Genomic DNA, 72,089 nt, shown 5'->3' with positions numbered 1-72,089 from the left:
CTTTATCGGTCAGACCGCATAACAACATACGTTGTTCCCTTTGTCATCGGTATGTTACTTGCCCGAGATTCGATCGTCGGTATCTCAATACCTAGTTCAATCTCGTTACCGGCAAGTCTCTTTCCTCGTTTCGTAATACGTCATCCCGCAACTAACTCATTAGTTGCAATGCTTGCAAGGCTTAAGTGATGTGCATTACTTAGTGGGCCCAGAGATACCTCTCCGACAATCGGAGTGACAAATCCTAATCTCGAAATACGCCAACCGAACAAGTACCTTCGGAGACACCTATAGAGCACCTTTACAATCACCCAGTTACGTTGTGACGTTTGGTAGCACACAAAGTGTTCCTCCGGTAAATGGGAGTTGCATAATCTCAGAGTCATAGGAACATGTCTAAGTCATGAAGAAAGCAATAGCAACATACTAAACGATCGAGTGCTAAGCTAACGGAATGGGTCAAGTCAATCACATCCTTCTCCTAATGATGTGATCCCGTTAATCAAATGACAACCCATGTCTATGGCTAGGAAACATAACCATCTTTGATCAACGAGCTAGTTAAGTAGAGGCATACTAGTGACACTCTGTTTGTCTATGTATTCACACAAGTATTATGTTTCCGGTTAATATAATTCTAGCATGAATAATAAACATTTATCATGATATAAGGAAATAAATAATAACTTTATTATTGCCTCTAGGGCATATTTCCTTCATTAGGATCGCAACATTGGAGGTGTCATAGTTACATTTATACAATATATACAAACAATATGATTTCAACAGTTTGATTCAAAATTTATGAAAAATACACTACATATAGAATGATTTGATGTAAATTTAATCATAGTTCCACCAAATATTTTCAAATTAGCATTGAGATGTTGGATAATTAGTGTTGTCTATCATAGTTTACCACAAAACTTGTTATGGCTCGCTAAGCTTTTAACGGCTTAAAATTTATAAAAAATATGAAATAAATAGTGGAGTATCACTCTAATGTAATAAGGTGATTCAACAGATGTATTGTGAGAATATGCATTTATGTGTCCTCGGCAAAAAAAAACATTTTTTCCGCTCACCATGACATAAATATATGTTGAAGTATTTGTTTTCTTGTCCAAGAGACATACAATCATTTTTTTTCAATTGCATAATTGGGCCATGTTATATTATAGGTTTGTTCTTTCAGTATTTTTTTTCATGATTTTTAGGAACTTCTGTGTCGTCGAAAACCTTAATTAGTTCTATGGTAAGCTATGGTAGAAAATCCTACTCCAATCCAGATAATACAAACTATTTTGCATTTTTATAGGGAGTGCCATGCAACCCACACTGGATAGGCCCCATGATTGTAAATGTCTTTTGTAGTTTTATGTAGGCCCCAGTAATTCATAACCCATTGGTGTTATTTTCTAAAATGATCTAGTAATAGTATATGTCAACAGTTTTATTATTTACTTTGGTGGGAAAGTATTTTTATCTTCCAACCATTTTCACAAGGCGTGTGAACATTTTATTTGGAAATCATGAACATTTTGTCCAATGTATTCAAAGATGATGGCTAGGAAAAAATATGTGGACCACCATTATTTTCAAGACAATTTGACAAAAAAAGGGTTTCCTCTGCTTTATATTATAAAGCAACCACCACAGCAGTACAAGCGAGAAAACAACATAAAGAATAGAAAATAAAACGAGGAAGGTAAATGTATTTAGTGTGATCTTGTGGGAGAGTAAGGCAACGAGTGAGCTACGATTGAGACTCCTTACGGATGTTAGGTTTTTGAATCACCGATTCCATCGATCGAGAAAGTAAGCAGCAGGCACGAGAAGACCGACTGATAGCAACGGCGAATCAACGCCTAGAGCCAATAATTTTCTATGAGGAACTACTGAACTCAATCACTTGCTGCCGTTACTCAACCGTTTTCTGTTGAGGTCTATCCCGTAGAGGTAGTCAAATTGGATCAGTGATCAATTTCTAGGTTTCATCCTAAACCTAATTGGTTATTTCCAATTACGTAAATCAATAGTTCAAACCACACACAAAGGTAGGGCATTTCCTTCAATACGCGAACGACACCCTAATTACAATTAGGGCAGATGCTTCTGCGGCCGCCAACCTAAAATGTATCCTTGATGACTTCTCTGGCGCGACGGGGCTAGCCATTAACTTCTCTAAAACCACTTTCGTCCCCCTAAATATTGAGCCAGAAATTGCCTCCGCAATGGCGGCCACACTTGGCACCTCTGTGGCCACTTTCCCGCAAAAGTATCTTGGCCTTCCCCTCTCTCCCCACAAACTGCCCCTCTGTGTTCCAACCCGTAATAGACTGTTGTGATGTGTATTGTGTTGGGTGGTGTGTGAAGGAAATATGCCCTAGAGGCAATAATAAAGTTATTATTTATTTCCTTATATCATGATAAATGTTTATTATTCATGCTAGAATTGTATTAACCGGAAACATAATACTTGTGTGAATACATAGACAAACAGAGTGTCACTAGTATGCCTCTACTTGACTAGCTCGTTGATCAAAGATGGTTATGTTTCCTAGCCATAGACATGAGTTGTCATTTCATTAACGGGATCACATCATTAGGAGAATGATGTGATTGACTTGACCCATTCCATTAGCTTAGCACTCGATCGTTTAGTATGTTGCTATTGCTTTCTTCATGACTTATACATGTTCCTATGACTATGAGATTATGCAACTCCCGTTTACCGGAGGAACACTTTGTGTGCTACCAAACGTCACAACATAACTGGGTGATTGTAAAGGTGCTCTACAGGTGTCTCCGAAGGTACTTGTTTGGTTGGCGTATTTCGAGATTAAGATTTGTCACTCCGATTGTCGGAGAGGTATCTCTGGGCCCACTCAGTAATGCACATCACTTAAGCCTTGCAAGCATTGCAACTAATGAGTTAGTTGCGGGATGATGTATTACAGAACGATTAAAGAGACTTGCCGGTAACGAGATTGAACTAGGTATTGAGATACCGACGATCGAATCTCGGGCAAGTAACATACCGATGACAAAGGGAACAACGTATGTTGTTATGCAGTCTGACCGATAAAGATCTTCGTAGAATATGTGGGAGCCAATATGAGCATCCAGGTTCCGCTATTGGTTATTGACCGGTGACGTGTCTCGGTCATGTCTACATAGTTCTCGAACCCGTAGGGTCCGCACGCTTAACGTTTCGATGACAGTTATATTATGAGTTTATATGTTTTGATGTACCGAAGGTTGTTCGCAGTCCCGGATGTGATCACGGACATGACGAGGAGTCTTGAAATGGTCGAGACATGAAGATTGATATATTGGAAGCCTATATTTGGATACCGGAAGTGTTCCGGGTGAAATCGGGATTTTACCGGAGTACCGAGGGGTTACCGGAACCCCCCCGGGGGCTTAATGGGCCATAGTGGGCCTTTGTGGAGAAGAGGAGAGGCGGCCAGGGCAGGGCCGCGCGCCCCTCCCCCCTAGTCCGAATAGGACAAGGAGAAGGGGGCGCCGCCCCCCCTTTTCCTTCCTCTCTCCCTCCTCTTTCCCCTTCCACTCCTAATCCAACTAGGAAAAGGGAGGGAGTCCTACTCCCGGTGGGAGTAGGACTCCACCTGGCGCGCCCCTCCTGGCCGGCCGCACCTCTCCCCTTTGCTCCTTTATATATGGGGACAAGGGGGCACCCTAGAGACACAACAATTGATCGTTTGATCTTTTAGCCGTGTGCGGTGCCCCCCTCCACCATAGTCCACCTCGATAATACTGTAGCGGTGCTTAGGCGAAGCCCTGCGTCCGTAGAACATCATCATCGTCAACACGCCGTCGTGCTGACGAAACTCTCCCTCAACACTCGGCTGGATCGGAGTTCGAGGGACGTCATCGGGCTGAACGTGTGCTGAACTCGGAGGTGCCGTGCGTTCGGTACTTGATCGGTCGGATCCTGAAGACGTACGACTACATCAACCGCGTTGTGCTAACGCTTCCGCTTTCGGTCTACGAGGGTACGTGGACAACACTCTCCCCTCTCGTTGTTATGCATCACCATGATCTTGCGTGTGTGTAGGAATTTTTTTGAAATTACTACGTTCCCTAACAGTGGTATCAGAGCCAGGTTTTATGCGTTGATGTTATATGCACGAGTAGAACACAAGTGAGTTGTGGGCGATATAAGTCATACTGCTTACCAGCATGTCATACTTTGGTTCGGCGGTATTGTTGGATGAAGCGGTCCGGACCGACATTACGCGTACGCTTACGCGAGACTGGTTCTACCGACGTGCTTTGCACACATGTGGCTGGCGGGTGTCAGTTTCTCCAACTTGAGTTGAACCGAGTGTGGCTATGCCCGGTCCTTGCGAATGTTAAAACAGCACCAACTTGACAAACTATCGTTGTTGTTTTGATGCGTAGGTAAGAACGGTTCTTGCTAAGCCCGTAGCAGCCACATAAAATTTGCAACAACAAAGTAGAGGACGTCTAACTTGTTTTTGCAGGGCATGTTGTGATGTGATATGGTCAAGGCATGATGCTAAATTTTATTGTATGAGATGATCATGTTTTGTAACCGAGTTATCGGCAACTGGCAGGAGTCATATGGTTGTCGCTTTATTGTATGCAATGCAATCGCCCTGTAATGCTTTACTTTATCACTAAGCGGTAGCGATAGTCGTAGTAGCATAAGATTGGCGAGACGACAACGATGCTACGATGAAGATCAAGGTGTCGCGCCGGTGATGATGGTAATCATGACGGTGCTTCGAAGATGGAGATCACAAGCACAAGATGATGATGGCCATATCATATCACTTATATTGATTGCATGTGATGTTTATCTTTTATGCATCTTATCTTGCTTTGATTGACGGTAGCATTATAAGATGATCCCTCACTAATTTATCAAAGTATAAGTGTTCTCCCTTAATATGCACCGTTGCGAAAGTTCTTCGTGCTGAGACACCACGTGATGATCGGGTGTGATAGGCTCTACGTTCAAATACAACGGGTGCAAAACAGTTGGACACGCGGAATACTCAGGTTAAGCTTGACGAGCCTAGCATATAACAGATATGGCCTCAGAACACGGAGACCGAAAGGTCGAGCGTGAATCATATAGTAGATATGATCAACATAGTGATGTTCACCGTTGAAACTACTCCATCTCACGTGATGATCGGACATGGTTTAGTTGATATGGATCACGTGATCACTTAGAGGATTAGAGGGATGTCTATCTAAGTGGGAGTTCTTAAGTAATATGATTAATTGAACTTAAATTTATCATGAACTTAGTACCTTATAGTATCTTGCTTGTCTATGTTGATTGTAGATAGATGGCCCGTACTATTGTTCCGTTGAATTTAATGCGTTCCTTGAGCAAGCAAAGTTGAAAGATGATGGTAGCAATTACACGGACTGGGTCCGTAACTTGAGGATTATCCTCATTGCTGCATAGAAGAATTACGTCCTGGAAGCACCGCTGGGTGCCAGGCCTGCTGCTGATGCAACTGACGACGTTAAGAACGTCTGGTAGAGCAAAGCTGATGACTACTCGATAGTTCAATGTGCCATGCTTTACGGCTTAGAACCGGGACTTCAATGACGTTTTGAACGTCATGGAGCATATGAGATATTCCAGGAGTTGAAGTTAATATTTCAAGCAAATGCCCGGATTGAGAGATATGAAGTCTCCAATAAATTGTACAGCTGCAAGATGGAGGAGAATAGTTCTGTCAGTGAGCATATCCTCAAAATGTCTGGGTATAATAATCACTTGATTCAACTGGGAGTTAATCTTCCGGATGATAGCGTCATTGACAGAATTCTCCAATCACTGCCACCAAGCTACAAGAGCTTCGTGATGAACTATAACATGCAAGGGATGGATAAGACGATTCCCGAGCGATTCGCAATGCTAAAGGCTGCGGAGGTAGAAATCAAAAAGGAGCATCAAGTGTTGATGGTCAATAAGACCACCAGTTTCAAGAAAAAGGGCAAAGGGAAGAAGAAGGGGAACTTCAAGAAGAACAACAAGCAAGTTGTTGTTCAGGAGAAGAAACCCATGTCTGGACCTAAACCTGAGACTGAGTGCTTCTACTGCAAGCAGACTGGTCACTGGAAGCGGAACTGCCCCAAGTATTTGGCGGATAAGAAGGATGGCAAGGTGAACAAAGGTATATGTGATATACATGTTATTGATGTGTACCTTACTAATGCTCGCAGTAGCACCTGGGTATTTGATATTGGTTCTGTTGCTAATATTTGCAACTCGAAACAGGGGATACGGATTAAGCGAAGATTGGCTAAGGACGAGGTGACGATGCGCGTGGAAAATGGTTCCAAAGTCGATGTGATCGCGGTCGGCACGCTACCTCTACATCTACCTTCGGGATTAGTTTTAGACCTAAATAATTGTTATTTGGTGCCAGCGTTAAGCATGAACATTATATCTGGATCTTGTTTGATGCGAGACAGTTATTCATTTAAATCAGAGAATAATGGTTGTTCTATTTATATGAGTAATATCTTTTATGGTCATGCACCCTTGAAGAGTGGTCTATTTTTGTTGAATCTCGATAGTAGTGATACACATATTCATAATATTGAAGCCAAAAGATGCAGAGTTGATAATGATAGTGCAACTTCTTTGTGGCGCTGCCGTTTAGGTCATATCGGTGTAAAGCGCATGAAGAAACTCCATACTGATGGACTTTTGGAACCACTTGATTATGAATCACTTGGTACTTGCGAACCGTGCCTCATGGGCAAGATGACTAAAACGCCGTTCTCCGGAACTATGGAGAGAGCAACAGATTTGTTGGAAATCATACATACAGATGTATGTGGTCCGATGAATGTTGAGGCTCGTGGCGGATATCGTTATTTTCTCACCTTCACAGATGATTTAAGCAGATATGGGTATATCTACTTAATGAAACATAAGTCTGAAACATTTGAAAAGTTCAAAGAATTTCAGAGTGAAGTTGAAAATCATCGTAACAAGAAAATAAAGTTTCTACGATCTGATCGTGGAGGAGAATATTTGAGTTATGAGTTTGGTCTTCATTTGAAACAATGCGGAATAGTTTCGCAACTCACGCCACCCGGAACACCACAGCGTAATGGTGTGTCCGAACGTCGTAATCGTACTCTACTAGATATGGTGCGATCTATGATGTCTCTTACTGATTTACTGCTATCGTTTTGGGGTTATGCTTTAGAGACGACCGCATTCACATTAAATAGGGCACCATCAAAATCCGTTGAGACGACGCCTTATGAACTGTGGTTTGGCAAGAAACCAAAGTTGTCGTTTCTTAAAGTTTGGGGCTGCGATGCTTATGTGAAAAAGCTTCAACCTGATAAGCTCGAACCCAATCGGAGAAATGTGTCTTCATAGGATACCCAAAGGAGACTGTTGGGTACACCTTCTATCACAGATCCGAAGGCAAGAATTTTGTTGCTAAATTCGGAATCTTTCTGGAGGAGTTTCTCTCGAAAGAAGTGAGTGGGAGGAAAGTAGAACTTGATGAGGTAATTGTACCTGCTCCCTTATTGGAAAGTAGTTCATCGCAGAAACCGGTTTCTGCGATGCCTACACCAATTAGTGATGAAGTTAATGATGATGATCATGGAACTTCAGATCAAGTTGTTACTGAACCTCGTAGGTCAACCAGAGTAAGATCCGCACCAGAGTGGTACGGTAATCCTGTTATGGAGGTTATGCTACTAGACCATGACGAACCAACGAACTATGAAGAAGCGATGGTGAGCCCAGATTCCGCGAAATGGCTTGAGGCCATGAAACCTGAGATGGGATCCATGTATGAGAACAAAGTGTCGACTTTGGTTGACTTGCCCGATGATCGGCAAGCAATTGAGAATAAATGGATCTTCAAGAAGAAGACTGACGCTGACGGTAATGTTACTATCTATAAAGCTCGACTTGTTGCAAAAGGTTTTCGACAAGTTCAAGGGATTGACTATGATGAGACCTTCTCACCCGTAGCGATGCTTAAGTCTGTCCGAATCATGTTAGCAATTGCCGCATTTTATGATTATAAAATTTGGCAAATGGATGTCAAAACTGCATTCCTGAATGGATTTCTGGAAGAAGAGTTGTATATGATGCAACCGGAAGGTTTTGTCGATCCAAAGGGAGCTAACAAAGTGTGTAAGCTCCAGCGATCTATTTATGGACTGGTGCAAGCCTCTCGGAGTTGGAATAAACGTTTTGATAGTGTGATCAAAGCATTTGGTTTTGTACAGACTTTTGGAGAAGCCTGTATTTACAAGAAAGTGAGTGGGAGCTCTGTAGCATTTCTAATATTATATGTGGATGACATATTGCTGATTGGAAATGATATAGAATTTCTGAATAGCATAAAGGGATACTTGAATAAAAGTTTTTCAATGAAAGACCTCGGTGAAGCTGCGTATATATTGGGCATCAAGATCTATAGAGATAGATCAAGACACTTAATTGGACTTTCACAAAGCACATACCTTGACAAAGTTTTGAAGAAGTTCAAAATGGATCATGCAAAGAAAGGGTTCTTGCCTGTGTTACAAGGTGTGAAGTTGAGTAAGACTCAATGCCCGACCACTTCAGAAGATAGAGAGAAAATGAAAGATGTTCCCTATGCTTCAGCCATAGGCTCTATCATGTATGCAATGCTGTGTACCAGACCTGATGTATGCCTTGCTATAAGTCTAGCAGGGAGGTACCAAAGTAATCCAGGAGTGGATCACTGGACAGCGGTCAAGAACATCCTGAAATACCTAAAAAGGACTAAGGATATGTTTCTCGTTTATGGAGGTGACAAAGAGCTCATCGTAAATGGTTACGTTGATGCAAGCTTTGACACTGATCCGGACGATTCTAAATCGCAAACTGGATACGTGTTTACATTGAACGGTGGAGCTATCAGTTGGTGCAGTTCTAAACAAAGCATCGTGGCGGGATCTACGTGTGAAGCGGAGTACATAGCTGCTTCGGAAGCAGCAAATGAAGGAGTCTGGATGAAGGAGTTCATATCCGATCTAGGTGTCATACCTAGTGCATCGGGTCCAATGAAAATCTTTTGTGACAATACTGGTGCAATTGCCTTGGCGAAGGAATCCAGCTTTCACAAGAGAACCAAGCACATCAAGAGACGCTTCAATTCCATCCGGGATTTAGTCCAGGTGGGAGACATAGAAATTTGCAAGATACATACAGATCTGAATGTTGCAGACCCGTTGACTAAGCCTCTTCAACGAGCAAAACATGATCAACACCAAGGCTCCATGGGTGTTAGAATCATTACTGTGTAATCTAGATTATTAACTCTAGTGCAAGTGGGAGACTGAAGGAAATATGCCCTAGAGGCAATAATAAAGTTATTATTTATTTCCTTACATCATGATAAATGTTTATTATTCATGCTAGAATTGTATTAACCGGAAACATAATACTTGTGTGAATACATAGACAAACAGAGTGTCACTAGTATGCCTCTACTTGACTAGCTCGTTGATCAAAGATGGTTATGTTTCCTACCCATAGACATGAGTTGTCATTTGTTTAACGGGATCACATCATAGGGAGAATGATGTGATTGACTTGACCCATTCCGTTAGCTTAGCACTCGATCGTTTAGTATGTTGCTATTGCTTTCTTCATGACTTATACATGTTCCTATGACTATGAGATTATGCAACTCCCGTTTACCGGAGGAACACTTTGTGTGCTATCAAACGTCACAACGTAACTGGGTGATTATAAAGGTGCTCTACAGGTGTCTCCGAAGGTACTTGTTGGGTTGGCGTATTTCGAGATTAGGATTTGTCACTCCGATTGTCGGAGACGTATCTCCGGGCCCTCTCGGTAATGCACATCACTTAAGCCTTGCAAGCATTGGAACTAATGAGTTAGTTGTGGGATGATATATTACGGAACGAGTAAAGAGACTTGCCGGTAACGAGATTGAACTAGGTATTGAGATACCGACGATCGAATCTCGGCCAAGTAACATACCGATGACAAAGGGAACAACGTATGTAGTTATGCGGTCTGACCGATAAAGATCTTCTTAGAATATGTGGGAGTCAATATGTGCATCCAGGTTCCGCTATTGGTTATTGACCGGAGACGTGTCTCGGTCATGTCTACATAGTTCTCGAACCCGTAGGGTCCGCACGCTTAACGTTTCAATGAAAGTTATATTATGAGTTTATATGTTTTGATGTACCGAAGGTTGTTCGCAGTCCCGGATGTGATCACAGACATGACGAGGAGTCTCGAAATGATCGAGACATGAAGATTGATATATTGGAAGCCTATATTTGGATATCGGAAGTGTTCCGGGTGAAATCGGGATTTTACCGGAGTACCGAGGGGTTACCGGAACCCCCCGGGGGCTTAATGGGCCATAGTGGGCCTTTTTGGAGAAGAGGAGAGGCGGCCAGGGCAGGGCCGCGCCCCCCTCCCCACCTAGTCCGAATAGGACAAGGAGAAGGGGGCGGCGCCCCCCCTTTTCCTTCCTCTCTCCCTCCTCTTTCCCCCTCCACTCCTAATCCAACTAGGAAAAGGGAGGGAGTGCTACTCCCGGTGGGAGTAGGACTCCACCTGGCGCGCCCCTCCTGGCCGGCCGCACCTCCCCCCTTTGCTCCTTTTTATACGGGGACAAGGGGGCACCCTAGAGACACAACAATTGATCGTTTGATCTTTTAGCCGTGTGCGGTGCCCCCCTCCACCATAGTCCACCTCGATAATACTGTAGCGGTGCTTAGGCGAAGCCCTGCGTCGATAGAACATCATCATCGTCAACACGCCATCGTGCTGACGAAACTCTCCCTCAACACTCGGCTGGATCGGAGTTCGAGGGACGTCATCGGGCTGAACGTGTGCTGAACTCGGAGGTGCCGTGCGTTCGGTACTTGATCGGTCGGATCCTGAAGACGTACGACTACATCAACCGCGTTGTGCTAACGCTTCCGCTTTCGGTCTACGAGGGTACGTGGACAACACTCTCCCCTCTCGTTGCTATGCATCACCATGATCTTGCGTGTGCGTAGGAATTTTTTTGAAATTACTACGTTCCCTAACAGTGTGCCCTACTGCTCTCTCGCGGTGGTCGTCTGATCCTCTTGCCCACCCTTCTTGACAGTCTTCCCACTTACTTCATGATGTGCTTCTCCCTCCCCGCAAGCGTTCTGGAGGAAATCAATAAGCGTAGACGGATTTTCTTTTGGTCAAACAGTGACTCCTTCTCGGGGGCTAGGTGTTTAGTGGTGTGGGATCGGGTGTGTATGCCTAAGCAGGCAGGTGGTCTAGGTGTTAAAAACTTACGAGCGCAATTTTTTGCCTTATGTTGAATTTTGCATTCAAATTCCTCCACTCCCCCCCCCCCTTTGCCTTGGAAAGACTGGATTATAAACCACTCCCCACTACATGTAGGTCTAGGTAAAAATGCCTCCTTCCTTAGCAAGGCTATCATCGAGCATCTACATACACTAAGAGAGAGATCTCAGGTAAGGATAGGAGATGGCTCCTCCACATTTTATTGGTTAGATCTTTGGATACTTTCTAAGTCTCTCGCCACCACCTTCCCAGCCCTGTTTTCCCACCACACAAAGCCAAATGCTAAAGTCACACATATTATGATGGATGGGATTGATCTGGGCTTGCGTAGCCAGGTAACCTTAACTGCTTCTAATGAATTTGTTTCCTTGAGATTGTTCTTGCAGGATGTGCACCACACGGGAGCTCCGGACGAAAGATCGCTACTCAACGGGGCTGCCGTCTCCACCAAGGGCGCCTACAACGCCCTTGCCTCACAGCTGGCCGACCCAAACCTCGCTCACATATGGGACTCGAGGGTTCCTAGCAGGGTGCGGGTGTTTGGATGGTTGTTCTATCTTGACAGGCTTAACCCTCGAGCCAATCTACACCGTAAGTCTATCATCAACTCGTCGTCCTGTCCCCGTTGCAACGGTGCGCAGGAAGACCGTACTCACTTGTTCTTCGCATGCCCAGCTGCTACTGCCATTTGGGATGCACTTGGGCTGCAGCCATGTTCCTCACCTCTTGTGGAACTCGCCATGCCACCCCACCCTGCCGCAGTCAGTGTGGCCCTTCATTCTGCTGCTATTGCTCTGGAAAATTTGGGATGCACGGAATGCGATGACCTTTAGGGGGTTAACCAAACCCCAAATGATGTAATTAAGGCCGTAATCTCGGACCTCACTCTCTGGTCACACCGCCTTAGAAAGGCGGATCAAAAAATCCACGCCACATTGTGCCTTGTTGATTAAATCCTTTTGAAATATATTCAGATGGGGAGCCTTTCCCCGTGATAGTTTCAAAAATAAACAATGTTCTATGATGTAAAGACGCATGTGTGTACAAGATCATGCCTACTTTGAGATAGAAATATTGCGTTTTTCCAATCGAGCATTTCTCCTCGATAAATTTTGGTACAACATAGAGCACGGTGGCCTTATGTCATGCTCTCTAGCACAAGCAACAACATCAGCTTTCCTTCACGTATTGCTAGCCAGCCATGGCGGCATGCCACCACCAGCCGAGTACATAACGGCTGTATACCTCACCTACAATTCAGAAAGAACTGCCGCATATGATTGCTTCTAATGTGCAAAAAAATGTCGTAAAGAAATTGGGGATGCTAATTTCTGCTTGCTTGTAGACAAGTCAAGAGATGAATCCAAAAGAGAGCAAGTGGCAATGGTTATAATTTGTTTTGTGGACAAACCTGGTTTCACTCGTGAACATTTTCTGGAGTATCATTCATTTTTCTCGACAAAGGATGGATTTTATTACTCAAAATGAAGCATCAAAAGGATACAAACACAGTGAGCACACGTCCGGCCTCTGCATAGCTAAGATGCACATAGGCAACACCAACGCACGCACACACAAAAAATGCCGGCGAATAGCAGTCATATAAGACCAAAGCTATGCCTAAGCGAGAGAGAGAGAAACCTGCCCTGAAGCGATCAAAATCGCGATCGACAAACTACAACAATGACCATATCCGCTCCAACTATCTCATGACACCACAAGAACAACGAGATTCATCAACAGCAACGCCTTCGGTAAGGGAACGACACTCAAGTGTCGCCGTCGCTGGAACCAACCACCAAAGGTCAAAGTCTAGGTTTTCACCCTAAAGAAGCAGTCCGAGCATATCCGAACAATACCTTCAAGAAGGTAACGGACCGGCTACTCAAAAAGCACCACCATTTGAGTCAAGCATGTGTTGTCGCCACCACTTTCCGAGATCCTAGCAGCTGCATGCATGTGCTGGGTTAGAAAGCAATAGTTGCCGCTGCACAACCATACCCTCTGCATCAAGACATCGTCCATAGATTGCATATATCACCGTCGAACCAACCACCGGGTCATGGAGAGTATCACTCGCAAAGACCTTTCAGTGGACATCGTAATCCGCCGTGAGGCGGCCGCCACGCCGGAGTGTTCATCCTGGACCAACACTGACGAACGAGGACCTCACCACCGACTGCCACCTCGCCGGCCCTGAACACCATGGTGCAAATCCGGCCAAGCCTGCAACTGCCGTCCGGAGCCATATGTACCAGTCTTGGTGTGATCCGTGCCGTACATGCCATGCCGAAAGCCTTGCGGAAGCGCAACGGAGAATCCCGATCCATCTGTGGACGTTGGGGGTCTGGCGCCGCCACCCCATGGCCAGATGCGGGCAAGACGAACCACACCGGCGAATCACTGCAGTAGGCGTCCGACATGCGACAGCAATAGATCTAAGACCAGCCGATCGCATCTCTTGTAGACCAGCCGATCCACGTGGGTATCTTCTGTTTTGGCTCAACATCAATTAGTTGTGAACAATATTCGTGGACAGTGATATGACAGTGCTAGTAACACGTGTGGAGAGAGTGGAATGATCTAAAAGCCAAGTTCAAGGAAGGGTGTGCTTATGCATATTACATTCACTGTTTTGCTCATCAACTGCAGCTTGCTCTTGTTGCCGCATATACGACTGGTGTGCGTTATTCCACAGTGTTGGTTGGGGCTTGAAAGGCAGCACACGAGAGCAGTGTCGAGAGCCAACCAGGCGGCGACTGACCACCATTATGGGATGCTAACATCTGGCACTACCGGCCTGCCTGCCGCACGGCTACCGCTCCGACATCGCAACACCCCGGTCACCCCATTGGGCCAGCGGCACGCCTTGGGTTGCTCTTCGGCGCAGCATGTCGAGTCGGCCCCGAGGGATGCCTCCATGGACGCCCACATGCTGAGGGTCTTTGCGCCGTTTCCACTCCTCCCGCATCCTCCAAGCCTCCCTCCACCATGAGGCGCGTGGCGGCGTCCGCTTCTCGCCGCTACCTTTTCTGTTGCAACGACAGTGATGGCTTGTCGCGCTACAGATTGATCCCCTGGACGTAGGTTGTGACGCCAGTGGGAGTTTGGCTATAGTCGTACCGTCCGAAGGAATGGTGCTAGATTTTTTACAATTTTTTTAGAACGAAGGCTCGCGGAGAGCCCATCTTTAAATTAACAAAGCCATCAACCGGCCAGGAATTACAACACAACACCACACCAAGCACATCGGCCGAACGATACAAGGGAGCTCCCTAGGAAGCTTACAACTCGACGCAGAAAACTAGCTCAGAACAAGGAAGCCCAAGCTAGTACACGCCGCCGACCGCAGCAAACAAGAGCCAAGAATTGCGAGCAGCGTGAGCACAACGAGGACCTGCCGAAACAGAGTGGAGTTGTGGACATGACCGAGTCCAAGGTTGGAGGAAACCAAGCATCTTCCATCGCTCTCGCCGTAGAGGGACCCTTCCCTCTCGCCTTGGATCGAAAGGCGCCCCCGACGGTCATGAGAGACGCTCACCCTAGAGCAAGGGAGATGCCGACCTCGAGTCCTGGGATAGTCACAGAGCACAACCTCCTAGGACATGAGCACACCTCATCTGACACACCGAAGCAACCTAGGACACCTGAAAGACAGCGGGAAAGCCACCGGGAGGAGCCACTGAAGAATGAGCAGCACGGACATCAGGAGAGGCCGCAGAACGACGAGGAGCAGGAGTCGTCGGCCGCTGAAGAGAAACACCGGGCGTCCATGGCCAGGGACGTGCTGCTACTGCCGGGAAGAGGAACCCTATCCCCTACCGCCGGATCGCAGACGCCGTACCGCCGGAGCTGAGCCAAACACGCCACCGCCGAGGAGCACCGCACTTGAGGGGAGCGGGGACAGACTTCCCTACGAGCCAGGCCAACCACAGCCACCTGATAACCATAGCCGCCCAAAACTCCACCTTTGCCGCCCCTCACCCGAACGCACACTCCCCAGGCGGCGCCTCCAAGGAGGGCACGACGCGCAGCGCGCCGTCACCGCCCAATCCAAGAAGGATTTTGGGCTTTCACCCGGGAGGGGAACGGGGGTGGATAGGGTTGGGATCTCAGTTGCACCTCCAAGGAGGAAGGGCGGCGCCCAGGGGCGTCGCTGCCGCCGGGCCGGACCAGCCGACCAATGGTTTCCCACGGTCCCAAAACCGCACCACCGGGCACCCATCCACACCTTTCCGGCGACCAAAGCTGCTGGATCCGGCGGGGATGAGAGAGCTGAAGGGGAGGGGAGTCGAACCTCAGATCTGACGAGGAGGGGGATCTCCACGCCGCAGCCACCACCCGCCGCCGTCCCACCACCCGCGTGGTCGGGAACGCCGGCTAGGACCACCCACGGACGCCGCCAGCCGGGAGGGCGCCGCCGCCGCGCCAAGGGCCGCCGCCCCAGATCCGGAGTCCTCCGCCAGAAACGGAGCGAGCAGGGCCTCGCCGCCACCGTCACCGGCGACCGCGCAGGCTTGCCTGCGGCCACCTCGGGTGGCGACGAGGGGGAAGGGGGTGAGGGGTGGCGGCGCTGGGCGGAAACCCTAGTCGCCGCCCGAGTCGCCCGAGCGGACCTTTACATTTTTTTTAAAACATTTGAAAATGTCCTAAGAAAGTTTGGTGCACGGGTAGCACCAAATGGCTCGGTGCACCAGATACGTTCTCATCGTGGATGGGGGGAGAGTTGAGATTGGAGGAGGAGGCGCTGATTTAACAGTTCACGTTGATTACAGGGCACCCAAGAACGACTCCATTTCCCAACTCCTCCCTCCCCTCCCCTCCGCCGCCATTGGAGAAGGTCGCCGGGCAAAGCCCCGGGCAGCTGACGGCGGCGGCGGAGGCCCCCTTCCCTCCCGCGTTCCTTTGGGTGAGGCGGGTCACCCGGGGCGTAGGGGCCCTCCTCCCATATCTGATCCGTCGCGGCGGCGCGGCCGATCTGATCCGCCGATGGCGCAGTAGCGGCATGGTGATGGGAGGAGGCGGCGGAGCTGCGGGCTTCGTGGAAGATCTGGTGGTGCCGGCTGCTCGGTGGGCATGCTTGGTTATGGCGGCGGAGGTCGCAGTGGCCGGCGGCTTGGCCGGTCGGCGGCGACGGAACTTGGCCGGTGGCCGCGGCGAGGTTCTGTCTGGATCCCGGGTTGGCGGCCCTAGAGGGTGGTGGCTGGTGAAGCTAGGGCTTCCCGCGGCGGCATGGCGTGGTGCAGTCCCTGTCCAAGGCGGATCTGTGACGGCGATCTGCTATGGATTGGTTCGGATCAGAGACGGTGACGAGCGCGCGGGATCCTTCTCGGCGGCTCTCGCGGCTTGGCGAGGCGGGGTGGGAGCCCTCCTCCTAGGCTCCAGTGGTGGCACACTCAGGCAGTGGCCGGTGCGCCAGGGATCCCACGGTGGCACTGTTGTTGCGGTTGGTCGCCGGATCTAGGCGGCTGGATCTGGGGCTTTGAAGGCTGTCGAGACTGTGCACAGGTTGTTGGGTGGATTTCTTGGGACGCATCCGGGTGAAAACCTGGTCTTCAGTCGATGGCCGGAGCCGGTGATGATGATGCCCTTATCATCGTTTCCTTCATGAAGGCATCATCGAGATGAAGCTCCCAACTCCACTCAATACCTCCGGGGGAAACCCTAGATCAGCTGATCGGATGTTGGCGGCAATCATGTGTCGTTACCCCGTTGGGGGCGGCATTCTTGGAGGTGCACTCGGCCTCGCGAGACCAGCGGACGGCATCTTTGGTGGAGCGGTGCTTCATCCTATACATTGATGGCGACGGATCTTGACGGCGTGGCGCAGTGCAGATTCGGAGTTCGATGTGGGAGGATGGACTCGCGCAGGAGGACGACGCTTTCTGGCGTCGTGGTGGCGTCGATGGCAGAGAGACCTGGCACGGTAGATGCAACAGTACAGCTCTGAAGATGGATTTGTGGCAGGTGGCTGCGGCAGCCTCATACCCGGCAGGCGTCCTGGTTGAGGAGTGCGCCGGACTGGTAGGTGCCCCATACCAGGCAGACGTCCTGGTTGGGACCTCAGGTCTTAGGTGTTTAGGTTTGGCTGCGATGTCTGTTTGGTATTAGGCCCATGCTATCAGCGCCCCTTCATCAATTGGATAGGTGTAGCGACAGTTGTTGCTTAGACGGTGGCTTTAGTCTTGCTGTTGTATGACTTTGTAAGGTCTTGTAAGAATAATTAATAAAGTGGCCGCATGCATTGCTCAGATGCAGAGGCCGGAGGTCATCCTTCTTTTCTAAAAAAACAAAGTAGCTAAGGTCGTGCTTGTTTCAGCTTTGATTAGATTCAGATCATCTATGGATTCGCTTCAGTGGCAAAGCTCAACCCGTGACTCTGTTTGTTTCAGCTTTGATTCGATTAGAATCACATTTTTAGAGGAAATCGATTAGAATCACATGTGCATTCGCTTCACTGCTAACAAAGCTTATTATTATGTGAATGAGCTTCGCCACTGAAGTACACTTTGAGGTGCTTCAAGGAAATGCACTGAAAATGTCCTGAATCTTATTTCACTGGCAAAGTTGATTCAAAATAGTTGTTTGTTTCAGCTTCCCTGAAAAGTTGAATCTGGTCCTTGAATTTCAAATGAAATAGTTGTTTGTTCCAAATTCCAGAATCAGTTTCATTGCTAAAGCTGAATCTAGTCCCTGAATGTCAAAGAAATAGGGCTTAAGTGTGCCAACTTGATTCTTAGGGCAGGAACATCATCTGATAGTTATAGTCATGCCATGACTATAGTTACCCATGCCATGGCTATGTACTGATAGCTATAGTTCTACCATGATGTTCAATGACTCCATCTTCTGTCCTTGAAACACTCGTCTCCAGACTCCAGGAATTCTTCTTTCCATCATTCATCAATAGTAAGCTTTTCTCTGCCAGTTTCCTAAGTGTAGCTTTCATCATCATATTTGGCCAACCCAACCTACACGTTCACATATCCATCGTATACACATCATTTCAATGCCCCTTTCATCTTGCTCTTGATTTTGTAATCATGCCGGACTGCAAACCATTGGAGCTGGTTGTACCCAGCAAGAACACTAGCCTGCCATTCAAGAGAGAACATTTGCAATGACACCTATGAATAAAGCGAAATAACACTTGGGTCGCAAATATCTGTAGTTTACATCATGGAAGGCACTCTTGTATTTGAATGGATGCCCTGAAGTTACCATGATTCTGCCATGGAATTTATCAAATGGTAGGCACAGGCCCCTAAGAATTTGGTTATTGTCCATCCCAAGGCGAAACTCGCCAAGAAATTTCCCTGCAAAAGAATTAAACACAAAGCAATTAAGTGTGTCAACTTGATTCTTAGCGCAGTAACCTCATCTCTGATATGACAAGAATTGATGGTGACACCAACAACAACGGCTCTACGTACTAGGAGTAGGACAGGGAGGATTCATAGTGTGTCCTAGATATCAAAATAGAGACCCCGGTACAGAGTGATACCTATGATATACACACTGAAGCCTCAGTACAATGCAGGAATACCATCAGTTTCAGGTGTCTTCTTGTACACATCCAGCAACCCCCTACGCTTGTTTGCCCGGATTCAATCCAGATGGTATAGCAGGGTCCTGCATGCTACATTGCCAGCTGGCCATTACCATTTCCCGTCTCTCTCCTTGCCATAGCCGAAAAAGCTCTTGAAGTAGCCTTTGAGTGCAAAGTTACAGCAGAAAGGTGTGACTACTGTTTGGAATAAGCCGTGCCCGTCACGGGGGCGACCACATCGGGTGCGTGTGCGTGCGCGCACCGGACGCGTCGGGTGCAGTCTGAGCTGCGTCGAGTCCGTGGTGTGGTGTCCGTGTGAGTGTCTGGGCATAGTCCGGGTGTAGTACTCCGACTTGTGTATGGAGTGTGTGTGTGCGCGAGTTAGTAGTGCAGCGGTAGCGGGGTGGCCGTGGCGTTCGGTTGGAGCTCGCCCGCGTGGAGCGCGTACGTGCGCGTCTTGTGCGTGGGCCGGAGCATGCTGAGCATGGCGAATGCAGCGCGGGAGTGAGACGTGGAGACCGAGTCGCGTGGTGGAGTTGGTGGCTCCACGCGCGAGGGCGGAAGACTCGGCAGGAGAGCGCGTACGTGCGCGTAGAGCTAGCTGGAGTTCGTTTCGTGGGCGCTGCGTCGCCCAGTGGCTATAAGTCACGATGTACTGCTCATGTGTCTAGTGTGGAGCTTGAGTTCGTGCTTCAGTAACAAGAAGCGGCTGTTCGTGCGGCCGGCGGCGTTCGTGCGCCGGGCATATCTTGTTGTCCACTGCCTTGTTCCTCCTCCTTTCTTCTACGTTCTTGCGAGAGAGAGCGCTCCGGTGAGCGATCAAGGCGAGGCTACGACAACAACAACTACGTACTCTCAGTGTAGTACACTCGAGTTTGCTAAATTTGAAAAAACGAAATAAAACAATATCCAAAAAAATCTGAAATTTGGAGACAACAAACTTTATCAAATGTTTGAGCTTGTTGCAGGATTTCAACTCAAAATAACATCCAAGGAGCTCTCAGAAGAAAAAAAAACCACTGCTCAAACAGTGCACCAAACTTTGAACAAATTTAGGGAGGGACCCATTGACACTGATTGGAGGTGCACAGTGTGGAAAGCAAAGTACTCATATCACGCAAAGGTGAATAGACTACAGAGATTCTGAAATTGTCTTAACAAATAATTAGGAAACAGTTTGTCTAATTCACATCTAGATGTTTTTTAAGGATATCACATTTAAGCTCCTACAAGTATATAATGTAGCAACAAAAAAAAAACTAGGATAAAAAAATAGATTACAAACAAAGTGGACATCAGCTTAGATGTGTCCTAGACAGACCCATTGGGAAAAGATAGAACGTCTGTTTGAAGGACTCAAGTAGTACCTGCAGACTAAAAGAAACACAAGTAACGACCTAGTCAGCCGCCTCCCTAGAAAGCTAGAGTTTCTCTGCCTCCTGCCGGCGCCATCGCCAGTCCACCCCGTCTCCGGTGGCCTTATTGTCATGGGGGCGGAGTGGATCCTAGCCCTCGCCGGTGGAAGGGTTCCGTTTTTAGATCTTTCTTCGATTTTTGTTAGAGTTTGTGTCCTGATTAGGAAGGCGAGACGGCGGCGGCTCACTGAAGATGAAATAAAGGTCTCCCCGCCTAGTCCCCGTTTGAGACGGCGACGGCGACGGCGGCGGCTCATTAAAGACGGCGACGGCGGCGGCAGCGGTGACCGGCTGAGCGTGCTGCCGGACGACCTCCTCCGCGCCATCCTGTTGCGCCTCAAGGCCCTGCAGACGGTGCGGACGTGCGTGCTGTCCACGAGGTGGAGGCACCTCTGGCGCTGCGTGCCGTGCCTCGACATCGACATGGACGAGCCGGAGTTTGATTACCAATGTGAACTCAACAGCTTCATGACCAACCTTCTGCGCAGCCATGAGTTCACGCTCGTGGAGGACTTCCGGCTGCGCGGGGCCGACGTTGTCATCGGGGACCGTTTGCTCCGCCAGTGTGGTCAAGATACATGGCCTCGCCGGCTCAAAAGGTTGCATCTTTCCAGCCTGCGGTTGGAACTGAATGATCTTGCGTGCCACATGAGCAGCTCCGGCTGCCCTGCCCTGGAGGAGGTGCAACTGGAAAAATGTGTCTTCTTCACCACCAGCAACCCTAAGATCGTCTCCTCCTCACTCAAGAAATTGGTCGTCGATGGTGAATACAGGGTCTATGATGATGAGATTTTCCGGTTGATTATAGAGGCTCCTTCTCTTGTTTCTCTCCGCCTCGGCGAGGTGCTCGATCACATTGTTGATACGACCGAACCACATCACCTGCCGTCTCTTGTCGATGCGTCGATTCACCTGTATTGGATTGAAGACGACGTGACGCAACAACTGGGTATTTTTGGCGTGCTGTCTAATGTGACAACCTTGCACCTGTTGCATTCTGAGGTCACGGTATATCTTCTTCTTTATACCCCCTTTTGTTCAGTTTGCATCTCCTTTATCTGGGGCCATTTTAAAGATAACAAAATGACCATCTATCTCGGTTTCGTTTCAGTTGTTGTTCTATGAGAATCATCAGGATCTTCCTGTATTCAAGTTTGAGAACCTCAGAACCTTGTTCCTGGATGAGTGTCGTATTAGCGATGACTTCCTCGGAGTACAACAATACCTGTGGAACTTGCGTAACCTGCATAAGCTCACTTTGCGACATTGCATGGTGCTACTATTACTTCTTTCATGAATTATTACCGCATCTCAATATATTACGTAATATTGATTCCTTTGTGTTATTCAACAGGTCTCGGATTTTCAGCCTACAAAGGAGGTGATGGAACGCCGCCGGTCATATTATAAGGATCTAGTGCATTTCAAGTGCAACAACCTTAGGCTTAGTAAACTCATATACCGAGATGGTGATGATCATGTGCACCTACTTGTGAAGGGTTTGGTGGGCATGTGGAGGAATCTGCCAAACAACAAGATCGAACTCACCGCTCTCAAGAAAAAAGAACACGACCAAACTCATTAAAGTCCATTAGGCGTATAGCACTATACTTTTACCTCTCTTTACTATTACGTCTGCGTGTGCAAATATACATTACAGGGACTATGCACTATGTAAATAGCTATTGAATTGTGTCGAATAGAGGACTAATTAATTATCTGTTAAGTGAGGAATAACATACAACATTATTCCATCAGTTATTGGGTTTGTTTGTATTTGATGGCTGAGATGGTTTGGATTTCACTAACTCCTGACTTTTATATTAGTGCAGACTAGATTCTTCATTGAAACAAAAGTGTCTTTTATTGCCTCGACTATATGACTTTAGTATCTCCCCCCGGGATATATATTATCATTTTTAAAGCTCTGTTCTACGGCAATGGCGGTTGTGACCATCCCTTGTACGTGCACCATTCACCACAAACACCAAAACTGTTTGCAGCAATGCTAGATCATTATCGGCATCATCATGGTTGACGCGGTCAATCTACAAACAACGCCGGTGATCTGGGAGATGTTCACAACCATGATGACGTCCTCTAGTGCTACTTTTGCTTTACCGTGGGCGGCGATCGTGACATTTTCGGCGTACTGGCAGGCGGCGGCGATGCGACCGAATCTGTCATTGTTAGTCGAAGATTGGAAACAAAACACAAGGATAATGTCCCTTTCAACTACTAGAATGTGGTTGCTAATCAAAAGCAGGAGAATGTATTTCAGGTTCTTACCAATTCTTACTCAATATGTGGTGACCGGTAACCAACGGTGTAAATTACCTCCAAAGATTGGGTAGAGCGACTGGAAGGTGATGCCAAATTGCACGGTAAATCCGTGGAGCTTGGTAGGCTTAAATAAGGTAGCAATGTTAGTCATAATCAATTCAGATATGCAAGTTGCACAAATGCACAATAACTGTAATGTGCTGGTCCTGGACTAGAATCACTAGTAGAAAGCAGGGCTTTGGTTCGGCCAGAAAAGAGCATTAATCCCGGTTGCATTACGAACCGGGACTAATGTGAGCATTAGTCCCCGTTCGAGCGGCTAGGGCACCATACAGGCATTAGTCCCGGTTCAAATGGGACCTTTAGTCCCGGTTGGTGCCACGAACCGGGACTAAAGGGTGCGATGCCCATTAGTACCGGTTCGTGGCACCAACTGGTACTAAAGGTTAGACCTTTAGTCCCGGTTCGAGCCACCAACCGGTACTAATGGGGTTTTACCCGTTCATGGCACGAACCGGTACTAAAGGTCCCATTTTCAAACTCTACCCTCCCTGATCGCCTTTTCAGTTTTGTAAAAAGCAAAAGAAAATGATAAAAACTTCAAAAATTAAAATCCTTCCAGATGTAGTTATGTTACTATATGTACTAGTTAGGAAAATTTAAAAACTTAAATTTGGACATGTTTTGCAAAAAGTGTAGGGAAAAACTTTTGCATACGATGTCAGAAAAAAAGTATAATATATCAAAATGTTCAGCATGAAAATCCGCATCCGATTTTGACAGCCTACTGCCTATTTGCAAATTTTTAGAATCCTCAAATTCTAAAAGGAAAAAAGTTATGCTCAAATTTCTGTTTTTTTTAATTTTTGTTAAATCTGGTCAAACTATGGTCAAACTACTTATTCAAGACGTATTAGTGTTACTAAATAATTATTCAAGAATATTAGTGTTACTAAATAATTATTTCAGGTTTTTTGAATTTTGGTCAAATCTGGTCAAACTGTGGTCAAACAATGGTCAAACTAATTATTCAATAAATATTAGTGTTACTAAATAATTATTTCAGTTTTTTTGAATTTTGGTCAAATCTGGTCAAACTGTGGTCAAACTACTTATTCAAGAAATATTAGTGTTACTAAATAATTATTGTTTTTTAGAACAATAGTTTCAAACTCAAACTGTGAAATGTGTGACTTCATGCTCAAGCTAAATTCCTGAGGGTTAATAGGATTGACATCTTACTATTGTCAGGAAAACTACAAGTGCAGACTTGGAAACGAGGAAGAATAGAACCCGGAAGTTAAGCGTGCTCAGGCTAGAGTAGTGAGAGGATGGGTGATTAGAGATTAGAGGTTAAATTGAGCAGTGATGGGGGGGTGATTAGAGATTAGAGGTTAAATTGAGCAGTGATGAGGGGTGATTAGAGATTAGAGGTTAAAATAATTCAGAAATTTGAAAATAAAAAAAAATAAAAAAAATCAGAAAATTTCCTTTAGTACAGGTTGGTGTTACCAACCGGGACTAAAGGTGGACCTCCAGGCAGCGGCCACGTGGAGGGCCTTTAGTCCCGGTTCGTGTAAGAACCGGGACTAAAGGGGAGGCTTTAGTAATGACCCTTTAGTCCCGGTTCCAGAACCGGGACTAAAGGCCCTTTTTCTACTAGTGAATGGACTAGAGACGTGATCCTATCCTAGAACACTCATGGGGCCACGGCACTACGCAACTAGCATCAACAAATTATATGCAGTAGCCTTGAACAAGAAGATATAAATCAAGATTGCAAAGTCAGTTAAGACAGTGCCTAGGAATAAACTACAAATATAATGTAAAAAAGTTGTGAAAAAATTAAGGACAATGCCTTGAACAACAAGATATAAATGAAGATCACAAAGTAAAATACACTAAAGTTTCTCTATGCAACTTCACTTAAAAATACATTTTTTATATATTTTTTCTCAAGCTGTGTATTGACATCAGCTTTACAACGCATGAAGAATAACTCAAATGGGAGTTCAGATGAGTGGTCAAACAATTTCTAATACCATATGAAAAATTGCAATGAATCATGTTATGAAATTAGGGCAAAATTTCTAAGTTACAAGACAATGCTCTGAAGGCCTTCCAGGGCTCTTGGCATACACAGGGAGAACTTTTTGGATGTGCACGATCATTGTGATCATTTTGAGTATTCGTGGAGCCGGAAGGTAGTCCATGTGACAAAGTTGTGCCTATTTTGGTGAACACTGCGCAAAGCTGATTCTGGTCCGAATGGTGAGACTAATTCTAATCTGGTGGGATCTGATTTTCTTGATGCCTTTATTTTGAATCAAAGCCAGAAGATCCAATTGGACCAAGCAAAGATGCAAGCAACCTCAAGTATGATTATGGTAGATGCAGTGCTGAGACGTTGTGGAATACGACAGATGGTGGTGGTCGGCAATGGACGGGATAATGATGCGGCGGCGGCATGACTAAAGTGAATATAACTCGAAACTCTAAAGTACTAAGCCCTATGACTAGAAACTCGACATGGTGATGTAGAAGTAAACTCAAAGACGAAATGCACTTAAAAGAAAGTTGTGATGGCTCTGGTTTGGATAGGATGATCTAACCCTATTTTTATTTAATTTCGGCTTTTCATGGAATGTAGATATGAAAAATAGGTGCAACATAGACTACTGAAACGGTCGGATTGGAGTGGTTATCCGACACCGATCAAGGTTAATGCTAAACTAACGGGCTCATTACGAACTATCCCCCACTCTGAATTTCAGGTGGGTGGGGCCCCTCCCTCCCCTTATATCAGTCACAGCATGCCAAGTCACAACCACTCCGTAACCCCCCTTCCCCCGTAATATCCCGTCGATGTAGCATTACTCCCAGTCAAGGAGTACCATGGTATAGGGATGAAAATGGAGTGGAGACTTTCCGTTTTTCCAGAGGAAAAAAGGAAACGGAAAGGAAATATGAAAACGAAAACGGAAATTTGCAAAACGGAAGTGGAAGAGGAATTTTGCATGCGGAAACGAAAACAAAAACAGAACGGTGATTCCGGATGAAACAAGCGTGGAAACGGAACTTTCGGTTTCCGTGAATATGGAATTTTCATTTTTACTATAGACCTATGGCTGCTTTGTAGTCCAACCACCAAACAAACACACAATTATACAATGAGTTGAATGGATCATTTGAGCCCAACTTCTAATACCACACATGTACTCAGCTTGACCTAATATCAAACTGTACAATACTACTACAATACTGCGCTTAGTTGCTAATATAATGATATTATTTTCTAGCCATGTTAACAATTCATGAAATTTGTTTGTGTATTTCTCTATTATTCTAGGGTTTTTTAAGTTTCGGTCAATGCCCACTTCTGTTTTCGTGTCCGCTTTGTATTCACTCCGTGTCCGTTTCTGGTAGTATCTGTTTCCGTATTCATTTTCGGGGTTTCTGTATTCGTTTCCGCTTCTGCAAAAATATATGAAAACAAATGTGGTAGCACTCAGTTCCATCCGTTTCCGCTCCGTTTTCAGGCTAAACTTCTATATTTTCTATAACTCGCTCTCGACATCTATCTTAAATAGTACTCCCACTTTCCCATAATGTAAGACGTTTTTGACACTTCTGGGGCAGAGGGAGTACAATTTTATATACCAAGTTTAAGAACATAAGAATACGTCTAAATATTAAGGTTTAATATGTTTATTATGTAATTCAATGTCAATTTGGATGACACACTTGCACTAAATTTAGAACATATATTCAATGAAAGTTACATTCGTAGTATTATTTTGAGACATGAACTCTTAATGTGCTATGTTTAAATTAAACGTATTCTTCTACATGAGGGAAAATAAAAGGAACAAAATTGCAAGCATGCAAAGATTCATTTGCTGAACTTCGATGGATTGCAATTGTTTCTATGTGCTTGTATCTATTATCTTGATGTTTGGGGGGGTCAATCTGGACAAAGCTTCATCTCGCGGGGCATTTCTTTGTAGGGTTTCATTTATATGTTTTGTTATACATTCTTTTTTTAGCACACTTACTTCTCCACATGACCTTATTTTTCCGGATTGATGTGTGGGATTTTGTAAGGTCATCCATAGAATTATGGTTTTTGGATTATAAACATGGGACATGACTGCGGTGGTTGGTGTCTAGAAATTTTGTCATTAATCTATCCTTTAAGAGCAATCCAACACAGGTCCCCGTCCTCGTTACATCCTTTTGTGAGTTTTGCGCATAAAACACACTCCAATACTCACCTAGCCCACCTCCCTGTTCAACGGACCTCTATGCGCCCCCACTTTTCTGTGATCCGCGTATGCAGGGAGGAAATAGGGGCTCCCATCCCTACCCAAACCCCAGTGATACTCCCCGCCACGGTTAACCATACGCTTTTGACCATCTATCACCATTTGTGGCCCCTTGAGTTTTTTTGTTGATGGGGAAAATAAGAAACTACCCCCTCACACAACACCCACAACTTGATCTGGGGAAAATATAGTTGGAGTTGCTCCATGCAGAAAGTAACTACTTGTACAAAAAAAACTACTAGTACACAAAATTTAATAGAAAACATCACATAGGTAATCTGAAATTGTGTTAAAAATAACAGTGGTCCGCATTTTTCAGCTGTAGTCTTTGAATACATCAAACAAAATGTTCATTCTTTCCAACTAACCGGTTCATACGACTCGTGAAAATGGTACAAATGTTTTGGTATCAAAGTTAGTGATAAAACCGTTGCCATATATTACTAGAACATTTTAGAAAACAACACAAATGGGTTATGAATTAGTGAGGCCTACATAAAACTACAAAAGACATTTACCGTGGACATGAACTAAGAAGGAAACAAAAGAAAAGAAGAGGTGGGAAAGAAAATAAAAATAAATAAATAAACTAAATAGAGAAAAAGGAGGAAAAACATTTGAGAGAAAAGATAGTAATAATAAAGAAAGAAAAACAAGATAGAAAGGGCCCGTTCTATGCATATATAGATAGAGTACAGCCCAAGGGCTTTCTCCCGTCGGTCCATCTGCTCACTCCCGAATCCCGATCTCATCTTTCTCTGAAGCCATGGCGGCGGCGGCGGCGCAGCCACACCCAGCAGCAGATTAGTCGTCTGCTGCGTACTGCGCGCGCCAATCCAGAACAACAGAAATGCTTGGCGCCGCCGAGCCGAAGCGTCCGTGCCATGCGGACGACGGCGGCGCCGGTGATGCGGGCGATGACCGTCTGAGCGCGCTGCCGGATGATCTCCTCCGGGCCATCCTGTCGCGCCTCAAGGCCCGGCAGACGGTGCAGACGTGCGCGCTCGCCGCGCGGTGGCGGCACCTCTGGCGCGCCGTGCCGTGCCTCGACATCAACGAGCGGGACTTCACGACCAACCTCCTGCGCGGCCATGAGTTCACGCTCCTGGAGGACTTCCGGCTGCACGGGGCCACCGTTACCATCGGGGATCATTGGCTCCGCCACGAGATAGGTCGAGATGCATGGCCTCGCGGGCTCAGAAGGTTGCGTCTTTCAAACGTGGAATTGCAACTGGCAGATCTCGCGAGCCACATCAGCAGCTCCCGCTGCCCTGCTCTGGAGGAGGCGCGGCTGGAAAAATGCTGGTTCTTGCTCACCAGCAATATCAAGATCGCCTCCTCCTCGCTCAAGAAACTGGTCGTCCATGGCGAGTACATCATGGACGAATTTGAAGTTTTCAAGTTGGTTATAGACGCCCCTGCTCTTGTTTCTCTCCGCCTCGGTGAGGAGCTCCATCACATTGTTGACCCAACCGAACCACATACCGTGCCGTCTCTTGTCGATGCGTCGTTTCATCTGCGCTGGATCCAGGAGGACGTGATGACCAGTTAGGCATTCTTGGCGCGCTGTCTAATGTGACAACCTTGCACTGGTCGAATTTTGCGGTCACGGTAACATCTTCTTCTTGATATATATATATATATATATATATATATATATATATATATATATATATATATATACACCCACTTTTATTTATTCAGCTTGCATCTCCTTAATTAATTTATCCGGGAGAATTCAAAGATAACAAAATGACTGTCTATCTATCTATCTGGGTTTCAGTTGTTATTCAATGAGGGTCATGAGAATCTTCCTCTACTCAAGTTTAAGAACCTGAGAACCTTGTTCCTGGGTGTGTGCCGTATCAGCGATGACTTCCTCGGGCTACAGCAATACCTGTGGAACTCACCTAACCTGCAGAGGCTCACCATGCGCCATTGCAAGGTGCGACTACTACTTATTTCACGAACTATTACCATAACTACTCAACACATTGTGTGATATTGATTCCACTCGTATGCGCTGTTCAACAGGTCTTGGATTTCCAACCTACAAAGGAGGTGATGGAACGCCACCAATCATATTCTAAGGACCTGGAGCATTTCAAGTGCAAGAAGCTTAGGCTTTGTGACAGTGATCCTTCTGTCCATCTATTGGTCAAGTTTTTGGTGGGCATGTCGAGCAATCTGCCAAACAACAAGATCGAACTCACTTCGCTCAAAAAAAGGAAAAAGAAAAGCAAGGTCCAACTCACTGAATTATCGATTAGAAGAACTGTATGGCAATGCACTATGCTATCTGTTTTGCTGATTTCTGCCCAGGTTGCATGTCTAAGCATATGTATCCTCTGTCCGTTTACCTTTTTATTAGTACATCGGCAAGTGCAAATATATATTGCACGAACCATGCACTTTGTAATAAATATCTATTGAGTTGGGTCGAAATGAGGATTAATTAACTATATGTTAAGTGAGGATTGACATGAAAAATAATTTCATGAATCCTTTGCTGGATTTATTAGATTGTTGGATCGTTTGAGTGCACCGAATCGTAACTTCTGTGCAATTGTAGACTTGGTTCTTGGTTGAATTGGAAGTGTCTTCTATAGCATCGTCCATATGATTTTTTTTTCTCATTTCGGATAACATTTTCTTCGTAGTGTATGTCACTGATTTTCTGTCAAGCGAGACTGTTGTCCACCTAGTATATAGTTACAAGGTTAGAACCTTTCTTGCCTTGACTCAAAAATCCATTGTCTCTAGCTACATTCAGAAATTAGAAGCGGCAATGGATTTAATGTCAAGCTCCATCTCTAGCCTGAATGACTACATTCAGCATCATCTACAATGCCATAAACCTACTGAGATGGAAAATGCATGTTGGCACAGCCCCACACGCGCCCGAACCCCATCATGTACGACACTCGAAGGCAACACCTTCAAGACGGGATTGCTACTTGACCGTCAATGTCGCCCGACCCAACCAGGAAGAGATAACTTGTGAGAGACAACAAGGCGAAAGAAGCAATAATTAGTGCCGAATAAATGGAGAATAAAAGCACATAACCAAATCATGATTCATTTCTCTAGTTCCCAAATTAACCATGATACATACAGTATAATATGTTGCACATATGCTTCTCCAATTCTGTCCCTCACTGTTTCTCTTCTACTTTGCATGCGTCAGATATGCCTACCTAGGAAGGAATCACACATGGCAAAGTTTTTTGCAACATGGCAAATTTAATCTTATGTAACCATGCAAATTTAATTTTTGAACCCTTACCTTTTTTTTGTGCTATGACAATTACCATGGAAAATTCTTTTTTTGCCCCATGGTTAATTATTTTGGGAACATTGCACATTTTCCCGCGCGCTGTTGGGCCAACTAGTTCAATTCCACTCGGGGGGTCCAGTAATAAGTAAGCCCATTAGGAATGGTATCTCTCGTCGGTCTTTCTCCTCACCCCCGAATCTTTCTCCACAGTCATGGCGGCGGCGGCGCAGCCACACCCAGCAGATTAGTCGTCTCCCCTTCCTACGTGGCGCAGCAATCCAGAACAGCCGACATGCTTGAATCCACGGACGCCTCCGCCGAGCCGAAGCGTCCACACCATGAAGACGACGGCGGTGATGCGGGCGATGACCGGCTGAGCGCGCTGCCGGACGACCTCCTCCACGCCATTCTATCGCACCTCAAGGCGCAGCAGACGGTGCAGACGTGCGTGCTGTCCACGAGGTGGCGGCACCTCTGGCGCGCCGTGCCGTGCCTCGACATCGACCGTGCAGACGTGCGTGCTGTCCACGGTTTTGACGGCTTCACGGCCAACCTCCTGCGCCGCCATGACTTCACGAGCCTGGAAGATCTCCGGCTGCACGGGGCCACCGCTGTCGTCGGCGACCGTTGGCTCCGCGGCGACATAGGTAGAGATACATGGCCTCACGGGCTCAAAAGGTTGCATCTGTCCGGCCTGGAGTTGCAACTGAATGATCTTGCGAGCCACATCAGCAGCTCCCGCTGCCCTGCTCTGGAGGACCTGCAACTGAACATGTGCTTCCACTTGCTTACCAGCAATGCTAAGATCATCTCCTCCTCCCTCAAGAAATTGACCATCGTCGATGGCGAGCACACGGTGGAGGATCATGAAGTTTTCAAGTTGTTTATAGAGGCCCCAGCTCTTGTTTCTCTTCGTCTGGCCGGCGAGGAGTTTGAGCACATTCTTGACACCACTCAGCCACATACCATGCCGTCTCTTGTCGATGCGTCCATTCATCTGCCCTGGATTTACCAGAGTTACCAGAACATCAAAGAACAACTCTATATTCTTGTCACCATGTCTAATGTGACAACCTTGCGCTTGTCGCATTTTGCGGTCACGGTACATCTTCTTCTTGATTGGCACCCCTTCTATTTATTCGGTTTGCATTTTCCTACATCTAGAGCCATTTTTTAAATTTAAAGATAAGAAAACGAGTGCCTGTATGGTTTTTTGTTTTCAGTTGTTGTTCCTTGGGAGTCATGAGGATCTTGCTGTATTCAAGTTTGACAACCTGACAAGCTTTTCTCTTGACGGGTGCCGTATCAACGACGACTTCCTCAGGCTGCACCAATACCTGTACAACTCCCCTAACCTGCAGAAGCTCACTTTGCGCCATTGCAAGGTCTGCTACTTCTTCCATCAACAATTAATTGCCATAACTCGAAACATTCCGTAATATATTGGTATTTCATTCCTCTGCGCTGCTCAACTGGTCTTGAATTTCCAGTCTACAAAGGAGGTGATGAAACGCCGCCAATCATATTCTAAGGACCTGGCGCATTTCAACTGCAACAACCTTAGGCTTACTGAAATCATACACCGAGATGGTGATGCTTCTGTCGATCCGTTGGTCAAGTTTTTCAGGGGCATGCGGAGGAATCTGCCAAACAACAAGGTCAAACTCATTTCGCTCAAGAGGAAGAAAAACATAACCAAACTCACTATGGCCGATTAGAAGAACCGTATGGCAATACACTATGATGTCTATCATTTGCTGATTTCAGGAAACCAGGTTGCACATGTGTCATCATTTTTACCTTCTTAATAAATTCATCATGAGTCCTTGGGCTTGATTCTGTCGGATGGTTGACATTGTTTGGATTTCAGCAACTCGTAACTTTATAATAGTGTAGACTAGGTTCTTGGTTGAAGTGGAAGTGTCATGATCCCCTCGTCTATATATTTGGATTTCTTTTTCATTTGGGATGACATTTTCTCATCTTTTGCTGATCATGTATGTCATCGACACCTCTGAGATTATCCGCCGGTGAGATTGTTCTCTACCTACACAGTTAGAACCTTTCATATCTTGACTTTGTTATGCACTTCATATCTTGACTCAGTTATCTACCGTCTCCAACAACATTCATAAGCACGAACGAATTTAAGGAGAAGAGATAATCTGTTATTGCTCAATGACTACTATGCCAAGCTTCATCTCAGGCATGAATAACTACATTCAACATCATCTACAATTTCACAAATCTACTGACATGGAAATGCATGTTGGCACAACCCAGCACGCGCCGAGCCCTATCATCTAAAACACTTGAAGAAAACACCTTCGAGAGAGGATCGCTACTCGACCTTCAATGTAGTCAGATCCAACCAGGAAGATCAAACGTGTGAGAGACAACAAGACAGCAAAGGAAGCAATGCTGCGTGCCAAAAAGGAATGGACAAGAGAGTAAATGACCAAATCATGGTTCATTTCTTCAGTTCTTAAATTAACCATGATAAATACAGTATATATGTTACCCCAATTCTCTTCATGTTTCTCTTCTACTTTGGATGCGTCAGATATGCCTACCTAGGAAGCAATCACACATGTGTACATGCATATGAACAGTCACACACCCAAACACACACACACACACACAAAAAGCCTTCTTACAACATCTCAGCACACTCGGTGGCTCAGGGCTAACTCACTTTGGAGCTGCACTGGTATGGATGCTGGGCCAGCAGGAGCGCCTGCAAAGCCTCACATGTCTCCTCACATCTAGACGAAGCAAAACATACAAGACGACCCGGTAGCCGATCGCCATCAGGAACAAAACAAGGAGATTCATCCACTTGGCACCCGTCGACGATGATATTCCATACAAGCCTCGGACAGCCTGCACGCCGGGTATCGTCCTCGTGGCCCCGACTGCAAATGATGTACTGACAAACTCGTTCTGGACCAAGCCCTGCAGCAGTATTGCTTGTTAGCACGCCTGATCCGGTAAAAGCAAGATGAGCATAGGGTTTATGTAGGTTACATAAGATGGCCATATATAACTTACCTGGACGGCATATGTCTGGAATGAAATGTAGGACATCGGATAGTTCCACACGGGCGCTGGTATTGCGTCTTTGATCCGAAAATACCCTGCCACCAGCATCATGATAACTTGAAGTAGCCACGGTTATTTAATAATGTCGGTTCATTCAATATGTGTGCCCACTTGAAAGAAGACCAAGATGGAAGCTCACATATAAGCAAATCAAGGTTAAGATGCACTTGTAAGTCTCAAGCCAGATGTACGCAACAATCATCATGAGCGCTTCGTTCGCCAATAGGCACATAAAGATGGTGATTATAAAGTACATAAGGAAGCTGAACTCATTCCTGAGGCCAATCAGGGAGTAGAAAACCAACGACGACGAAATGGACACCAGAAATAGGAAGGAGACGCTGGATAGGAAGTGGCCTAGTAGGAAAACCAATGTCCCATAATGCCGGTTTGAATCCTCATGGGAATATATCTGCATAGGAGGGAGCATTATGTTACAAACATACCTGATGTTCATATGATTTTGGTGCTTATTGTTTTCACCAACAGAATCCGCGTTGAAATTATTCTACAATTAAAACTATTAGGAAGGAAGTGGCCATAATGTTGCAATTCCATTTTAAAGAAGAAAAACCCGACCTTGATCTCATCAATATGAGCAGGCACTTTGCAAACACTCAGAAGGACAAGAAACGAAACAAACACAAATATCGCAGAAATCCTAACCTGTCAAAACAATGTGACCTTTGAGCATCATCAAATCATAAATGCAGTTAATTACTTGAGAATAAAAATATCTAGTAAATTGAAATGTAATACTGCAGTGACACTGACCACTACAGATGACAATGAATGACCAATATCGATAAATACAGGGCAAGCAGCATATACAAGGCAAGCCTGCTCCAGAAGTACTTCCATTCTCTTGACATAACTCGCAATGATCTCCAAGTGAGAATCCCAATTCTCGCTGCATCACTGCTTTGCCTTTACTTTTCAAGTAAGGACCTTCGTGCATCACACCATGTAGATAATAGTTTATTCACTATCATGGATATTGCAGTGTCCAATTTCTCAATCTAAAGTATCAGTTGTGTGTTTGTGGAATGGGTGACATAGATGGGATTTTCATTACCCTAGGGTGTAGAGCAGTAGTACCTTGTCAATCAATTTTGCAATCATGGATTCAACAGCAGCAGCTTCAGCCGATGATTTGTATGTTGCTTCTAGTGTCCGGATCGCCACAGCAGTGTCCATGCTCACTGAAGAGAAATCCCCTTGATCATCCTGTTAATAACTACAAAGATTTTTAACTCTCACAAAAAAATCAAAAGACACCTGCAGATTTTTGCACATGGCTATGATTCTGTCGAAGTCTGTATTGATTGCTCTCACGAAGTGTGGTCAGATGGACTTTGCATGATTGGACATGAAAACCCAGCATTTGAGAAGTGCTGTAACAGAACAAGACCAAGTAAGAAAACTCCAGAAGGTAACGGCGCTGGTGCCCCGGCTTTACTCCACCCGCCCCTTGGAGTAGGGCACATGTGCGTCACGATCCAGCCAGCGCACTGTGCCATCCAGGAGCACCTTCCCTTCGATGGCGTTAATGACCTCGGACATGAGCCTGCATCTCTTATATTAATCCCCGGTTACTTCTCTATTTACCTCTCCAGGGTCCAGGCTGTTAATTTTGCTTCCTGCATATGTATTTTTCATTGATATTAGATTGTTCGTGATTCCTCCATGGCTGATGACTCAATTCATAACCGGATGCATAACGTGTGCAAACAGGACACTCTCCCACCAAGTGTATAGACTTTCAAAATGGCCACCTCACACACATAACTCAATTTTATAACATATTTTGGACTTGAATTTTTTTCCATCTGTAATATACGTCACCAGAAGCCCCGCTCTATAATTTGACAACTTTTAGAGTTGGTTTGTTATTTTCGCGGCATTAACTGAATTTCGGGCAAGCAAAAAAGGCGGTAAAGTTCTGTGGCGGGCTATACAGGATGCCCGCCACTCCTGACTTCTTGATTATTATTTTTTTGCGTGGGTGACTGCATTGTGGAAGTGACGAGTACCTTTGTTGCCCGCATTGCAAACATCTTGATATGGAAAATAAAAAATTTGAGAGGGTCATCCCACTATGTTTGTACTGGGTGTATTCCATGACCGCCACTCTAAGACGAAGTAGCAGTGGCGGGTGGGTAGCAACGCCCGCTAGTGGCAGGTTTCAACACGCTAGCAAATTTTGCTAGTCCAGCTATGGCGGTCATTCGGGCGCGCCCGCCACTGCTACACCACCAGCACTGGCGGTGCGCCCTGTCACCCGCCGCTGCTGGTTTTCAAAATTAGTTGTGGCGGGTGTCCGGCTTCGCCCGGCACTAATTTGAGTTCACCTATAAGCCCTTTCCCGGTAGTGGACACTAGCTACGAGATTTGATACAACACACGGGCAACAACCACTGACAATTGCATTAAAAAAAGTAACTGCTAGCCTACTTGGAGCACTCTAGTCTCTCTGTATTGGCATTGTGACGATAACAAACTCTATCCAACAATTTACCAAGCAGTCGGTCATTAAGCAAAAAATAACCAGGATCAAGAGAGCAAACATGAGCATATCTATGCGCAAATGGTGTGTTCCCATCATAGCTAATTGCAACAATTCACAAGCACACAGTCCATATGCAACAGTAAAAATAAAATGAATAACAGAATAATCAAGAAATACAGTGACTGAATTATGAGGATAGCTTTACCAATTTCCGTGGAGAAGAAATTGCTGGGAAAATCCAGCAAATAAACAATCACACGGCTAAAAAAGTTTACACCATCTAAGCAGACAGATCCAAAACTCTCTCTACACCGCTCCAGGGAAAAATAACCAGCTGGGGAAAATCCTCTACCCATTCCTCACATCCCATGACCTAAAGATTTTTTTTTAAATATTACTCCTTTTATAAAAAAATTCAATAATGTATGACCTAGTTCGTAAATTACAATTATATAACCCCGTCGGCCTTCATTATCCTAGCAAAGAAAAGAAAAGACTAGGATTCCTTTATCAGCTTTATTCAACATTACTCGTTTACTAAGTCATTTAGGCCTTGGCAACTATTAGATGTGGCATCTTTGTTGTTTGCCTTTTATCATAATTACCATGCATTTGACAATAAGTATGAAGCAGGATCAGAAGAAGGGAAGGTAACCGCTGCCAGGTTTCAATGAAGTTTGGATATGCAGTTTCAGTTGGTGTTGTCCTCGTCTTTAGGTCATGGTGTTGTCCTCATCTTTAGTTCAAAAAGCCTAGTAGCGGCGAGCAAGGCTCTCAGGGGCGCCCGCAACTGCCTCTCTGCCACTACTAATATGCCAACAGTGGCGGGCGGCCCCTATCTGGCGACACGCCCCGCGTCGCCCCGATCTGGCTACATGGGGGAAACGCCACCGTCGATGACTCCTGAGCCCGCCTCTCCTTCCCCTCATCTTCCCGCTGCCTGAGGGGACCATCGGCAAAGCTCGCACGGGATCCTATGACGGCGGCGGCCGGGCATCTCATCTCGCGGCAGCTGCTGAGATCTGGGCAGCTCCGCGAGATCCCGACGGCATCTTCCTCGTCCATCGGTGGGGCTGCTCTTGGTCGGCAGCAAGTTGGTCGCTCGTGACCGCATGGTGTTGCGGCGCGGTCGGCGCACGTCCTCAAGCCGTGCTAGTTTGGATCTTTGCCCGTACAAGTCTGCGGACATGTGTGCTGCATGCTGCTGGACACCATGGTGGCCTACTACCATGATGCTTATGGTGGTGGTCCTCGTACTCTTTTTGCTTCATGGAAACGTCCTCCAAGATCGGTCCTCCTCAATCTAGTCACCGACGTGTTCCGAAACTGGTGCTGGAGATTTTGCCCAGGATATCTGGATCGGACAGAATCTAGTCGTGCACGTCCATATCTGCCTACGAGGTTCTGAGGGCATGGTGCGAAGCTCTATTGGTTGATGATACCTTGGGACATGTCGGCTTCTTGATTTCCATGGTGGAGAAAATGATGGAGAAGGTCATGGTGGTCGTGATAGGAGGATCAACTAGACGGACGGAGCCTTGGTGGCGATGGAGTCAGCCAGGTGTCAGATAAGTCTCGGGAGTAGCAGTGATAAGTGGGGGTGGCAGCACTGGCGGATTTCAGTTTTGGTGGTACTCCTCGAGTACCGGTGAAAACCTAAGGTCTGATCTTCATTGGTTGTGTCTGGCGATTGCCTTGCTAGAGGGATTGTTTTGAGAGTGCGGCCTTTCTCCAGGATGAAAACCCAAGATTTTGGATCGGGCAACGACGGCACTTGTGCACTGTTTCCTTCTTGGAGGCATTGTTTTTGGAGACCTTTTATGTATTTCGGTTGTTGTATTAGGTGGTGGTATGTGTGCTGCTGTTGAGAGGAGCCGACCGCTGTGGCAAGATCATTCTTTTTTTCCTTTCTTTTAATTTTCTCCTTTGGTTGTGTGCATCCTGGATGTCTTTGTGACATCTTGTTGGTGCAGAGACTGGGTGTAATTGGTATCTTCGCGATATTAATTGATTCTCCTTCAAAAAAAACAGTGGTGGGCGGCTGCACGCCAGTGGTAGCCCATCTTCACTGGTGGGCAATCACCACTGCCCGCCAGTGGTAGCCCATCTACAGTGGAGCGCTATCACCACCGCCCGTCACAGAAATTTTGTGCAGCAATGGCGGGCCCTTTCCACCGCTCGCCACGGTGTTTGGTGCCCGCCATCTATATCTATACTTATACTAATTAGGCACTTCCAAGAAATTCCCACGTTAATTAGAGAAAATTAGAAAATAGACGCCGTTGATTTAGTGGGTCCGAATTATAACTGTTCAGATCTACTCGGATAAGGTTTTTTTAAAACGTTAATTAGCGAATGTTTTAGTTTAACCTTAATCCAAAAAAGAACAAATAGAACCTAGATAAGGTTTTCTTTAAACATTAATCAGCGAAGGTTTTAGTTTAATCGTAATCCAAGAAAAGAATAAATAGAACCTAATTTTTTTGTCAAATATATTACAATTCAGATCTATCTAATTAAGCCCCTAAAAATATCTATCTAATTAAACTGTGCATAATCACGACCCGGAGGCAATATCCTCAGGTTACATCAAGTGGGTCGTGGTTGAAGGCTTAATTTCACATATCTCTCTCTTTCACGTCTCTCTCCTATCTCTATCACGTATCTATATTTATACTTACTAATACTAATTAGGCATTTCCAAGAAATTTCCACGTTAATTAGAGAAAATTAGAAAATAGATGCCATTGATTTAGTGGGTCCGAATTATAATGGTTCGGATCTACTCGGATAAGTTTTTTTAACTTTAATTAGCGAAGGTTTTAGTTTAATCTTAATCCAAAAAAGAACAAATAGAACCTAGATAAGTTTTTTTAAATATTAATCGGCGAAGGTTTTAGTTTAATCGTAATCCGAAAAAGGAATAATTAGAACCTAATTTTTTTGTGAAATATATTACAATTTAGATCTATCTAATTAAGCCCCTAAAAAAACCTAAAAAAAGATCTATCTAATTAAACTGTGCATAATCACGACTGGGAGGCAATATCATCACGTTACATCAAGTGGGTCACGGTTGAAGGCTTAATTTCACGTATCTCTCTCTTTTTCACGTCTCTCTCGTATCTCTATCACGTATTTTTCTAATTATTAGAAACACCTTCTTTTTACTGTCCTATCATATTGTTTTTGTGCTAGCTCAATCTCTCACGTTTCTCTCTCTCTCTCTCTCTCTCTCTCTCTCTTTCTCTCTCTCTCTCTTTCTCTCTCTCTCTCTCTTAGGTCTCTCTATTTGGGTAATCAGGCCTTGATATCTCATGCACCTATACAGGGAGGCTTCTTTCTCAAGAATCCGTCCAGACTACAATCACGTCTACGCACGGCCGCATCAAAATTGGATGTAGGCATCAGCACCTGCCGTCCAGTGCACACTCTTTTAATTCTTATTTCTTCCAACCTTTAATGGTTTTTTTTTTATGAACAGATCGCATGTGTTGCATCCCCACCCGCAAGGATTGATCAAGTGCATATTCAGGAGGTTGTGTACGTGCATGTTCAGGGCAAAACAAGTCAGTTTTCTACCTGTGCATGTTGCCGGATGAGCTAGCATGCTAGCTTCTTGCTAGATCGGATCCGAAAGGAATCAAGATAGCTTGCATCATTGCCGTTCAGAGACTGATGTTGTAGGGTAGTATGATCATAGTACTAGCCATCAATTTTCTGTATCACGTGTATTAGCAGCCAGAAGAAATGAATCCTTTTTATATGTGTCAAAGTTAGAGAAGTTTACCTGCACGTTTTATGTGTGTCATCCATTGACTAAAAGATATCACATAAAAATTATACTGTTCTATGGCTTGAGTCTTATAAGTTCATTACCATAAGTCATTTGATTTAAATTAAGTGTACATGGCAAATATTTAGGTAAATGAAAATCACATTGCTCAACTATCTGAATTGTGTTGTTTAAATATATTTTAAATAGTTACATGTAAAATAAAAATCACACCATATGCATGAGGAAATAAGCAGTGTATTAGGCGGCTCTACATCCTTCCCAAGTGAAACCGACAAACATATTATTATGATATATGTTTTACGCATGATTTCCTCTTCATGTAGTGAACTTTGAGAAATATAATGTGATATTATGTTATAAAAACATATTACTATTCTGGCTTTAGATTCTAATTTTGTGTAACTTTATGCATACCTCCATTTGTAGATCTCTATGTTTTTAAACTTATATGCTTCACGAACATCTCAATTATAGTGGTTCATATCATAAAAGCATAGTTGTTCATAATATAGATTGATGGAAAATAATACATAACCGGCCCGTGCATTCGCACGGATTGACGACTAGTTGCTATTAATTGATTTCAAATTGATGCTATTGCAGCATATTGCGCCTTGATCACATCATCAAAATGCATGGATACATAAATACTAATTTTAACATTGATCCACATACAACATATACAGACACCACATTACAATGATGTCTTACTAGTAAAAAGTAGTAGTTATAAAGAAAATGTAACAAGTGCATTATAATAAAAAACATATATATGGCACTCATCACACATAATTAATGGTTTCACGGGTTGTTTAGGAGTGAAAAGAGTGCCGGGCGATGTTCAACACGTAGTGCGTTAGTAGAAGCCGCACATACTGCATGCATTACTAGCCCATATATATGTTTACCGGGTGGTCCTCGGTGCGTCAGCTTGTGGTCAAGCAGCATTTCAAGGAGGGGGGTGTTAGGGACCTCCCCTAGCCCATACATATACTTGGGCTTGCCCTTGGATATCACACTAGCCGGGTCTGGTTGAGCATCACCGGCTACTACGAGCTACAAGTATAGGGGAGGAAGCAACGAAGAAGGAATCCGCGTAGGATCACGTCATTGGCGGCTCCCCTGGCTTCTCCTACCTTTCTTCCACCCCTCTTCCTCCTCGGTTTCTTGAACTTCTATGAGCAATTCCCCTGTATAAATTCTTGTAACCCAAATTGGTGTTCGAGAGGAGTGAATCCATGCGGTACTCTAACAATTTCATAGCCTAATAGATTTAATAGGAATCATATATACTAAAAGAGTAACTTACCTACAACACAAGTAAAGATCGTGGAATAATTCTCTTCTTTATCTTTAAAAGGGCTACGTGGGTTATCGTGGGAGTTACTTGATTTACTTATACAACCAAACACTTGGTAGAAACGATAATTATATGATGTGCATATAGGAATACTTCGAGTGTGGATTTTTAGTACCCCCATACCAGCGTACCATATATCTAAACCACTCGGTTTGCATCAAGATTCGTGTTATCCTTATATGAAAAAAATCTCTTTTTTGTTTCTTCCAAACAAGAGAACATTTGACCTTTCCAGATGAACTATACACAAGTAGGTGCAACCTGAACTTTGCCTTGGTAGATATGTGATTTTCCAAACGAGTCTTTTTCATAACCAAATGGTGGGCGTACAACATAAATGCATTGGATGCACAACATGGTAATATGTAATATGTTGAGTGAAGGGAATAGTAGCAAATTAAACACGGTATCAAATGCTAAGTCGAGGCACTCGCACGCAATACATGCATGCAGCCTGACCGGCATCGACTTATTGTACATAGAGCAGCTAATATAACAATGGCAACGCAGGCACGCTCATCGACACCCTCGAATCCATGCATGTCGATGCGTTCCTGCATGGTCGATCACTCGCAGTTGACCCTGCAGAGGTTTGCGCACTCGGGAATGCACAAGCCGGATTGGATGAGGAAGCAGTAGTTGCACAGGGTGGGAAAGATGTTGCAGAAGCTGTTGCAGAAGTAGGGGCCCTGCGCATTGCACGCCTGGGCGCATCCCGGCCCGCACTGGTCGCATGGTATCTCCTGCGCAGCCGCCGGCGCCTGCAGCTGGATCATCAGGACCAGCACGACACACATGGCAACAGTCACCTTGAGAGGCGCCATTTGTTGGGCTGGATATGGATATGATGGTTGTGTTAGATCGAACTCCTAGCTAGAGTAGATAGGTATTTATAGGCGCACAGCATCCTTCTTGGATCTGGATAACAAAGTCTGCTCCTATGAGTGAGACTAGCCATAACATACACGCTACTCTAGGCTATCTTATTACTACCTTCGTCCTAGATTATTGGCCCCCTTTGTAATTTGTGCTAAACTTTGACCAAAGATTTAACTGATAAAATGTTAGTGCATGTCAAACAAAAATTATATTGTTCCATTCGTATCTAAATATAGTTCTCAATGATATAATTTTTTATGACATGCATGAACATTTTGTTTGTTAAATTTAAGATCAAAATATGGCAAAGAATACAATAGAGACCAATAAACCAGGACGTAGGTAGTACCTCTATAGTGGGTAGTAACATAAGTGTGGTGTCGTGCAAAGCTTCATTTATTACGTTATACACTCGTATCGTCTTGGGATATGTGATGTTACGATAACTAGCTAAGTTACTCAATTCACCCATCTCCTTATTAACTCGTTGTCACATAGGCAAATTTGCTGAGTTGGAACCGATGTTACTCTTGAAGTTACTCCCACTATGGCCAGTCTAAGTCCAAAATATTCCGCGGAAAAGGTCAAGATGGCCAACACCGGTAGCTGAACGCGGAGCGCACGCCACCATCTGGAGGTTCCCGGAAATTGCCTTCTGTTAGTGACATTTTTTCGAAAATGTGATTTAAATCCCCGGCCTCTCCATCAGTCGGTGCATACATTCATATTTATTAATTATTCAACAAAGATCTGACAATAACATACATCAAGCCATCCGAAGCCACCACTTACACCAAACAACTCGACAATATGGAGTGCCCTCTCTCCCACCATTTAGAACTGAGGTCACCGCTGATCTGCCCGCATGACATATGAGGAGCCTACACTCGGTGCAGCAAATCTAATGCATGCACCACACACACACATGTTTTAGAAGCCGTCACCACCATCGAACCGCTGACCCATCTCCAGAAAAGAGATCTACATCATCCTTACCAGGCCGGCCATCGATCGATGCCTCCACGGCGACGAACAACGCTGCCGCCTTGCGCTCGTCCATTCAGACGCATCTATCGCCAAGACTAGGCTGCACCATGCTGCCAAGATCAACTGTCGTCGCGCGGTACATGCGACAGCGCTTCACCTGCCAACCTCCACGCCATTGTTGCCGCTGGAGCCCCTGCCACGTAGGTTCCACCACCCATAGCAACTCTCCCCCGAACACCCAAGCCTCCCAAGATGGCGCCCCAATGAAGGGGTACTACGTGCAGGCCGTCAATGCCCAATCCAAGACGGGTTTTGGGCTCTCTTCCGGGAGGTGGTCGAGGCTGGATAGGAGGGACGTCGGCTTCGCCTACAAGGAGGGTAATGACATCGAGAGCCGTCGCCGATGTTGGGCTGAACCAGCCGACCAAAGTCTCCTCTGGTCCCCATCCGATGAAAGCACAACGTCATCGTGCTACTGATTTGGCCCGATCTTTCACGATACAATGAACTCCTCCGAAATCAGCTGATAAAATCTCCCAATTACGCTAGTAGTACACAATCCCTCGACACAAGAACCTCCCGCCCAAGTAGACGTAACCAGCACGCAACCCATCGGAAATGACAGACCTCAGGCGAAGTCGACCCTTTCGTACAAAAGAAAATTCACCATCATAATGATAAGTTAATTGTCTCATGTCCATCCATGATTTTCCCAACAATATAGAACACACATGCATATGCATAGGAAGCACATCACACACAACTAGATCACCATATCCGCATAAAGTGAAACTCCTTCGACGCGATGCATGATCTTGATAAAACTTGTCCTTCCACCAAAGCTCGTATGGTTCTGGATGTTCAATCAACGGCAAGTTCAAAGCATAACCTACTATCTCACTCACCAAATTCATACTGGAATAGCAATTCATCAACGGGGCACAACTAGTTGGTCCGACATGCACACGCATAAAGCATTGGTACCAAGGCAAGACGCGCAATGGATCCTTCTCCATCGCCATCACCATTTGCGAACTACAATCTTTCCTCATGATAAATAAAAGTATCAATTGTAATTGGAAGAAAACAATTTTACCGTGAACAACCATTGCTTTGAATACCAACTGATGAAAGCCCAACCTCGTCGTTCTACTAATTTGGCCCAATCTTTCACGATGCAATGAACTCCTCCGAATTCAGCTGATAAAATCTCTCAATTACGCGAGCAGTACACGTAACCGGAAGATGGGGTAACGATAACCAACGAATAATCCCTCGACACACGAAAGAACCTGCAATCGAACTAGACGTTACCAGCACACAAACCGTCGGAAAAGACAAACCTCGAGCGAAGTGTAACTTTCACACAGAAACGCTTCATGGTCGAAACATGACGTTTTCTAAACTCCAAAATATAACCTGCTTTTACAAAGACCGTACCAGGATTATATACACCAAGACAGCTAGCATACTCGAACTTTCCTAATAAGTTAAACAAACAAAAACATCTTTATCTCTAACTCTTGACCAACACCTAAGGAAGTAAATATGATCACAAGCTTTAACTTAGCAAGTAATCCTTACAATTTCAATACTTAAAGTAATTAAACACAATTTCCTGGCAGCCCCCATCCAACGTTTCTCAAGGACAGCAAAACCCACCATTTAGACCTGCTCACGTACACATATATCTCCTGTGGCCTTGATCGTGAGAAGTAGTAAACAATTAGGATACTTTCGGTAGTCTCAATCAAAACGTATCATGTCCATGTAGTATAGTCTTGTTGTGGACATGGCAACCAAAAGAAACAACCAAGTTGACACATGCTTTGATCAAACGGTATATGTTGGAATTATTTTCTTCCTTTTCTAATATCCAAGCATGCATTGTGTATTTTGGCAAAGAAGTAAATTGTGATTCTAATTCAACCTTCATTTTCTCTTGATCAAGACGCCTCATGTTATCGCAAACAGTGACGAGCGAAACGGCCTTAACTTAAACCAGACCAACTTCTTCTATGTAATGGTGGTCGACGGTACAAATAGATCTAGTGTTTGCCATATCATCCTCTCCTCCCTGAAACGAAACCCTCCTCGGCGTCAAGTCTATCTTCTCAGCATATGCATCCGCAGAAACTGTCGATGCCAAAAATTCAGCATGTTGAATGTCCATGCCTGCTTTGTCTTGGTCATTGAGTACCTTCACATCAATTGCTTCCTGAGCATGATCACGCCTTTGGTGATATGCCTTGTATCGCTCCAGGGTATATGAGTCAAGTAGTATAAGTCCACCCTTCCATACAAAAGAAAATTCACCATCATAATGCTAACTTAATTGTCTCAAGTCTGTCCAGGGTTTTCTCAACAGTATAGAACACACATGCATATGCATAGGAAGCACATCACACACGACTAGATCACCATATCCGCATAAAGGGAAACTACTTCGACGTGATGCATGATCTTGATCAAACTTGTCCGTCAACCAAAACTCGTATGGTTCTGAATGTTCAATCAACGGCAAGTTCAAGGCATCAACTACAGTCTTACTCACAAAATTCATACTGGAATAGCAATTAATTAACATGGCACAACTAGCTGGTCTGACACACACACGCATAAAGCATTGGTACCAAGGCAAGGCACGCAATGGATCCTTCTCCATCGCCATCACTATTTGCGAACTACAATCATTTCTCATGATAAATAAAAATATCAGTCGTAACTGAAAGAAAACAATTTTACCGTGAACAATCTTTGGTCCGAATACCAACTGATGAAAGCACAACCTCGTCGTGCTACTGATTTGGCCCGATCTTTCACAATACAATGTACTCCTCTGAATTCAGCTGATAATATCTCCCAATTACGCGAGCAGTACATGTAACCGGAAGATGGGGTAACGATAACCAACGGACAATCCCTCGACACACAAAGAACCTCCTGCCGAAGTAGACGTAACCAGCACGCAACCCGTCGGAAACGATAGACCTCGAGCCAAGTGTAACTTCCACACCGAAAATTTATACAAAATAAATAACAGCGACACCCGAAGACGGGCGATTCATGGTCGATACACGACGCTGTCTAAACTACAAAATATAACCTGCTTTTACAAAGAGGGTAACATGACTATATATACCAGTACAGCTAGCCGACTCCAACTTGCCTAATAAGTCGACTGAACAAAAACGTCTTTATCTCTAACTCTCGACCAACACCTAAGGAAGTTAATCTGCTCACAAGCTTTAAATTAGCAAGTAATCGATCATTAAAATTTAAATACTTAAAGTAATTAAACATAATTTCCTGGAAGCCCCCATCCAATGTTTCTCAAGGACATTAAATCCCACCATTTAAACCAGCTCACGAACACATAAATCTCCTATAGCCTTGATCATGAGAAGTAGTAACCAATTAGGATTCTTCCGTTAGTCTCAATCAAAAGGTATCATGTACTTTTATATTCTTGTTGTGGACGTGGCAACCAAAAGAAACAACCTAGTTGACGCATGCCTTGCTCAAACGTGTATGTGTTGGAATTATTTTACTTCTTTTTCTATTATCGAAGCATGCATTGTGTATTTTGGCACAGCAGCAAATTATGATTCTAATTCAACCTTCATTTTCTCCTGATCAAGACGCCTCTCGTTATCGCAAACAGTGACGAGCAAAACTGCCTTAACTTGATCCAGACCAACGTCTTGTATGCAGGCCCGAGCCTGGGGGGTGCGACCTGTGCGCCTGCACAGGGCCCCCCCTTTTCCAGGGCCTCCAAATCTACTACTCATGTAATCTTTTGGGCCTCTGAAAAAAATCTAACCTATTGGGCTTGTGAGACGCTCGGCCTGGCAACTGGCAACCTGGTGCAGCCCCCCGATCTAGAACTGCCTCGTCCAGCGATAGTGGCAGTCTTTCCCTCAAAATCGAAATAAAAAAGAAAAGAACAATTAATCTATTCGATTCATCGAAAGGAGCGAAGCGCCGAGACGTCTCTTGGTCTGTTCGTGTGGCACAGACGGCCCTCGCCATGGCAGGATAGGGTTCCTCCAATCCTCCTTCCTTTCCTTGCTCAAGAATCTCCTATCCAGCAACTCCGTTCCAACTTCCTACATTGTAGATCATTTTCAAGATTCATGAGGGTAGGAGCAGGCGAGCAGCCGGGCACGAAGGCACAAGGTAGGAACGACCGCACAGCAACCGGCAGGGAGGAAAGTCCAGGCCAATCTCCCGATCTCCGAGTTTTAAAGCGTCGTCGCGCCAATAACCAGTGATCCTGTGAGCCCTTTACTTTGATTTGTGATTTTCGCCAACTATTTCGTTGTTTTAAAATCGTATAGTTAATTTTATTGTTCTTTTCATCTATTAGGTATCTAGTATTGAAGACTGTATTACAAAAAACACTAATAAATGATGAGGTTTAATGGAAGACAATACAAAAAAGCACTACTAGGGAAAAGCCTAGCAGTAGCGCGGGTTTTTGGCCTAGCAGTAGCGCGGGGAGCCGCGCTACTGCTACGGCGCTACAGCTAAAGGTTAGCAGTAGCGTCTGCACACCCGCGCTACTGTTATATCAACTTAGTAGTAGCGCTTCCAGCAAACTACGGTACTGGTAATTACTAGTAGCGCGTCTCACTGCCCGCGCTACTACTATTATTCCGTATTCTATTTCTTTATTATTTTATGTCGTATTCATACAGCTTTATACTATTTTTCATACAGTAGCAATTTAGAGATTGTTTTTACATTATAATGAGTTATTAAATCACTAGATGAAAGACCCGCGGATTAGTTTCAAGTGAATGGATCCTAAGTGACCAATTCATGGATTAACTTGAAACTAATCTGCGGTTCTTTCACCCAATGATATAATAACTCATCATCATCATCATCATATTAATATAAAAACTCTTGCATCATATCATCACCAACAACACTAGCTAATAATCATCATAGTCATTACCACCAACACTATTTAATCATCATAGTCATGGTGTAGCTATCTAATCGCCACCAACACTAGCTAATAACAATCATCATAGTGATTACCACCAACACTAGCTATTTAATCATCATAGTCATAGTGTAGCACATCATCATCTTCAAACTCATTCTAGCTAGCTACTCACTCCTGCTGCTCTCTCTCAGGTAAAATAGCATAGAACATGTGTAGCACTCCTGCTTCATCATACTGGAGCATGCAGATGAACATGTCTCCTAATTGTGGGCCGTGCTTCTGATTGCTGCCCCCTAGTACTTCTCTGCTGCAATCCTTCACAATTTTGCTCCAGTCTTTGACTATTAAGACTTGCTCGCTTCGAGAAATCTTAAATGCACTAAAGTGCAATGTATGATGTCTTGGCCGTAAGCTAACCATTGTCATGCGAACTTTATGCTCGATCCATTGAGGCACAACTATCATCAGGAGTCCCTATTGAAGAATATCATAGTAACATACTTAGAAATGAAATTTAGCCTGAAAAATAATGTTTGCAAAAGATGCACTGAGGACAAATAGTAAAAATCTTACCATCTTTCCTAAATAGATGTGACCGTAGTTCAATACGCACGCTAGTGGCCGCACGTTTTGAGTAGTAATATTTTAATGTCCAGGAATTTTTTTTTCTTGACAGTATCAAGATCCTCAAGCCATGAAACATAATGACAGTATCAAGATCCTCAAGCCATGAAACATAATGACGCTACTTCTTGTTATGACTTACTGTATCCACTTCGAAGGTCTCATCCATCTTGATGCTGAAGTGCCTACCACCAACTAGGTGAGGCCTGTCGCACGGGCCGCGCTCGTCTTCGCAGTATTCGCACTTACCGAAATCCTTTTCTTCGTCAGACATTTCCTATGTTCATAGTTGAAACATTAATTAATTGAAAATCGATCGAAGGCAACTACCAGGAAACTCAACACACACATCGCTATTAATCAATATACAACGGGTTAACTTTAGGTCTGTCGAGTCTTCCTTCCTAAACTCTCATCTCACATATATGGTGGGCACTCCCTCTCTGATATTGCGACAGTCGGTGATGGTTGCTACTCCTCCTTCCCCTAGTGCATAAAGTCAACTCAAAATGTCGTTTAATTCTCTTTCTAGCAAATCTGGGGACTCGATATTTCCTACATATTCTAGCACAAGTCATGCTTAAATTCACAGAAAAATCCGGTATGACCTTTGCTAAAAATAGGACATATCGAGCGCCCCAAATTTGTCGGAATGGAAATGAATCAACACTCCGGAAAAATACCTAAGGAAGTAAATATGATCACAAGCTTTAACTTAGCAAGTAATCCTTACAATTTCAATACTTAAAGTAATTAAACACAATTTCCTGGCAGCCCCCATCCAACGTTTCTCAAGGACAGCAAAACCCACCATTTAGACCTGCTCACCTACACATATATCTCCTGTGGCCTTGATCCTGAGAAGTAGTAAACAATTAGGATACTTTCGGTAGTCTCAATCAAAAGGTATCATGTCCATGTAGTATAGTCTTGTTGTGGACATGGCAACCAAAAGAAACAACCAAGTTGACACATGCTTTGATCAAACGGTATATGTTGGAATTATTTTCTTCCTTTCCTAATATCCAAGCATGCATTGTGTATTTTGGCAAAGAAGTAAATTGTGATTCTAATTCAACCTTCATTTTCTCCTGATCAATACGCCTCATGTTATCGCAAACAGTGACGAGCGAAACGGCCTTAACTTAAACCAGACCAACTTCTTGTATGTAATGGTGGTCGACGGTACAAATAGATCTAGTGTTTGCCATATCATCCTCTCCTCCCTGAAACGAAACCCTCCTCGGTGTCAAGTATATCGTCTCAGCATATGCATCCGCAGAAACTATCGATGCCAAAAATTCTGCATGTTGAATGTCCACGTCTGCTTTCTCTTGGTCATTGAGTACCTTCACATCAATTGCTTCCAGAGCATGATCACGTCTTTGGCGATCTTCCTTGTATCGCTCCAGGGTATATGAGTCAAGTAGTATAAGTCGACCCTTCCATACCAAAGAAAATTCATCATCATAATGATAACTTAATTGTCTCAAGTCTGTCCAGGGTTTTCCCAACAGTATAGAACTCACATGCATATGCATAGGAAGCACATCACACACGACTAGATCACCATATCCGCATAAAGGGAAACTACTTCGACGGGATGCATGATCTTGATCAAACTTGTCCATCAACCAAAACTCATATGGTTGTGAATGTTCAATCAACGGCAAGTTCAAGGCATCAACTACAGTCTTACTCACAAAATTCATACTGGAATAGCAATTAATTAACATGGCACAACTAGCTGGTCCGACACGCACACGCATAAAGCATTGGTACCAAGGCAAGGCACGCAATAGATCCTTCTCCATCGCTATCACCATTTGCAAACTACAATATTTTCTCATGATAAATAAAAATATCGATCGTAACTGAAAGAAAACAATTTTACCGTGAACAACCTTTGGTCTGAATACCAACTCAGGAAAGCACAACCTCGTCGTGCTATTGATTTGGCCCGATCTTTCACGATACAATGTACTCCTCTGAATTCGGCTGATAAAATCTCCCAATTACGCGAGCAGTACATGTAACCGGAAGATGGGGTAAGGACAACCAACGGACAATCCCTCGACACATGAAGAACCTCCCGCCAAAGTAGACGTAACCAGCACGCAACCCGTCGGAAACGATAGACCTCGAGCCACGTGTAACTTCCACACCGAAAATTTATACAAAATAAATAACAGCGACACCCGAAGACGGCCGCTCCATTTACGATACACGATGTTGTCTAAAATCCTAAATATAACCTGCTTTTACAAAGAGGGTACCATGACTATATATACCAGTACAGCTAGCCGACTCAAACTTGCCTAATAAGTTGACCAAACAAAAACTTCGTTATCTCTCACTCTCGACCAACACCAAAGGAAGTAAATCTGCTCACAACCTTTAAATTAGCAAGTAATCATTGAAATTTAAATACTTAAAGTAATTAAACATAATTTCCTGGAAGCCCCCATCCAATGTTTCTCAAGGACAGCAAATCTCACCATTTAAACCAGCGCACGAACACATAAATCTCCTATGGCCTTGATCATGAGAAGTAGTAACCAATTAGAATTCTTCCGTTAGTCTCAATCAAAAGGTATCATGTACTTGTATACTCTTGTTGTGGACGTGGCAACCAAAAGAAACAACCTAGTTGACACATGCCTTGATCAAACGTGTATGCGTAGGAATTATTTTCTTTCTTTCTCCAACATCCAAGCATGCACTGTGTATTTTGGCACAGCAGAAAATTATAATTCTAATTCAACCTTTATTTCCCCCTGATCAAGACGCCTCACATTATCGCAAACAGTGACGAGCGAAATTGCCTTAACTTGAACCAGACCAACGTCTTGTATTCAGGCCCGACCCCGGGGGGGTGTGACCTGTGCACCCGCACAGACCCCCCGTTTCTGGGGCCTCCAAATCTACTTCTCATCTAATCTTTTGGGCCTCTGGAAAAATATCTAACCTATTGGGCTTGTGAGACGCTCGGCCTGGCAACTGGCAACCTGGAGCAGCCCCCCGATCTGGAACTGCCTCGTCCAGCGATTGTGGCAATCTTCCCCTCAAAATCAAAAAGAAAAACAAAACAACGATTGATCTATTCGATTCACGGAGAGGAGCGAAGCGACGAGGCGTCTCTTCGTCTGTTCCTGTGTGGCACTGGTGGCCCTCGCCACGGCAGGTTAGGCTTCCTCCAATCCTCCTACCTTTCCTTGCTCAAGAATCTCCTATCCAGCAACTCCGTTCCAACTTCCTACGTTGTAGATCCTTTTCAAGATTCAGGAGGGTAGGAGCAGGCGAGCAGCCGAGCACGAAGGCATACGGCAGGAACGACCGAACAACAGCCGGCAGGGAGGAAAGTCCTGGCCAATCTCCCGATCTCCGAGTTTTTAAGCGTCGTCTCGTCAATAACTAGTGATCTTGTGAGCCCTTTACTTCGAATTTTGATTTTCGCCAGCTATTTCGTTCTTTTAAAGTAGTATAAGACGAGTGCATGTAGGGTTTTTTGTTTTCAGTTGCTGTTCTTTGGGAGTCATGAGGATCTTCCTATATTCAAGTTTGAGAACCTGACAAGCTTTTCTCTAGATGGGTGCCGTATCAACGACGACTTCCTCGGGCTGCGCAAATACCTGTACAACTCGCCTAACCTGCAGAAGCTCACTTTGCGACATTGCAAGGTGCTGCTGCTACTTCTTCCATCAACAACTAATTACCATAACTTGAAACATTCCGTAATATATTGGCATTCCATTCCAAAATATACTTGTAACATTGCACTGCTCAACAGGTCTCGGATTTCCAATCTACAAAGGAGGTGATGAAATGCCGCCAATCATATTCCAAGGGCATGGCGCGTTTCAAGTGCAACAACCTTAGGCTTACTGAAACCATACACCGAGATGGTGATGCTTCTGTCGATCCGTTTGTCAAGTTTTTCAGGGGCGTGCGGAGGAATCTGCCAAACAACAAGATCAAACTCATTCCGCTCAAGAAGAAGAAATAAAAGACTGAACTCGCTATAGTCGATTAGCGGAAGCGTATGGCAATACACTAGGTTTCCTATCATTTGCTGATTTCAGGAAACTAGGTTGCACATGTGTCATCATTTTTACCTTTTTAATAAATTCATCATGAGTCCTTGGCTTTAATTGTGTCGGATGGTTGAGATCGTTTGGATTTCAGCAACTCGTAACTTTTATACTAGTGTAGACTAGGTTCTTGGTTGAAGTGGAAGTGTCACGATCCCCTCGTCTATATATATGGATTTATTTTTCATTTGGGATGGCATTTTCTCATCTTTTATTGATCGTGTATGTCACCGACACCTCTGAGATCATCCTCCGGTGAGATTGTTCTCCACCTACACAGTTAGAACCTTTCATATCTTGACTTTTTTATGCACTTCATATCTTGACTCAGTTATCCACCGTCTCCAACAACATTTATAAGCACGAACGAATTTAAGGAGAAGAGACAATCTGTTATTGCTCAATGACTACTATGCCAAGCTTCATCTCAGGCATGAATAACTACATTCAACATCGTCTACAATGTCACAAATCTACTGACATGGAAATGCATGTTGGCACAACCCAGCACGCGCCGAGCCCTATCATCTACAACACTTGAAGAAAACACCTTCGAGAGAGGATCGCTACTCGACCTTCAATGTAGTCAGATCCAACCAGGAAGATCAAACGTGTGAGAGACAACAAGACAACAAAGGAAGCAATGCTGAGTACCAAAAAGGAATGGACAAGAGAGTAAATCACCAAATCATGGTTCATTCCTTCAATTCTCAAATTAACCATGATAAATACAGTATATATGTTACCCCAATTCTCCTCATGTTTCTCTTCTACTTTGGATGCGTCAGATATGCCTACCTAGGAAGCTATCACACATGTATACATGCATATGAACAGTCACACACCCAAACACACACACACACACACACACACACACACACACACACACACACACACACACACACAAAGCCTTCTTACAACATCAGCACACTCGGTGGCTCAGGGCTAACTCACTTTGGAGCTGCAATGGTGTGGATGCTGGGCCAGCAGGAGCACCTGCCAAGCCTCTCATGTCTCCTCACATCTAGACGAAGCAAAACATACAAGACGACCCAGTAGCCGATCGCCATCAGGAACAAAACAAGGAGATTCATCCACTTGGCACCCGTCGACGATGATATGCCATACAAGCCTCGGACAGCCTGCACGCCGGGTATCGTCCTCGTGGCCCCGACTGCAAATGATGTACTGACATACTCGTTCTGGACCAAGCCCTGCAGCAGCATTGCTTGTTAGCACGCCTGATCCGGTAAAAGCAAGATGAGCATAGGGTTTATGTAGGTTACATAAGATGGCCATATATAACTTACCTGGACAGCATATGTCTGGAATGAAATGTAGGACATCGGATAGTTCCACACGGGCGCTGGTATTGCGTCTTGGATCCGAAAATACCCTGCCACCAGCATCATGATAACTTGAAGTAGCCACGGTTATTTAATAATGTTGGTTCATTCAATATGTGTGCCCACTTGAAAGAAGACCAAGATGGAAGCTCACATATAAGCAAATCAAGGTTAAGATGCACTTGTAAGTCTCAAGCCAGATGTACGCAACAATCATCATGAGCGCTTCGTTCGCCAATAGGCACATAAAGATGGTGATTATAAAGTACATAAGGAAGCTGAACTCATTCCTGAGGCCAATCAGGGAGTAGAAAACCAACGACGACGAAATGGACACCAGAAATAGGAAGGAGACGCTGGATAGGAAGTGGCCTAGTAGGAAAACCAATGTCCCATAATGCCGGTTTGAATCCTCATGGGAATATATCTGCATAGGAGGGAGCATTATGTTACAAACATACCTGATGTTCATATGATTTTGGTGCTTATTGTTTTCACCAACAGAATCCGCGTTGAAATTATTCTACAATTAAAACTATTAGGAAGGAAGTGGCCATAATGTTGCAATTCCATTTTAAAGAAGAAAAACCCGACCTTGATCTCATCAATATGAGCAGGCACTTCGCAAACACTCAGAAGGACAAGAAATGAAACAAACACAAATATCGCAGAAATCCTAACCTGTCAAAACAATGTGACCTTTGAGCATCATCAAATCATAAATGCAGTTAATTACTTGAGAATAAAAATATCTAGTAAATTGAAATGTAATACTGCAGTGACACTGACCACTACAGATGACAATGAATGACCAATATCGATAAATACAGGGCAAGCAGCATATACAAGGCAAGCCTGCTCCAGAAGTACTTCCATTCTCTTGACATAACTCGCAATGATCTCCAAGTGAGAATCCCAATTCTCGCTGCATCACTGCTTTGCCTTTACTTTTCAAGTAAGGACCTTCGTGCATCACACCATGTAGATAATAGTTTATTCACTATCATGGATATTGCAGTGTCCAATTTCTCAATCTAAAGTATCAGTTGTGTGTTTGTGGAATGGGTGACATAGATGGGATTTTCATTACCCTAGGGTGTAGAGCAGTAGTACCTTGTCAATCAATTTTGCAATCATGGATTCAACAGCAGCAGCTTCAGCCGATGATTTGTATGTTGCTTCTAGTGTCCGGATCGCCACAGCAGTGTCCATGCTCACTGAAGAGAAATCCCCTTGATCATCCTGTTAATAACTACAAAGCTTTTTAACTCTCACAAAAAAAATCAAAAGACACCTGCAGATTTTTGCACATGGCTATGATTCTGTCGAAGTCTGTATTGATTGGTCTCACGAAGTGTGGTCAGATGGACTTTGCATGATTGGACATGAAAACCCAGCATTTGAGAAGTGCTGTAACAGAACAAGACCAAGTAAGAAAACTCCAGAAGGTAACGGCGCTGGTGCCCCGGCTTTACTCCACCCGCCCCTTGGAGTAGGGCACATGTGCGTCACGATCCAGCCAGCGCACTGTGCCATCCAGGAGCACCTTCCCTTCGATGGCGTTAATGACCTCGGACATGAGCCTGCATCTCTTATATTAATCCCCGGTTACTTCTCTATTTACCTCTCCAGGGTCCAGGCTGTTAATTTTGCTTCCTGCATATGTATTTTTCATTGATATTAGATTGTTCGTGATTCCTCCATGGCTGATGACTCAATTCATAACCGGATGCATAACGTGTGCAAACAGGACACTCTCCCACCAAGTGTATAGGCTTTCAAAATGGCCACCTCACACACATAACTCAATTTTATAACATATTTTGGACTTGAATTTTTTTTCCATCTGTAATATACGTCACCAGAAGCCCCGCTCTATAATTTGACAACTTTTAGAGTTGGTTTGTTATTTTCGCGGCATTAACTGAATTTCGGGCAAGCAAAAAAGGCGGTAAAGTTCTGTGGCGGGCTATACAGGATGCCCGCCACTCCTGACTTCTTGATTATTATTTTTTTGCGTGGGTGACTGCATTGTGGAAGTGACGAGTACCTTTGTTGCCCGCATTGCAAACATCTTGATATGGAAAATAAAAAATTTGAGAGGGTCATCCCACTATGTTTGTACTGGGTGTATTCCATGACCGCCACTCTAAGACGAAGTAGCAGTGGCGGGTGGGTAGCAACGCCCGCTAGTGGCAGGTTTCAACACGCTAGCAAATTTTGCTAGTCCAGCTATGGCGGTCATTCGGGCGCGCCCGCCACTGCTACACCACCAGCACTGGCGGTGCGCCCTGTCACCCGCCGCTGCTGGTTTTCAAAATTAGTTGTGGCGGGTGTCCGGCTTCGCCCGGCACTAATTTGAGTTCACCTATAAGCCCTTTCCCGGTAGTGGACACTAGCTACGAGATTTGATACAACACACGGGCAACAACCACTGACAATTGCATTAAAAAAAGTAACTGCTAGCCTACTTGGAGCACTCTAGTCTCTCTGTATTGGCATTGTGACGATAACAAACTCTATCCAACAATTTACCAAGCAGTCGGTCATTAAGCAAAAAATAACCAGGATCAAGAGAGCAAACATGAGCATATCTATGCGCAAATGGTGTGTTCCCATCATAGCTAATTGCAACAATTCACAAGCACACAGTCCATATGCAACAGTAAAAATAAAATGAATAACAGAATAATCAAGAAATACAGTGACTGAATTATGAGGATAGCTTTACCAATTTCCGTGGAGAAGAAATTGCTGGGAAAATCCAGCAAATAAACAATCACACGGCTAAAAAAGTTTACACCATCTAAGCAGACAGATCCAAAACTCTCTCTACACCGCTCCAGGGAAAAATAACCAGCTGGGGAAAATCCTCTACCCATTCCTCACATCCCATGACCTAAAGATTTTTTTTTAAATATTACTCCTTTTATAAAAAAATTCAATAATGTATGACCTAGTTCGTAAATTACAATTATATAACCCCGTCGGCCTTCATTATCCTAGCAAAGAAAAGAAAAGACTAGGATTCCTTTATCAGCTTTATTCAACATTACTCGTTTACTAAGTCATTTAGGCCTTGGCAACTATTAGATGTGGCATCTTTGTTGTTTGCCTTTTATCATAATTACCATGCATTTGACAATAAGTAGTAAGCAGGATCAGAAGAAGGGAAGGTAACCGCTGCCAGGTTTCAATGAAGTTTGGATATGCAGTTTCAGTTGGTGTTGTCCTCGTCTTTAGGTCATGGTGTTGTCCTCATCTTTAGTTCAAAAAGCCTAGTAGCGGCGAGCAAGGCTCTCAGGGGCGCCCGCAACTGCCTCTCTGCCACTACTAATATGCCAACAGTGGCGGGCGGCCCCTATCTGGCGACACGCCCCGCGTCGCCCCGATCTGGCTACATGGGGGAAACGCCACCGTCGATGACTCCTGAGCCCGCCTCTCCTTCCCCTCATCTTCCCGCTGCCTGAGGGGACCATCGGCAAAGCTCGCACGGGATCCTATGACGGCGGCGGCCGGGCATCTCATCTCGCGGCAGCTGCTGAGATCTGGGCAGCTCCGCGAGATCCCGACGGCATCTTCCTCGTCCATCGGTGGGGCTGCTCTTGGTCGGCAGCAAGTTGGTCGCTCGTGACCGCATGGTGTTGCGGCGCGGTCGGCGCACGTCCTCAAGCCGTGCTAGTTTGGATCTTTGCCCGTACAAGTCTGCGGACATGTGTGCTGCATGCTGCTGGACACCATGGTGGCCTACTACCATGATGCTTATGGTGGTGGTCCTCGTACTCTTTTTGCTTCATGGAAACGTCCTCCAAGATCGGTCCTCCTCAATCTAGTCACCGACGTGTTCCGAAACTGGTGCTGGAGATTTTGCCCAGGATATCTGGATCGGACAGAATCTAGTCGTGCACGTCCATATCTGCCTACGAGGTTCTGAGGGCATGGTGCGAAGCTCTATTGGTTGATGATACCTTGGGACATGTCGGCTTCTTGATTTCCATGGTGGAGAAAATGATGGAGAAGGTCATGGTGGTCGTGATAGGAGGATCAACTAGACGGACGGAGCCTTGGTGGCGATGGAGTCAGCCAGGTGTCAGATAAGTCTCGGGAGTAGCAGTGATAAGTGGGGGTGGCAGCACTGGCGGATTTCAGTTTTGGTGGTACTCCTCGAGTACCGGTGAAAACCTAAGGTCTGATCTTCATTGGTTGTGTCTGGCGATTGCCTTGCTAGAGGGATTGTTTTGAGAGTGCGGCCTTTCTCCAGGATGAAAACCCAAGATTTTGGATCGGGCAACGACGGCACTTGTGCACTGTTTCCTTCTTGGAGGCATTGTTTTTGGAGACCTTTTATGTATTTCGGTTGTTGTATTAGGTGGTGGTATGTGTGCTGCTGTTGAGAGGAGCCGACCGCTGTGGCAAGATCATTCTTTTTTTCCTTTCTTTTAATTTTCTCCTTTGGTTGTGTGCATCCTGGATGTCTTTGTGACATCTTGTTGGTGCAGAGACTGGGTGTAATTGGTATCTTCGCGATATTAATTGATTCTCCTTCAAAAAAACAGTGGCGGGCGGCCGCACGCCAGTGGTAGCCCATCTTCACTGGTGGGCAATCACCACTGCCCGCCAGTGGTAGCCCATCTACAGTGGAGCGCTATCACCACCGCCCGTCACAGAAATTTTGTGCAGCAATGGCGGGCCCTTTCCACCGCTCGCCACGGTGTTTGGTGCCCGCCATCTATATCTATACTTATACTAATTAGGCACTTCCAAGAAATTCCCACGTTAATTAGAGAAAATTAGAAAATAGACGCCGTTGATTTAGTGGGTCCGAATTATAACTGTTCAGATCTACTCGGATAAGGTTTTTTTAAAACGTTAATTAGCGAATGTTTTAGTTTAACCTTAATCCAAAAAAGAACAAATAGAACCTAGATAAGGTTTTCTTTAAACATTAATCAGCGAAGGTTTTAGTTTAATCGTAATCCAAGAAAAGAATAAATAGAACCTAATTTTTTTGTCAAATATATTACAATTCAGATCTATCTAATTAAGCCCCTAAAAATATCTATCTAATTAAACTGTGCATAATCACGACCCGGAGGCAATATCCTCAGGTTACATCAAGTGGGTCGTGGTTGAAGGCTTAATTTCACATATCTCTCTCTTTCACGTCTCTCTCCTATCTCTATCACGTATCTATATTTATACTTACTAATACTAATTAGGCATTTCCAAGAAATTTCCACGTTAATTAGAGAAAATTAGAAAATAGATGCCATTGATTTAGTGGGTCCGAATTATAATGGTTCGGATCTACTCGGATAAGTTTTTTTAACTTTAATTAGCGAAGGTTTTAGTTTAATCTTAATCCAAAAAAGAACAAATAGAACCTAGATAAGTTTTTTTAAATATTAATCGGCGAAGGTTTTAGTTTAATCGTAATCCGAAAAAGGAATAATTAGAACCTAATTTTTTTGTGAAATATATTACAATTTAGATCTATCTAATTAAGCCCCTAAAAAAACCTAAAAAAAGATCTATCTAATTAAACTGTGCATAATCACGACTGGGAGGCAATATCATCACGTTACATCAAGTGGGTCACGGTTGAAGGCTTAATTTCACGTATCTCTCTCTTTTTCACGTCTCTCTCGTATCTCTATCACGTATTTTTCTAATTATTAGAAACACCTTCTTTTTACTGTCCTATCATATTGTTTTTGTGCTAGCTCAATCTCTCACGTTTCTCTCTCTCTCTCTCTCTCTCTCTCTCTCTCTTTCTCTCTCTCTCTCTTTCTCTCTCTCTCTCTCTTAGGTCTCTCTATTTGGGTAATCAGGCCTTGATATCTCATGCACCTATACAGGGAGGCTTCTTTCTCAAGAATCCGTCCAGACTACAATCACGTCTACGCACGGCCGCATCAAAATTGGATGTAGGCATCAGCACCTGCCGTCCAGTGCACACTCTTTTAATTCTTATTTCTTCCAACCTTTAATGGTTTTTTTTTTATGAACAGATCGCATGTGTTGCATCCCCACCCGCAAGGATTGATCAAGTGCATATTCAGGAGGTTGTGTACGTGCATGTTCAGGGCAAAACAAGTCAGTTTTCTACCTGTGCATGTTGCCGGATGAGCTAGCATGCTAGCTTCTTGCTAGATCGGATCCGAAAGGAATCAAGATAGCTTGCATCATTGCCGTTCAGAGACTGATGTTGTAGGGTAGTATGATCATAGTACTAGCCATCAATTTTCTGTATCACGTGTATTAGCAGCCAGAAGAAATGAATCCTTTTTATATGTGTCAAAGTTAGAGAAGTTTACCTGCACGTTTTATGTGTGTCATCCATTGACTAAAAGATATCACATAAAAATTATACTGTTCTATGGCTTGAGTCTTATAAGTTCATTACCATAAGTCATTTGATTTAAATTAAGTGTACATGGCAAATATTTAGGTAAATGAAAATCACATTGCTCAACTATCTGAATTGTGTTGTTTAAATATATTTTAAATAGTTACATGTAAAATAAAAATCACACCATATGCATGAGGAAATAAGCAGTGTATTAGGCGGCTCTACATCCTTCCCAAGTGAAACCGACAAACATATTATTATGATATATGTTTTACGCATGATTTCCTCTTCATGTAGTGAACTTTGAGAAATATAATGTGATATTATGTTATAAAAACATATTACTATTCTGGCTTTAGATTCTAATTTTGTGTAACTTTATGCATACCTCCATTTGTAGATCTCTATGTTTTTAAACTTATATGCTTCACGAACATCTCAATTATAGTGGTTCATATCATAAAAGCATAGTTGTTCATAATATAGATTGATGGAAAATAATACATAACCGGCCCGTGCATTCGCACGGATTGACGACTAGTTGCTATTAATTGATTTCAAATTGATGCTATTGCAGCATATTGCGCCTTGATCACATCATCAAAATGCATGGATACATAAATACTAATTTTAACATTGATCCACATACAACATATACAGACACCACATTACAATGATGTCTTACTAGTAAAAAGTAGTAGTTATAAAGAAAATGTAACAAGTGCATTATAATAACAAACATATATATGGCACTCATCACACATAATTAATGGTTTCACGGGTTGTTTAGGAGTGAAAAGAGTGCCGGGCGATGTTCAACACGTAGTGCGTTAGTAGAAGCCGCACATACTGCATGCATTACTAGCCCATATATATGTTTACCGGGTGGTCCTCGGTGCGTCAGCTTGTGGTCAAGCAGCATTTCAAGGAGGGGGGTGTTAGGGACCTCCCCTAGCCCATACATATACTTGGGCTTGCCCTTGGATATCACACTAGCCGGGTCTGGTTGAGCATCACCGGCTACTACGAGCTACAAGTATAGGGGAGGAAGCAACGAAGAAGGAATCCGCGTAGGATCACGTCATTGGCGGCTCCCCTGGCTTCTCCTACCTTTCTTCCACCCCTCTTCCTCCTCGGTTTCTTGAACTTCTATGAGCAATTCCCCTGTATAAATTCTTGTAACCCAAATTGGTGTTCGAGAGGAGTGAATCCATGCGGTACTCTAACAATTTCATAGCCTAATAGATTTAATAGGAATCATATATACTAAAAGAGTAACTTACCTACAACACAAGTAAAGATCGTGGAATAATTCTCTTCTTTATCTTTAAAAGGGCTACGTGGGTTATCGTGGGAGTTACTTGATTTACTTATACAACCAAACACTTGGTAGAAACGATAATTATATGATGTGCATATAGGAATACTTCGAGTGTGGATTTTTAGTACCCCCATACCAGCGTACCATATATCTAAACCACTCGGTTTGCATCAAGATTCGTGTTATCCTTATATGAAAAAAAATCTCTTTTTTGTTTCTTCCAAACAAGAGAACATTTGACCTTTCCAGATGAACTATACACAAGTAGGTGCAACCTGAACTTTGCCTTGGTAGATATGTGATTTTCCAAACGAGTCTTTTTCATAACCAAATGGTGGGCGTACAACATAAATGCATTGGATGCACAACATGGTAATATGTAATATGTTGAGTGAAGGGAATAGTAGCAAATTAAACACGGTATCAAATGCTAAGTCGAGGCACTCGCACGCAATACATGCATGCAGCCTGACCGGCATCGACTTATTGTACATAGAGCAGCTAATATAACAATGGCAACGCAGGCACGCTCATCGACACCCTCGAATCCATGCATGTCGATGCGTTCCTGCATGGTCGATCACTCGCAGTTGACCCTGCAGAGGTTTGCGCACTCGGGAATGCACAAGCCGGATTGGATGAGGAAGCAGTAGTTGCACAGGGTGGGAAAGATGTTGCAGAAGCTGTTGCAGAAGTAGGGGCCCTGCGCATTGCACGCCTGGGCGCATCCCGGCCCGCACTGGTCGCATGGTATCTCCTGCGCAGCCGCCGGCGCCTGCAGCTGGATCATCAGGACCAGCACGACACACATGGCAACAGTCACCTTGAGAGGCGCCATTTGTTGGGCTGGATATGGATATGATGGTTGTGTTAGATCGAACTCCTAGCTAGAGTAGATAGGTATTTATAGGCGCACAGCATCCTTCTTGGATCTGGATAACAAAGTCTGCTCCTATGAGTGAGACTAGCCATAACATACACGCTACTCTAGGCTATCTTATTACTACCTTCGTCCTAGATTATTGGCCCCCTTTGTAATTTGTGCTAAACTTTGACCAAAGATTTAACTGATAAAATGTTAGTGCATGTCAAACAAAAATTATATTGTTCCATTCGTATCTAAACATAGTTCTCAATGATATAATTTTTTATGACATGCATGAACATTTTGTTTGTTAAATTTAAGATCAAAATATGGCAAAGAATACAATAGAGACCAATAAACCAGGACGTAGGTAGTACCTCTATAGTGGGTAGTAACATATGTGTGGTGTCGTGCAAAGCTTCATTTATTACGTTATACACTCGTATCGTCTTGGGATATGTGATGTTACGATAACTAGCTAAGTTACTCAATTCACCCATCTCCTTATTAACTCGTTGTCACATAGGCAAATTTGCTGAGTTGGAACCGATGTTACTCTTGAAGTTACTCCCACTATGGCCAGTCTAAGTCCAAAATATTCCGCGGAAAAGGTCAAGATGGCCAACACCGGTAGCTGAACGCGGAGCGCACGCCACCATCTGGAGGTTCCCGGAAATTGCCTTCTGTTAGTGACATTTTTCCGAAAATGTGATTTAAATCCCCGGCCTCTCCATCAGTCGGTGCATACATTCATATTTATTAATTATTCAACAAAGATCTGACAATAACATACATCAAGCCATCCGAAGCCACCACTTACACCAAACAACTCGACAATATGGAGTGCCCTCTCTCCCACCATTTAGAACTGAGGTCACCGCTGATCTGCCCGCATGACATATGAGGAGCCTACACTCGGTGCAGCAAATCTAATGCATGCACCACACACACACATGTTTTAGAAGCCGTCACCACCATCGAACCGCTGACCCATCTCCAGAAAAGAGATCTACATCATCCTTACCAGGCCGGCCATCGATCGATGCCTCCACGGCGACGAACAACGCTGCCGCCTTGCGCTCGTCCATTCAGACGCATCTATCGCCAAGACTAGGCTGCACCATGCTGCCAAGATCAACTGTCGTCGACGCGGTAGATGCGACAGCGCTTCACCTGCCAACCTCCACGCCATTGTTGCCGCTGGAGCCCCTGCCACGTAGGTTCCACCACCCATAGCAACTCTCCCCCGAACACCCAAGCCTCCCAAGATGGCGCCCCAATGAAGGGGTACTACGTGCAGGCCGTCAATGCCCAATACAAGACGGGTTTTGGGCTCTCTTCCAGGAGGTGGTCGAGGCTGGATAGGAGGGACGTCGGCTTCGCCTACAAGGAGGGTAATGACATCGAGAGCCGTCGCCGATGTTGGGCTGAACCAGCCGACCAAAGTCTCCTCTGGTCCCCATCCGATGAAAGCACAACGTCATCGTGCTACTGATTTGGCCCGATCTTTCACGATACAATGAACTCCTCCGAAATCAGCTGATAAAATCTCCCAATTACGCTAGTAGTACACAATCCCTCGACACAAGAACCTCCCGCCCAAATAGACGTAACCAGCACGCAACCCATCGGAAATGACAGACCTCAGGCGAAATCGACCCTTTCGTACAAAAGAAAATTCACCATCATAATGATAAGTTAATTGTCTCATGTCCATCCATGATTTTCCCAACAATATAGAACACACATGCATATGCATAGGAAGCACATCACACACAACTAGATCACCATATCCGCATAAAGTGAAACTCCTTCGACGCGATGCATGATCTTGATAAAACTTGTCCTTCCACCAAAGCTCGTATGGTTCTGGATGTTCAATCAACGGCAAGTTCAAAGCATAACCTACTATCTCACTCACCAAATTCATACTGGAATAGCAATTCATCAACGGGGCACAACTAGTTGGTCCGACATGCACACGCATAAAGCATTGGTACCAAGGCAAGACGCGCAATGGATCCTTCTCCATCGCCATCACCATTTGCGAACTACAATCTTTCCTCATGATAAATAAAAGTATCAATTGTAATTGGAAGAAAACAATTTTACCGTGAACAACCATTGCTTTGAATACCAACTGATGAAAGCCCAACCTCGTCGTTCTACTAATTTGGCCCAATCTTTCACGATGCAATGAACTCCTCCGAATTCAGCTAATAAAATCTCTCAATTACGCGAGCAGTACACGTAACCGGAAGATGGGGTAACGATAACCAACGAATAATCCCTCGACACACGAAAGAACCTGCAATCGAACTAGACGTTACCAGCACACAACCCGTCGGAAAAGACAAACCTCGAGCGAAGTGTAACTTTCACACAGAAAATTTATACAAAATAAATAACAGCGGCACCCGAAGATGGCCGCTTCATGGTCGAAACATGACGTTTTCTAAACTCCAAAATATAACCTGCTTTTACAAAGACCGTACCAGGATTATATACACCAAGACAGCTAGCATACTCGAACTTTCCTAATAAGTTAAACAAACAAAAACATCTTTATCTCTAACTCTTGACCAACACCTAAGGAAGTAAATATGATCACAAGCTTTAACTTAGCAAGTAATCCTTACAATTTCAATACTTAAAGTAATTAAACACAATTTCCTGGCAGCCCCCATCCAACGTTTCTCAAGGACAGCAAAACCCACCATTTAGACCTGCTCACGTACACATATATCTCCTGTGGCCTTGATCGTGAGAAGTAGTAAACAATTAGGATACTTTCGGTAGTCTCAATCAAAACGTATCATGTCCATGTAGTATAGTCTTGTTGTGGACATGGCAACCAAAAGAAACAACCAAGTTGACACATGCTTTGATCAAACGGTATATGTTGGAATTATTTTCTTCCTTTTCTAATATCCAAGCATGCATTGTGTATTTTGGCAAAGAATTAAATTGTGATTCTAATTCAACCTTCATTTTCTCTTGATCAAGACGCCTCATGTTATCGCAAACAGTGACGAGCGAAACGGCCTTAACTTAAACCAGACCAACTTCTTCTATGTAATGGTGCTCGACGGTACAAATAGATCTAGTGTTTGCCATATCATCCTCTCCTCCCTGAAACGAAACCCTCCTCGGCGTCAAGTCTATCTTCTCAGCATATGCATCCGCAGAAACTGTCGATGCCAAAAATTCAGCATGTTGAATGTCCATGCCTGCTTTGTCTTGGTCATTGAGTACCTTCACATCAATTGCTTCCTGAGCGTGATCACGCCTTTGGTGATATGCCTTGTATCGCTCCAGGGTATATGAGTCAAGTAGTATAAGTCGACCCTTCCATACAAAAGAAAATTCACCATCATAATGCTAACTTAATTGTCTCAAGTCTGTCCAGGGTTTTCTCAACAGTATAGAACACACATGCATATGCATAGGAAGCACATCACACACGACTAGATCACCATATCCGCATAAAGGGAAACTACTTCGACGTGATGCATGATCTTGATCAAACTTGTCCGTCAACCAAAACTCGTATGGTTCTGAATGTTCAATCAACGGCAAGTTCAAGGCATCAACTACAGTCTTACTCACAAAATTCATACTGGAATAGCAATTAATTAACATGGCACAACTAGCTGGTCTGACACACACACGCATAAAGCATTGGTACCAAGGCAAGGCACGCAATGGATCCTTCTCCATCGCCATCACTATTTGCGAACTACAATCATTTCTCATGATAAATAAAAATATCAGTCGTAACTGAAAGAAAACAATTTTACCGTGAACAATCTTTGGTCCGAATACCAACTGATGAAAGCACAACCTCGTCGTGCTACTGATTTGGCCCGATCTTTCACAATACAATGTACTCCTCTGAATTCAGCTGATAATATCTCCCAATTACGCGAGCAGTACATGTACCCGGAAGATGGGGTAACGATAACCAACGGACAATCCCTCGACACACAAAGAACCTCCTGCCGAAGTAGACGTAACCAGCACGCAACCCGTCGGAAACGATAGACCTCGAGCCAAGTGTAACTTCCACACCGAAAATTTATACAAAATAAATAACAGCGACACCCGAAGACCGGCGATTCATGGTCGATACACGACGCTGTCTAAACTACAAAATATAACCTGCTTTTACAAAGAGGGTAACATGACTATATATACCAGTACAGCTAGCCGACTCCAACTTGCCTAATAAGTCGACTGAACAAAAACTTCTTTATCTCTAACTCTCGACCAACACCTAAGGAAGTTAATCTGCTCACAAGCTTTAAATTAGCAAGTAATCGATCATTAAAATTTAAATACTTAAAGTAATTAAACATAATTTCCTGGAAGCCCCCATCCAATGTTTCTCAAGGACATTAAATCCCACCATTTAAACCAGCTCACGAACACATAAATCTCCTATAGCTTTGATCATGAGAAGTAGTAACCAATTAGGATTCTTCCGTTAGTCTCAATCAAAAGGTATCATGTACTTGTATATTCTTGTTGTGGACGTGGCAACCAAAAGAAACAACCTAGTTGACGCATGCCTTGCTCAAACGTGTATGTGTTGGAATTATTTTACTTCTTTTTCTATTATTGAAGCATGCATTGTGTATTTTGGCACAGCAGCAAATTATGATTCTAATTCAACCTTCATTTTCTCCTGATCAAGACGCCTCTCGTTATCGCAAACAGTGACGAGCAAAACTGCCTTAACTTGAACCAGACCAACGTCTTGTATGCAGGCCCGAGCCTGGGGGGTGCGACCTGTGCGCCTGCACAGGGCCCCCCGTTTTCCGGGGCCTCCAAATCTACTACTCATGTAATCTTTTGGGCCTCTGAAAAAAATCTAACCTATTGGGCTTGTGAGACGCTCGGCCTGGCAACTGGCAACCGGGTGCAGCCCCCCGATCTAGAACTGCCTCGTCCAGCGATAGTGGCAGTCTTTCCCTCAAAATCGAAATCAAAAAGAAAAGAACAATTAATCTATTCGATTCATCGAAAGGAGCGAAGCGCCGAGACGTCTCTTGGTCTGTTCGTGTGGCACAGACGGCCCTCGCCATGGCAGGATAGGGTTCCTCCAATCCTCCTTCCTTTCCTTGCTCAAGAATCTCCTATCCAGCAACTCCGTTCCAACTTCCTACATTGTAGATCATTTTCAAGATTCATGAGGGTAGGAGCAGGCGAGCAGCCGAGCACGAAGGCACAAGGTAGGAACGACCGCACAGCAACCGGCAGGGAGGAAAGTCCAGGCCAATCTCCCGATCTCCGAGTTTTAAAGCGTCGTCGCGCCAATAACCAGTGATCCTGTGAGCCCTTTACTTTGATTTGTGATTTTCGCCAACTATTTCGTTGTTTTAAAATCGTATAGTTAATTTTATTGTTCTTTTCATCTATTAGGTATCTAGTATTGAAGACTGTATTACAAAAAACACTAAAAAAATGATGAGGTTTAATGGAAGACAATACAAAAAAGCACTACTAGGGAAAAGCCTAGCAGTAGCGCGGGTTTTTGGCCTAGCAGTAGCGCGGGGAGCCGCGCTACTGCTACGGCGCTACAGCTAAAGGTTAGCAGTAGCGTCTGCACACCCGCGCTACTGTTATATCAACTTAGTAGTAGCGCTTCCAGCAAACTGCGGTACTGGTAATTACTAGTAGCGCGTCTCACTGCCCGCGCTACTACTATTATTCCGTATTCTATTTCTTTATTATTTTATGTCGTATTCATACAGCTTTATACTATTTTTCAGACAGTAGCAATTTAGAGGATTTTTTTACATTATAATGAGTTATTAAATCACTAGATGAAAGATCCGCGGATTAGTTTCAAGTGAATGGATCCTAAGTGACCAATTCATGGATTAACTTGAAACTAATCTGCGGTTCTTTCACCCAATGATATAATAACTCATCATCATCATCATCATATTAATATAAAAACTCTTGCATCATATCATCACCAACAACACTAGCTAATAATCATCATAGTCATTACCACCAACACTATTTAATCATCATAGTCATGGTGTAGCTATCTAATCACCACCAACACTAGCTAATAACAATCATCATAGTGATTACCACCAACACTAGCTATTTAATCATCATAGTCATAGTGTAGCACATCATCATCTTCAAACTCATTCTAGCTAGCTAATCACTCCTGCTCCTCTCTCTCAGGTAAAATAGCATAGAACATGTGTAGCACTCCTGCTTCATCATACTGGAGCATGCAGATGAACATGTCTCCTAATTGTGGGCCGTGCTTCTGATTGCTGCCCCCTAGTACTTCTCTGCTGCAGTCCTTCACAATTTTGCTCCAGTCTTTGACTATTAAGACTTGCTCGCTTCGAGAAATCTTAAATGCACTAAAGTGCAATGTATGATGTCTTGGCCGTAAGCTAACCATTGTCATGCGAACTTTATGCTCGATCCATTGAGGCACAACTATCATCAGGAGTCCCTATTGAAGAATATCATAGTAACATACTTAGAAATGAAATTTAGCCTGAAAAATAATGTTTGCAAAAGATGCACTGAGGACAAATAGTAAAAATCTTACCATCTTTCCTAAATAGATGTGACCGTAGTTCAATACGCACGCTAGTGGCCGCACGTTTTGAGTAGTAATATTTTAATGTCCAGGAATTTTTTTCTTGATAGTATCAAGATCCTCAAGCCATGAAACATAATGACTTATCTCCTCGCAGTTTAGTTCAGCCCCGGAACAGTACTAGGTCATGTCTACTAAGCGCGGAACATGTTTGCTTGAATGGAAAGCTGTCAGTAGAAATTAATTGTCAACTAATTTTTTTAAACAATATCCAAGACATAAATATGATTGAGAAACTCCAATAATGGTAGAACTGGAGGCGTCTGCACATCGACCCAGATGTCGATATTACCTTCAACTTCATCTTCTGGACTAATATCAAAGGTGATAATAAGCATATCAGGCTTAAATGCATAAGCCTTGCATAGTGCTCTCCAATTTTTGCATTCAAAATAGGTGTAGATGTCTGCATTGTATAATTTTACGGCGAAAGAATAACCATGCCCGGTCCTTAATTGAACTCTCTTTACCTCCATAGTTTCCATTTTACTGAAACCAACCTTATCCAAGACATACATTCTTGCATGGCAGGGGATACGCTAGTAAAAATAGTAAAATAAAATAAAATTATAAGTTGAAGCAAAAGAAGCAGAAGTCATGCTTAATTACGAAAAAATACTTCTCGTTATGACTTACTGTATCCACTTCGAAGGTCTCATCCATCTTGATGCTGAAGTGCCTACCACCAACTAGGTGAGGCCTGTCGCACGGGCCGCGCTCGTCTTCGCAGTATTCGCACTTACCGAAATCCTTTTCTTCGTCAGACATTTCCTATGTTCATAGTTGAAACATTAATTAATTGAAAATCGATCGAAGGCAACTACCAGGAAACTCAACACACACATCGCTATTAATCAATATACAACGGGTTAACTTTAGGTCTGTCGAGTCTTCCTTCCTAAACTCTCATCTCACATATATGGTGGGCACTCCCTCTCTGATATTGCGACAGTCGGTGATGGTTGCTACTCCTCCTTCCCCTAGTGCATAAAAAAGGTCTAGCACAAAGAGAAGAAGGAGAAGCTACCCCGACCACAACAGTTGGCATTCTTCTTCTCTCATATATGCTGGAGACTCTCCCTCACCGATTTTTTGACTGTCATGTATGGAGCCTCGATAGACTTAAAGTCCACTCAAAATGTCGTTTAATTCTCTTTCTAGCAAATCTGGGGGACTCGATATTTCCTACATATTCTAGCACAAGTCATGCTTAAATTCACAGAAAAATCCGGTAGGACCTTTGCTAAAAATAGGACATATCGAGCGCCCCAAATTTGTCGGAATTGACATGAATCAACACTCCGGCAAAATACCTAAGGAAGTACATATGATCACAAGCTTTAACTTAGCAAGTAATCCTTACAATTTCAATACTTAAAGTAATTAAACACAATTTCCTGGCAGCCCCCATCCAACGTTTCTCAAGGACAGCAAAACCCACCATTTAGACCTGGTCACCTACACATATATCTCCTGTGGCCTTGATCCTGAGAAGTAGTAAACAATTAGGATACTTTCGGTAGTCTCAATCAAAAGGTATCATGTCCATGTAGTATAGTCTTGTTGTGGACATGGCAACCAAAAGAAACAACCAAGTTGACACATGCTTTGATCAAACGGTATATGTTGGAATTATTTTCTTCCTTTTCTAATATCCAAGCATGCATTGTGTATTTTGGCAAAGAAGTAAATTGTGATTCTAATTCAACCTTCATTTTCTCCTGATCAAGACGCCTCATGTTATCGCAAACAGTGACGAGCGAAACGGCCTTAACTTAAACCAGACCAACTTCTTGTATGTAATGGTGGTCGACGGTACAAATAGATCTAGTGTTTGCCATATCATCCTCTCCTCCCTGAAACGAAACCCTCCTCGGTGTCAAGTATATCGTCTCAGCATATGCATCCGCAGAAACTGTCGATGCCAAAAATTCAGCATGTTGAATGTCCACGTCTGCTTTCTCTTGGTCATTGAGTACCTTCACATCAATTGCTTCCAGAGCATGATCACGTCTTTGGCGATCTGCCTTGTATCGCTCCAGGGTATATGAGTCAAGTAGTATAAGTCGACCCTTCCATACAAAAGAAAATTCACCATCATAATGATAACTTAAGTGTCTCATGTCTGTCCAGGGTTTTCCCAACAGTATAGAACTCACATGCATATGCATAGGAAGCACATCACACATGACTAGATCACCATATCCGCATAAAGGGAAACTACTTCGACGGGATGCATGATCTTGATCAAACTTGTCCATCAACCAAAACTCATATGGTTGTGAATGTTCAATCAACGGCAAGTTCAAGGCATCAACTACAGTCTTACTCACAAAATTCATACTGGAATAGCAATTAATTAACATGGCACAACTAGCTGGTTCGACACGCACACGCATAAAGCATTGGTACCAAGGCAAGGCACGCAATAGATCCTTCTCCATCGCTATCACCATTTGCAAACTACAATATTTTCTCATGATAAATAAAAATATCGATCGTAACTGAAAGAAAACAATTTTACCGTGAACAGTCTTTGGTCCGAATACCAACTGATGAAAGCACAACCTCGTCGTGCTACTGATTTGGCCCGATCTTTCACGATACAATGTACTCCTCTGAATTCGGCTGATAAAATCTCCCAATTACGCGAGCAGTACATGTAACCGGAAGATGGGGTAAGGACAACCAACGGACAATCCCTCGACACATGAAGAACCTCCCGCCAAAGTAGACGTAACCAGCACGCAACCCGTCAGAAACGATAGACCTCGAGCCACGTGTAACTTCCACACCGAAAATTTATACAAAATAAATAACAGCGACACCCGAAGACGGCCGCTCCAGTGACGATACACGATTTTGTCTAAAATCCTAAATATAACCTGCTTTTACAAAGAGGGTACCATGACTATATATACCAGTACAGCTAGCCGACTCAAACTTGCCTAATAAGTTGACCAAACAAAAACTTCGTTATCTCTCACTCTCGACCAACACCAAAGGAAGTAAATCAGCTCACAACCTTTAAATTAGCAAGTAATCATTGAAA

At 44.2% G+C, this 72,089-nt stretch overlaps 3 protein-coding genes and 2 pseudogenes across 3 annotated transcripts; 2 read left to right on the top strand and 3 right to left on the bottom strand.

Annotated features, from left to right (window-relative positions):
• Positions 1 to 18,360: 18,360 nt before the first annotated feature.
• Positions 18,361 to 19,239, bottom strand: LOC109744251 (ADP,ATP carrier protein ER-ANT1-like; annotated as a pseudogene).
• Positions 19,240 to 27,781: 8,542 nt separating this feature from the next.
• Positions 27,782 to 29,266, top strand: LOC109744252 (MEIOTIC F-BOX protein MOF-like). The gene is made up of 4 exons (XM_073499567.1): positions 27,782 to 28,468; positions 28,715 to 28,876; positions 28,966 to 29,093; positions 29,254 to 29,266. The coding sequence occupies exons 1-4, from the start codon at positions 27,782 to 27,784 to the stop codon at positions 29,264 to 29,266; spliced, it is 990 nt and encodes a 329-aa protein (XP_073355668.1).
• A 1,234-nt stretch (positions 29,267 to 30,500) lies between these two features.
• Positions 30,501 to 31,926, top strand: LOC120965083 (MEIOTIC F-BOX protein MOF-like). Its single transcript, XM_040390257.1, has 3 exons — positions 30,501 to 31,310; positions 31,432 to 31,593; positions 31,699 to 31,926. Exons 1-3 carry the CDS (start codon positions 30,501 to 30,503, stop codon positions 31,924 to 31,926), a joined length of 1,200 nt encoding a protein of 399 aa, XP_040246191.1.
• A 973-nt stretch (positions 31,927 to 32,899) lies between these two features.
• LOC141022208 (ABC transporter G family member 3-like) lies at positions 32,900 to 36,761 on the bottom strand (annotated as a pseudogene).
• Positions 36,762 to 53,466: 16,705 nt separating this feature from the next.
• Positions 53,467 to 57,453, bottom strand: LOC141023220 (uncharacterized). The gene is made up of 4 exons (XM_073499566.1): positions 57,205 to 57,453; positions 54,976 to 55,104; positions 53,827 to 53,841; positions 53,467 to 53,730 (listed from the first exon to the last, which is right to left on the bottom strand). Exons 1-4 carry the CDS (start codon positions 57,451 to 57,453, stop codon positions 53,467 to 53,469), a joined length of 657 nt encoding a protein of 218 aa, XP_073355667.1.
• Positions 57,454 to 72,089: the final 14,636 nt, after the last annotated feature.

Source organism: Aegilops tauschii, chromosome 5, assembly GCF_002575655.3.
Source record: "Aegilops tauschii subsp. strangulata cultivar AL8/78 chromosome 5, Aet v6.0, whole genome shotgun sequence".
NCBI lineage: Eukaryota > Viridiplantae > Streptophyta > Magnoliopsida > Poales > Poaceae > Aegilops > Aegilops tauschii.
Note: the sequence above shows the minus strand (reverse complement) of the source record. Positions and strands in the feature narration are given on the sequence as shown.

What these genes read in the sequence shown, in the direction of transcription:
- LOC109744252 (XM_073499567.1), top strand. Translation starts at nt 27,782, where the DNA reads ATGCTTGGCGCCGCCGAGCCGAAGCGTCCGTGCCATGCGGACGACGGC. An exon ending in TGCGCTGGATCCAGGAGGAC is followed by an intron (nt 28,469 to 28,714) that starts GTGATGACCAGT and finishes TCTGGGTTTCAG; the next exon opens with TTGTTATTCAATGAGGGTCA. An exon ending in TCACCATGCGCCATTGCAAG is followed by an intron (nt 28,877 to 28,965) that starts GTGCGACTACTA and finishes GCTGTTCAACAG; the next exon opens with GTCTTGGATTTCCAACCTAC.
- LOC120965083 (XM_040390257.1), top strand. Translation starts at nt 30,501, where the DNA reads ATGCTTGAATCCACGGACGCCTCCGCCGAGCCGAAGCGTCCACACCAT. An exon ending in TGTCGCATTTTGCGGTCACG is followed by an intron (nt 31,311 to 31,431) that starts GTACATCTTCTT and finishes TTTTGTTTTCAG; the next exon opens with TTGTTGTTCCTTGGGAGTCA. An exon ending in TCACTTTGCGCCATTGCAAG is followed by an intron (nt 31,594 to 31,698) that starts GTCTGCTACTTC and finishes TTGAATTTCCAG; the next exon opens with TCTACAAAGGAGGTGATGAA.
- LOC141023220 (XM_073499566.1), bottom strand. Translation starts at nt 57,453, where the DNA reads ATGGACGAGGAAGATGCCGTCGGGATCTCGCGGAGCTGCCCAGATCTC. An exon ending in GGGGCCGCCCGCCACTGTTG is followed by an intron (nt 55,105 to 57,204) that starts GCATATTAGTAG and finishes AGTTATTAACAG; the next exon opens with GATGATCAAGGGGATTTCTC.